The 72,089-nt window shown below is 36.3% G+C and overlaps 2 protein-coding genes across 3 annotated transcripts; one reads left to right on the forward strand and one right to left on the reverse strand.

Annotated features, from left to right (window-relative positions):
- Positions 1–2,548: 2,548 nt before the first annotated feature.
- Positions 2,549–34,018, forward strand: ACOT9 (acyl-CoA thioesterase 9). Its single transcript, XM_012544453.3, is given in 17 exon segments — positions 2,549–2,952; positions 7,918–8,015; positions 9,765–9,791; positions 11,254–11,299; positions 15,548–15,718; positions 15,815–15,852; positions 17,891–17,974; positions 19,878–19,981; positions 22,670–22,743; positions 24,574–24,641; positions 25,916–26,027; positions 31,666–31,756; positions 31,950–32,035; positions 32,788–32,875; positions 33,115–33,265; positions 33,613–33,657; positions 33,660–34,018. Coding segments are annotated over 17 exon segments (1,347 nt in total). The 5' UTR covers positions 2,549–2,932; the 3' UTR covers positions 33,704–34,018.
- A 7,919-nt stretch (positions 34,019–41,937) lies between these two features.
- Positions 41,938–55,952, reverse strand: PRDX4 (peroxiredoxin 4). 2 transcript variants are annotated; one of them, XM_023498929.2, is made up of 8 exons: positions 55,613–55,952; positions 51,709–51,826; positions 49,091–49,207; positions 48,142–48,264; positions 45,174–45,304; positions 44,064–44,098; positions 42,965–43,011; positions 41,938–42,052 (listed from the first exon to the last, which is right to left on the reverse strand). In XM_023498929.2, the coding sequence occupies exons 1-8, from the start codon at positions 55,860–55,862 to the stop codon at positions 42,049–42,051; spliced, it is 825 nt and encodes a 274-aa protein (XP_023354697.1). In that variant the 5' UTR covers positions 55,863–55,952; the 3' UTR covers positions 41,938–42,048. The 2 variants fall into 2 exon arrangements, with proteins under 2 accessions (XP_023354697.1, XP_023354696.1); XM_023498928.2 differs by lacking the exon at positions 42,965–43,011 and having other exon boundaries at positions 55,613–55,943.
- Positions 55,953–72,089: the final 16,137 nt, after the last annotated feature.

Below are 72,089 nucleotides of genomic sequence, written 5' to 3' on the forward strand. Positions count from 1 at the left end.
ATGTTTCTGACCTTGTTGAGATATTTCAGTTTCATTGCTTTTCTGAATTAGCAAAGAATCTGGCACATAGTAGACAATTAATAAATAACTGTCAGCTTCAGGGTTGAAGATATGATGAATGCTTTGGCAAATGTGGGATTCTTAACAAATTTGCTGGTAAACACCAATTGTTTGGTAGTGTCAGTCAATAGGCATTTGTTAAATGTCTATTGTGTGCCAGGAAATGTACTTATCCTCCTGATACAAAGAAAGGCATATATGTAAGGTTAGGGGAAGAAATCACTCACCTCCTTTTTTCTACCAGTGCCACTAGATGAACAACTAAGCAGGCAGCTTTAACTGGTTGTTATATAGGATTGTACTGATTACTCAATTAGCAATAGCAAAAGTTGAATTCAGGTCTTCTGACTCCAAATCCATGTTGAAATTAAAAGAGAAGCATGAACCTTCATCTATATAATCAGATAATCCAGAGTTGACATTAACATGTAATACTTTCCATCTGAATAGGTTAGATTTAAAGAAAGCTCAAACAAGATCCAAGGAGCTTTTTTAGAGCTTTCTGACTAAATATACAATACCGTTAGTTCAATTAACTAGTTAATAAACAGAAAAATACTCTTTTTATCATGAGAATAAAAATCTCTTAGGCAGTCCATTTGTGGAACTGCTAAGATGACTCTTAAGTGTACTCTGGAAAAGGACTGCTTTCTAGTGAAATGCTTTGCTGATTCTTTCTTAAGGTAAAACCAAAACTGCAATTTTCTCACCTGATACCATGTTCTGTTTGGATCATTGAATTCCTGGAAGATCCCATCTCTACCATGGGATAATGTGGAATCAATTCTCTAGCAGTTATGCTTACAAAAAATTTTGACTGGCATTGATATCCAATTATATACTTGTAGAGGGCCACAGACAGTGGGGGAACTCTGGGTGAGGTATAAGACCCTTAAGCCCAGAAGAAACCTGCTAACAATGTCTGGTTCAGCTCCCTATCTCCCCTAAGAGCTCTCGGCTTTCCTGAGAAGTTATGGGATGGTGACAACCTGTGTTGTAATTAAAGCCAAGTGATATCAGGTGGCAGAGTGGCAAACTACATACAATAGCAAGTTGTTTATGTGGTCCCACTTGCACAGTATATACTTAGCACATGCCCAGTGTTGTTTTGGTTACATAAAGGTATATAAGGGTGAAAGGATTGGGACTAAACGGACTCCATATTTTCACCACCCTTAGAAGTCCTGCCTCATCACTCCTCTACTAAGACAATATGTTTTAACCACCCCAGCTTGGGGGGCTCTAGAAAGCAGGACACAAAAATGCTAATATAAGTTAGCATACTCTTCCCAAACATAGTTGACTATGTTTATTTGTCGCACAAAATTGCAAACTGTTTCAACCCACTGTTATCATGTAATTAATGACAGCTCAAATGTAAGTAGAACTTTATGGTTTATACATTTTATAAGTCCTATCTTCAAAAGAACAGTCTGATACAAGTATTATACTGTTGTTACAGATAAGGAAACAGGCTCAGAGAGGTTCTATGACTACATCGAGAAACAAATCTAGTATTGATAAGCTGTCATTTAGTGGCTCTGAGATTCAGTTTCCTCATTTATAACATGGGGATAATACAGGTTTGTTGTGACACTCCAATGAGACATACCAAATTCTTTGTAAACTTCAAAAAGCTATGTTAATGTGAGTAACTATTATTATTGCTTGTGCTGTTAATCCTGTCTAAGCCAGACTTTTGACTTCAAGTCCAAGGTTCACTCCACTATACATTATCTTTTTTTCTTTTCAAATGCATTTTCCCCAGAACCTCTCTAGGTTCAATAAAAATTTTAAGCCACAGGGGAAACCAAAATCAGCCACAAGACATTTGAGTGCTTATTGAGGGCAAGGTACTGTTTTAATGCCATGGGAAATACAAAGATACAAGCATGTCAACAATCGATACACAATTAATCATCATCAAGTGAATTTTGGAGAGACCTCTGGGTAAAAGTGGATGATCTGGGAAGATTTTAGTCAGTCAGTCAGTTGACAAGCATTTATTAAATGTTTATTATGTGCCAGGGCTGTGCTTTTAATGGTAAAACAAAGAAAGGCAAAAACAGGGTCCCTGCGCATTGGAGCCCATATTAAATTGGGGGGAGATAATGGGCAAAGAACTATGTATACACAAGGTATATGCAGTGTAAATGGAAGGTGATCTCAGCTAAGGCTTTGAAGAATTTAGTTGAGCTTTAAAGGATGAGGTAGGATCTGAAGGTGGTGGTGAAAAAGGATGATAAAAACTTTGTCTTACTCTTTGATCTACTGCAAAGAAGTACGTAAAGATCATTGGGTCCGCAACAATGCGTCCTGTTTCAAGGATTCTTAACCTTTACTGTCTTAACCTTTACAAAGGACCTCTTTGCTACCCTAATGGAGCCTAGGGACCCCTTCCGAAAACTAACATTTTTAAACGCATAAAATGAAATGTACTGGATTGCAATGGAAATTGTAATACTGAAAAGTTACCAAAATATTCCAGGAACAACTTCATGGAGCCCGGATTAAGAGCGCCCAGCCTCAGCAGACGCGGAAGGAAAGCAGGGTGTGTGCATCTATCTAAATTTACACCAAGCCGAGGCAGGGGGCAATGACTTCTGGGGCATCAGTGACAGCTGCAGCAGCCTGAAGGGGACTCCAGCTGAAGCCTCGCCTCCTAAGTCCCTCCCCTGGGCCCTCCCCTTCCCCACCCCGGGCCAGGGACTCCGCGAGGGCCACCGGGAGAGGTCGCTACCTGGAAGAGAAGTTTGGCTTTGGGAGCTTTGCAACGATTTCCCTCCCTCCGGCAGGACTAGGCTGGGCCGTCAGGTCCGCGTCGGCGCGTTTCTTGGGCTGCAGTTGCTGGGAGGCTGCAACCAGCTGCACGATGTGGCGGGTAGCGACGCGGTAAGTCGCCCTCCGGAGCACTGGGGGGAGCTGGGCTGGCATGGGGCTCCTGCCTATCCTCCCAGCTCCAGGTGAGGGTAGGGGGCCGGGCGGGGCTCCTGCTCCTCCTCTGTCTCTCTCCTCCCCTCCTCATTCCCTTTTCTCCGTCATCCCTCCCTCTCCCCCTCTTCCTTTCTCCTTAACTTTTCTCCTTCCCCATTGTCCTCTTGTTTCTCTCCCTCATTCTCTCTCAACAATCCCTCCTCATTTTCTCCTCTCCTGCTTTCCCCTCCTCTCATTCCCGCCATCCCCTCTTTCAATCTTCCCGTCCTCTCCTCTCATCCTCCACGTCCTCTTTTTTCATTTTTCCCATTCTCTTTCTGCTCCCCATCCTGTTCTCTCCCTTCTCCCCCATCCTTCTCTCTTCTCTTTGGAGTGATGCTTTATGTCCAGCTCTCGCCCAACCCTCTCCTTGCCAGTGCCCCACGTATGTCCCTTTAAGTTTGTAAAAGTGGGAATAGGGATGCAGAGGTGACGGGATTCCCGCCACGGGGCATTATGGCCGATGGGCAGCCAGCTGTTTGTGTTCTGTTTTCTGCTGCTTTTATTTAACTGGAGCCCGGATTGAAGCTGGGCGATGTCAAAAAGGCTTCCTGGCCATCTTTGAGCTCCATTCTTTGGGCCCCTGGGTAGTGTGACTCCGCCCTATCTCTGGGAGGCATGCCACCGGTGACTAATGCTGTGGGTATTTGTGCGACGCCCTCTCTTCTCGCCGGTATTTTTGTTAGAGAATGGGGGTCAGCTGGTCTCCTGCAGATTATGGGTGTGGTCTGGTTGTGTAGTTTCTGCCCCTTCCTTCTTTCTCTCTCCTCCTCCCCCGTAATAAAACCGTGACGCGTGTTTGATGATAAAAAACCGGGGAGCCCTTTGCAGAGAGGGAGGTGGGCGTTTCTTGGAATGGTTTTAACCGGGAGTATAGGATGTGACTGGAAACTGTAATAAATCTTTTCCAGAAACTAAGGATTTAGGTATAAGTTGCACCTATAAAGGGCCTTTGTTAGGTTTTTGAGAATTGGCCGGGTGTCAGATTAATTTGGGTTCAGCCTCATTCGTGGCTTTGTAATCTAGTGAATGGCTCTACGGTACCAGGAACAGTTTGCTCACCCTCCTGACAGGAAGAACTGTTTTGCCTGGAAAGTACCATTTATCATAATTAGAATACTTTTTATGGAGAAGTGACTCTTCGATGACTAATATTTGACAGCTGTGGCTTTGTTGTATGTACATGCATGCAAGTGTGTGTGATCGAATTATTTGAAAGGGTTTTGCCTCCTGAGTTACAACTCTGTGAAAAGACTAAAACCCAGGGTTCTTGTAGAAGTTTTGCCAATCACTCACTATCTCTGTACTCTATTTAGCTCATTACTTCTGATTTGGGCAGTTCACTTTCCTTTTCTGGGCCTCATTTTATTCATCTGTGAATGAAAGCATTGGACTAAAATGAGATAAAGGGTTCCTTTCAGCTCTGTGAACCTGTGAGGAGACTGGAAAAGCTTCCTACCTTTCTAGTCTTCTTAAACATTGTTGCCTTCCATACTTTCAAATACCCACATAGAAAAGTATGCTCTGGTTACACTGGCCTAGAGACATTCTCTGCCGTATCTCTCCAGGTCAGGATTATCCTGGAACTCTGTCCTCTTATTCTTCTATCATCTCATTTGTTCCCTTTTTTTTCCAAGACAACTCATTCTTTTTGCAAGGGACTTTTCCCTGTCTCCTTTCCTGTCTCCCTGTCACCTTCCTCTTTCAGATTACTGCTTTGTATATGTATATATCTTGTATGTAATTACTTTTGTTTTTTCATCCTTAGAATTAAATTTCTCTAGACTAGGACTGTTTTGTTTTGTTTTTTGCCTTTGTATCCTCAGTTTTACTAGATACAGTGTCTGGCACTTAATAAGTGCTTAATAAATGTCCGTTGACTGACATTCTGTAGGTTACTATATTGTAATAAAAAGTTAATTTGGGCTGATTGAGTACTCTGTTCACAGATGAAAGACTCCATTTAAATAAGATATTTAGTTCGTGCAAATCTTTTAAAAGTATCACAAAGTTTGAATTACCCTTCATTGACTCTATATCAATTTCCTTTAGATTTTCAGAAGGGTAAATTTGTGAGCCAGTGTGCTGCAATGGAAAGATTCCTAGTTCTGGAATATATTAACCTGGAGTCAAATATTGCCTCTGACACTTAATCCCTGTTTTAGACAAATTACTTAAACTTCCTGGGCCTTAGTTCCCGCATCTGTAAAACTAAAGAGGTTGGATTAGCTGGCCTCACAGGACTCTTTTAGCTCTAGAGTTTTATCACATGAGATTCTGACATGTATTTCTACCATTTTCTAAATATTTCAGGCAAGAGTTCTTTTATTGCAGAAATATAACACACATGTATATACTACTTTAAGGTTTACAAAGCATTTTTCTTTGCAACAGCTCTGGTGTTATTTTCATCCCTATTTTACAAAATCAGAAAATAAGCTTAGATAAATTTAAGTGAATTGTCCATGTTTAGAGAGCTATTAAGTAATCTCAATTTGGGATTAGAACCCATAACCATACTCTAAATTCACCATTCTTTATGTTGTACCAAGATGCCTATTTCAATGTCTACTATAGTATTTGATTTGTTTTTACTAAAGGCAATACATCAGATTTTTAGGAATAAGAAATATCTTTGGAAGTTGTCTAGTCTAGTTCCTTTGTTTTACTTAAGAGGAAATTAAGGATCATGTGATTTGCTTAAATTCATAAAACTAATGTCAGAGACAATACTTGAACCCAGATCTCTGAAATAGAATCCACTCCTTTTCCCCATATGCTATGGTAATAATATATTGTGGAAAGTAACATAATATTCTTTCTTAACTGCTATTAATAGATAGTTCCTCCCATAACATGCTACTCTGATGACTCATATTGTCAGAAAGGATTCTAGATTTTCATAGGATTTAGAAGTAGAAGGAGAACAACTCCAGTATTTTTCACATGAGGAAAGTAAAGGTTCCATGATGTTTTTTCCCCCCTCTCTCTCAAGATCACCTAGGTAGTTTTAAACTTCCTGAGCTTTAAGGATCTCATACCAACCTGGAAAGACTGTGACATTCTGCTTCTCTTAGCTGTAGACCAAGCCAGGAAAATTAAGAGACTCACTAGAATGCAGGCCACCAGGTGGTAAATTTCTTTGGCCACATCAATTTCTGCAGCCCATCTGTTAAGACATAGTGGGGTTGTATAATTTATGTTGGTGATGATAATGGTACTCATGTTGATAAAAATCACAGATTTTTACAATAATAAGTAACAGTAAGCCCAGTTTACTTAGACTAAAAGTTAATTATTTGTTGAGCGTACTGGGAATCTTTCTGAAGCCATATTGACTTTTTCTTTTGGGAGTAGGGGGGGCAAGTGTGACACCATTCAGTAAATGATTGCTTTTCTTAATTCTTTTGGCCTGAAAGAGGCAGTGTAATGTAATCCTCAGATTTACAGATTACTGTAAATCCAGTACATTTACTGGATCCAAAACCAAGCTCTTCTATATCATCTATGTATGACCCTGAGCAAGTCACTCAAATATTCTCACTGGGACTCTGCATTCTTCCTTAGTTTCTAGACCTCACAATCAATGATTTTTGACTTATTGTTGTTGTTTGTCCTTCCTTCTCAAAGAGGACCATGACTTCAGGAAGGTGATACTATGACTTGCATCTTGAATTAGATTTACCTGAAGGAGAGCTGTGCAGAATCACCAGTCTCACTTTCTCCTCTGAGAGCATCTGAGTCCAGTGGGGATCCTCAAACTACGGCCCGGGGGCCAGATGCAGCAGCTGAGGACGATTATCCCTGTCACCCAGGGCTATGAAGTTTCTTTATTTAAAGGCCCACAAAACAAAGTTTTTGTTTTTACTATAGTCTGGCCCTCCAACTGTCTGAGGGATAGTGAACTGGCCCCCTATTTAAAAAGTTTGAGGACCCCTGGGCCCTGCTAGATAGTATTGAGAGGGACTGGAGATGGCCCCAGATGCTGTGGGAAACCTTGGGCTTTTAAAGGTGAGGTCTTTCCCAAATCTTAGTTTCACTGAGGCATTTACCATTCAGTGATTAAAGGTAGGGAAAAAATAAGGCAAAAAATGGCCTCTTTTACCTAGTTTAAAAAAAAAAAAAAACAGTCTGGGAGGGGAAGACCTTTCAGGGTTTTTGGACAAAATGGAAACAATTGCTATTTACCACATTTTTCAGATGTGCCTGTCTAGGGATTAGTTTAAACACTAAGAATCTGATATGGTACAATAATAAGGTAGTAGCCTACCTACTAAGACCATATAATGTTGTATAAACCAGGACTTCTTAAACTTTTCCCACTTTAAATCCCTTTTTTGCTGAGCAGAGGTGTTTCTGGCAGCATTTGTTGGCATTGTGTGGCATGAGAGCATGTGCAGGACCAAAGTGTTGTGTATTCAGAACCAAGGCTGTAGTAAAGTGTTGTGATATAACCCAGGCAAATGCTTCTATTTGCCTCAGTTTTCTCATCTGTGAAACAAGCTGGAGAAGGAAATGGCAAACCACCCCAGGATCTGGAAGAAAATGCCAAATAGAGTTTCACAGAGTCAGATATGACTGAACAACAACTTGTAATCCTACCCATTTTATTTTATACATTTACAAACATAATTTTGAGAAGGGATCTACCAGTTTCACCAAATTGCCAAAAGGGTCTGTGACATTCAAAATATTAAGACTCTGGGACTTGATGTTCTAGGTAGGGAGGTGACACAACCACAGAACAAAACAAAGCTGGTATCTGATTAGCATGATACTAACTAGTATCTGGATAGAAAGAAAAGATTCTTTTTCAGTAGTGGGGGAAAGGGGCTTTCCAGCATTTCAAACTTAATTCTAAATTGATTTTATTTTCACTTTCAGATTTTGTGGGTTAAATAAGGGACGGGCGAATCTTGGCAAGATACTTGGCCAAGAGACATTTAATAACAGAACCAAGGGAACTTTCCCTATGAAAGAAGGTAAGTGGTACTGGATGAACCTTTGGTGATGATTTACCTATACTGTCACTTCTACTCTGATATGCCTCAATTATGTGAGTTAAAATTCTATTGTATGTCACTTGGCTGATCAAACATTTGTAGAAGCATGTTAAAGACAGATTTTTTTTTCAGTCAATGAGAATTTACTAAGTGCCTACTATGTGCCAGGCATAGTGCTAGTGGCTTGACCTGAATAGAGATGTAAATACCCTGAGGGAAAGCTGCATTTGGAGTGTGAGGTTCCTTCTGGGCTCCTTGGAGCATTTTACTTAAATGATATCCACCTTCCATGTTTTCCTGTTAGATATATGTGGGAAATGAAGGAGAAGCCATAGAAAAAAGATATAGGCTTGTGGCAAAGCGACTGTTCCTTGAACTATCGCAACTAAATGGGCACTAGTAGAATGCTAAGCAGTAGTAGAAATAATATGAAATTAATGAAGCTTAAATTAATAATTTCAACGAATCCTCAAACTATGGATTGACTTTATCAGCCCAGGTTGGTCATTATCGTTTAAAGTATGATCTCTGAAATGGACTAAATTGGCAGATTTTAAGATGTAAATACTTAAAAGGTCCTCCAAATGTCTAGTGCAATTTTTAGCTGTTGAAAAGAAAGCTATTCTAAAGCCATTTAAGCTATTAAAAAAAGAACAAAACAAAACTGAAAACTGCACTAAGACTTTTTGGGATACCTCATATATTGAGATTATAGTATATTATCTGTGTGTGTTTATATGTATTACATGTACATTTGTGTATGTGTATGACACAATGGATAAAGTGACAAGCTTGGAGTCCAGAGGATTCATCTGCCTGAGTTTAAATCTGACCTTAGACACTTACTAGTTGTGTGACCTTGGACAAGCCACTTAACCCTTTTTATCTCAATTCCTTCATCTGTAAAATGCACTGGAGAAGGAAATGGCAAACTACTCCAGTATCTTTCCCAAGAAAACCCCAAATGGGTTCATGAAGAGTCGGACATGACTGAGACAGTCGAAAAACTACAAATGTATGTATATACTGTGTATACACAGAACTCAGTGTTATTTAAACCAACTTTGTTCACTGAGTAATTAGTAATAAACATTTTTTGGCTGTTTGCTTCCTAACTTGTGGGTCTGTGGTTTAATAGATCAAAATGGGCCATGTATGGCACAATGTAGAAATAGCTTTGGACTTTGGTTCAAGTTCTGGCTGTATCACCTATGGTCTGAAGTAGCTCACTTTATTTCCCTGTGACTCACTTTAATAATCTATCCATTGGCATGATCCTTCATTATTATTATTTCATGCTCACATTGTAATCGTTATTTAATTGTAGCCTAGTTTTCTGGGCTATTGTCTCTTCACAGTTTTGTCTTAGTTATTAGGATTAACTAGACTAATTTTTAGATATTATTATTGTTTGAAATTTCTTTTGACATTAATTGGTAGTACCCCATGAAATGTCCATGAAGTCAGTCACTGGGTAAAATAATCACCTATATTTTGCACAGAAGTGAAAATTGATGTTAATCCAGACACAACTGTCTTTAACCAATTAAACTGATGGAACAAGGATTTTGCTTTCATTCTGGTTCACAGTACTGATATATAAAGTGTGAAATCCTATTAGAAAGATAAATGGCAAATCAATCTATTATTTGAAATTGTGCAGTTTATTGTTTTCTGCTTCTACTGGTATTGATTATCTGATTATCTACTTTGTCTCCATTCTTATAGCAGGCTCGCCTATTCCTATGACTGATGGTATGTGGCAATCTGGATGAATTTTTTTTTCCATTTTCAGTTTTTAGCATTAATATTCCCTTACTTTTTATGGTAGAGGTGGGGGGAGATACTGAAATAAAATACATTTTTTTAAAAATTACCTTGCCTTGCTTGAATTCTTTGTTTTTCTTGCTTAAATTTGGTTAAGAACTGAGGGGAAGTACACTACAGCCTTGTTATAAATCAGCTTGTAATTATGCAGATTTGGATATTTTTATGGATCCAATAATATTCTATAAAACTTTTGATCTAATACTTAAAGGATCCATGATTTCCCTGGGATGGATATTACCTTCACCAACATAGGTTACAGCCCTTTAGTAGCTTCAGGGACAGTCTTCATAAACCAAGAAAACTGAAGAATCCATTAACCTTTAGAGACTCTGGTAATGAGACCTCTCTGAATTTTGTTAGACTGGAACTTAGATTAAAAAAAACAACAAAGAAAAAATAAACAGAATTGATGTTTGGGGATGCATTTGAAGCCTTTCTAGATTAGTAGGACCTCTTAGAAGAGGTGTGACAGCCTTCAAGAATCCTTTATGCCATAGAAGGAACCCTGGAAGTGAACTTTAAAGTTGGAAAAATAAAGTTTTGTTTACAATTTTGCCTTTGCTGTAGGTGTTTTAGTGCTATTCACAGTAGTCCCATTGAAAAGGTTCCCAGATATACTAGATGAATAATTTAAATCAAACTATTATAATTGTACTATTAATAAAAGCAGCTAGGTTATACAATAAATAGATGGAGCACTGGGCCTGGAGTCAGGAAGTCAGATTTAGCCTCATACTATAGGACCTTGAACAAGTAACTTTTTTTTTTTTTTTTTTTTTGCCTAAGTTTCCTTATCTATAAAATGTGGATCATAATAGCACCTGACTTGCAGGGAGGTTGTGAAGATCAGATGAAATAATATTTGTAAAGTGCTTAGTATATAATAGGTGCTGCATAAATGCTTATTTCCCTTACCTGTTTTGCTCGATTTTATTTATTTATATAAGGTCTAATGATTAATAAATATTCTTTTGAGTGTTTCAGTTCTTGAAGAGTCTAGCAGGGGTCCTCAAACTACTAGCCATGGGCCAGATGTGGCAGCTGAGGACGTTTATCCCCCTCACCGAGGGCTATGAAGTTTCTTTATTTAAAGGCCCACAAAACAAAGTTTTGGTTTTTACTATAGTCCGGCCCTCCAACAGTCTGAGGGACAGTGAACTGGCCCCCTATTTAAAAAGTTTGAGGACCCCTTTAAGGATTCCAGAGCTATTGTTTGACTTAATGGTAGCCTTAAAGTTAATCTTAATTCTTATTAATTTGGATTTCTGTTTTAAATATCTTCTAAGTGCATGAATCTTTTTTCATAGAGCTTGAGTTTAATGGCTTAATTCTTTCATATTCTCCTAATTTACTTTTATAAGTTTTACCAACTGATTTTTTTTTCCAGTTCGGAATAAACTTCGGGACATAGTAGGAATATCCACACACTGGAGGTATGTTGATGATTATTGATGCATTGCTTGGTTGATAGTATCAATGACCCTCATATGAAGAAAAGGAGGTGAGGGGAGGAGGGGGAGGAAAGAGGAAGAGGGGGAGGATTAGAGAAGATGAGAAAGAGGGCATTTGTGAATTTTTTGTTGTATTAGGAAGAGATAATGAGATCAGGAGAGATAGCATGTAGTATTGTGAAAAATACAGTGTGCTTAGAGTCAGGAGAAATTTCCATTGGAATCCCATCTCTGAGATATATTTTTTTCTTTCTTTTTATTTTTTAATATAAAACTTTTTATTTTCAAAATACATGACATAGCTTTCAACATTCACCCTTGCAAAATCTTGTGTTTCAAATTTTTTTTCTCCTTCCCTTCCCCCCATCCCCTTTCCTAGATGTCAAGTAATCCAATATATGTTAACATGTTCAATTCTTCTATACACATTTCCACAATTATCATGTTGCACAAGAAAAATCTGATATATTCTTATTGTATTGGTCAGTCATCGCTTGATGATAATATTCATTAAATATTTACAATATGCCAGGCACAATGCTGAGCACTGGGGATACAAAGAAAGGCAAAACATAGCACAGGGAATTCACATTCTAATAGGGAAGACAGCATGCAAATAACCACGTATGTGTAAGTTATATATTGTGTTAAATGAAAGGAAATCTTTGAGGGAATGTCCTAGGAAGGGAACAGAGACTTTGAACTGATTCTTGAAGGTAGCCAGAGAAACTTGGAGGTGGAGGGGGAAAAGGAAGTCCAGTGTTGTGTTTGAGGAACAGCAAGAAGGCCATGTCACTGGATTATAATAGGAGTAAAGTGTAAAATGATGGGAAATGTGGGAAGCCACAATGTTGTAAAGGGCCTTAAAACTCCAGTACAATATTTTATATTTGATCTTAAATGAGATAGTGAGTCACTGGAATTTATTGATTGGGGTGGAATCAATTAAACATTTATTAAGCATCTACTACGTGGAGGCTTTTGAGTGGCTCAGTGAATAGAGCTTTAGACCTGGAATCAGGAAGACCTGATTTCAAATGTAACCTCAAGACACTTAACAGCTGGGTGACCCTGGACAAATCACTTGTTTACTCTATTTGCCATAGTCTACTGGAGAAGGAAATGGTAAACTGTTACTGGAGCAACCTGCTAGTGGCTGCTGGGGATCTAATTCTGTCCAGCAAAATAGATCCTTTCAAGTGAGTGAATGATAATGATACAAGGAGACTGAGAGGCAGTTGCATTCTCTGACTTCTCTCAGTAAAGGCTGTTTTGCAATTCCTTCAAGTGTGTTATGATTTCACAGCTGTGGAGGCTCTTGGAGAACTGACCTGCCCCTTAAGGGTATAGTCCCCTTTAACCCTTTACAGGCTTTCTGGGTTTCACACTTAGACATGGTCCTTAACAGTAAACCACTCTAGGATTTTTGCCAAGAAAATTCAAGGATAGCATTGGTGTGCTGTGGTCCATGGGGTCATGAGGAGTCAGATATGATTGAACAGCAATGTGTGCTAGGCACTGTGCACTCTGGGGATATAAAGAAAGGCAAAAGACTGTTTCTGTCCGTAAGGGGCTTACAATCCAATGGGGAAGTCAACATGCAAACAAATATTTACAAAGCAAGATATATTCAAGATAAATAGAAACTAATTAACAGAGGGAAGGTCCTGATATTAAGAAGGATTGGGGAAAACTTTTAGTAGCTGAATAGAGAATAGTCTGGAGCAAGGAGAGACTTGAGGCAGGGAGACCAACACCATTGGTATCATTTAACATCTTTGTAAAAGGAAAATAATAATACCTATAGTGTTATTATTAGAGAGTTAACATGGCCTAGTGGCTAGAAGGGTGACAGTGGAATCAGATTTAAGTCTTGTCTCTGACACAAATTAGCAAGTGACTTCCCCTTTCAGTTCCCCAGATAAAATTATGAAATTTTCCATATCAAGTGTTCCCTTGTATTTGACATTGCATTGCAATTTTTTTTTTGTTCTCTCACTTTCTATTTTTTTTTTTTTATTATACCTTTTTATTTACAATTATATGCATGGGTAATTTTACAGCATTGACAATTGCCAAACCTTTTGTTCCAATTTTTCCCCTCCTTCCCCCCATCCCCTCCTCCAGATGGCAGGTTGACCAAAACATGTTAAATATGCTAAAGTATAAATTAAATACAATATATGTATATATGGCCTAACAGTTATTTTGCTGTACAAAAAGAATCGGAGTTTGAAATAGTGTACTGTTAGCCTGTGAAGGAAATCAAAAATGCAGGCGGACAAAAATATAGGGATTGGGAATTCTATGTAATAGTTCATAGTTATCTCCCAGAGTTCTTTCGCTTGGTGTAGCTGGTTCAGTTCATTACTGCTCTATTGGAACTGATTTGGTTCATCTCATTGCTGGAGATGGCCATGTCCATCAGAATTGATCATGGTATTGTTGTTGAAGTATACAATGATCTCCTGGTCCTGCTTATTTCACTCAGTAAGTCTCTCTAGGCCTTTCTGAAATCATCCTGCTGGTCATTTCTTACTGAACAATAATATTCCATAATATTCATATATCACAATTTATTCAGCCATTCTCCAGTTGATGGGCACCCACTCAGTTTCCAGTTTCTGGCCACTACAAAAAGGGTTGCCACAAACATTCTTGCACATACAGGCCCCTTTCCCTTCTTTAAGATTTCTTTGGGATATAAGCCTAGTAGAAACACCATTGCATTGAAATTTTAAAAAATACTATTGCTACTACCTACCTCACAATGTAAGAACATGTGAAGGACTTGCCCTCTTTGATCATGGACAAACTTATTGTGCCTGCAGTATGATCACTTGTCAGATAAAGGGGTTAAAGCCAGATGACCTCTGAGATTTCTTCCAACTCCAATTTTATGATTTTGTGTAAATCTTAAAGTGCTTTATAAATGCTGTGTTCTTACTAGGAAACTGACTCCTTACATACACACAGTTATTCATTGCTACTTAACCCCTACTGTAACCTTGCTCTCCCACTAATCTGTTTTCTTACCTGTAAAATGAGTATCATTATAGTTGCCCTTCCTGATTTTGAAGCTAATATGAGAAAATACTCTGGATTTCCTCATCTATAAAATGGAACTAATATTATCTGTCTTACATGGTGGTTGTGAGGATCAAATGAATTAACATGTAAAGCCCTTTCCAAACTATACATTTCTGAATAAATGCTAAATGCTATTATTCTTATTGTTATGATATAGTAGGATACATGAACATGAGGCAAGTCATTTACTTTCTGAGTCTCAGTGCTCTCACCTATAAAATAAAAATAATAATTATTTTCCTTTCTTTATGGATGAGAAATGAGAAATTGTTAGTGAAGGAGATGAGATGAGATCTTTCCAGACAGTTGTGAAAATCGAGTAAGGCTTCATCTACTTCAGAGTCTGAGTAGGCCTGAAGGACTTTGAAGATTGAGTCAAGGGCATACTTAAGTCCCCTTCCTGCTATCCTCCCATGGCATCATTTTCTTCCTATTTCAGTTAAATATGGGCAACTATGTATTTATTGGTCAAGTTCAATTTATTGGGTAGTTCTTGTGTTTAGAATGTAAGATCCTCAGCCAATGAGGATGAGGGTCAGTGATGGGAGGAATTAAAAGTGTTAACCCTGCTCCAGAAGGGGCTTCTTCCCTTCCATTGTGTGTTTGAGAGGTGGGACGCCCTTCTCAGAGAATGTATAATAAACTTTGCTTTGCTTCTAGAGATCTCTCCAGCTTTTTTTTTTTTTTTTTTTTTTTTTTTTTATTAAATGGTGACCCCTCACCATTTCTGAACCACACATTAGTAAAACACTTTGTAAACTTTAAAATGCTGTATACATGTTAGAAATTATTCATTGGCTCTATTGCTGTCTAGTTATCCTGTTTGTATGAAAATCTTTCTCTTACTCCTTCCCCCTTTTAAAAAATGCTTTTAAGATATTTTAGAGTACTTTACGTATTAACCTTATATTTTTACTTTACTTTTAACCAGTAGACCTAAAAACTTTACCTAAAGAGGCTCTATTTTTTTTTCCCTCATAGGGTGGGGTGGCAGAGGGAAGACTGGGAAAGGAGGGGACTCAAGAAACAGGGGAGCTTAGTACATATAAGACAACGGGGAACCTGTTTTGCTGGGGGTGTTGACAATAGTCTTGATTGTATGTTATATGTATGTATGTATCTTGCTTCCTTTCTTTTCAGTGACCATGTGAAAACAATGGAGGAGAGAAAGTTACTTCATAGTCTTTTGCCTAAGAACCAGAAAGATCTGCCTCCAAAGAGGATGAAGGACAGTTATCTTGAAGTCATTTTGCCTCTAGGAACTCAGCCTTTGTTACGGGAGAAATATTTGACAGTATTCAATAGTGTAAGGTAACAGGGTTAGTTTTTATCTGTGGTTGAATTTTAAAAGGAAATGAGTGTACTGTGGTTTCTACTTGTTAAATCCCACTTTTCTTTGTTTCACAGATTTGGCAGGATTCTTGAGGATCTTGACAGCTTAGGAGGTATTAAAGCATGCCAACATTTTTTGTACAGTTGTAATTATTGCTGTTTACTTAGAATTAGGAAACCCTGTGGTTGCAAGGATTCATCGGAAGTTATTTAATCTTTTCCCCTTCCTTCATATGATTCACTTTGTGTGGATGACTCTACAGAATAGAGAGAGACTTGAGACAAGGATACTATCAATGAATTTACAGCCCTATGTATTAAAAAGTTTATTCTTAAACCTTACTCCCTAATTTAGACTTCCACTGAAGACCCTTTAATTCTTTAAATATTTATGAAGTTTGTATATAGGCATTGTTCTAAGTCTTGAGAAAGGAACAGAATAAAAAAGATACAATCTTTAGCTTTAAGAAACTTAGGGGCTTGTCCTAATATGCAGGATATTCTAAAAATTGCTATTATTAGTAATAGTAATAATGATAATAAAAATAAATTATTCTTTTAAGCTATTAAGACTTAAAATTTCATTAAGATTTGGGGGGATACCCTTTTGAGAATTTGAAAGCCATTTTTGGCATAACTCCAGGTTTCCTTTCCTTAAATCTAACAAGCTATTTTCTGTTTAGTTTTTCTTCATTGGCATTGTGGTTCTGATATATCTGACTTTTATCATAATTCTAGAATTTAGCATCTTGACAGTTTTATTTAAGTTAATTGAATTCTTTGAAATCAGTTATTTATGTTTTATATATTTTGTTTTAAAAATACATGTGTTGTGCCTTGAAAAATGTCTGTAAGATAAACATGCTGGACTAACAAGGCTTATCAGCTTTCTGCAAATTAGTAGACTTTGCCTTTATTGATGCTTCTATTTTTAAACCAAGAATTTCTTGAACTGATATCTGTTTGTCTTTGATAAGGGCTCTGAGTGTGCAAAAACAGCATTTGAGCCTTACAAAGTAATACTTTGGGCTTATGGTCTACCCTTTTGTTGCCAAGGCTCGTTGAAATACATTTACACTGTAGTACCCACTAGATATTAGTAAAAACTTCTTAGGAAGATATTAGCAATTGGTAAATCAACCAGTTTAAGATGAAATAGAATATTAATACAATCTACCAAGTGGTTGATCCACAGTTATGATTATCTGCAGATTGAAGAGTTGGATGGGAACTGACCAACTCTATTTAATATTTTGCATAAAGTGGATGTTTGACAAATATTTATTAAATGCACTAAGAATGAAATGCTTAGATAGCAAAGGGGTAGTAGAGAAGCTAAAATATGACAACGATAAAATTAAAGTATTTGCATCATTCATATGAAATACTAAAGAAAAGTTGGGAAAAGATGCAGATTTTGGGATCATTTTTCATAAAATCATGAATCAAAGTTTAGAGACACCTTAGAAAGTATGACATCCTAAATAGCTTGTGTTTTATCCTACAGGTGACAGGGAATCATTGAGGATTGCCTGAGGATGTGTGTACTAGAGAATAAGAGCCAGATTTTGATCAGAAAATTGCTTCATGATTTAATACCTGAGAACCAGGAGCAAAAAAGATCTGGGTAGCTAGGTGGTACAGTAGATAGAGAATCAGCCCTGAAATCAGGAGGACCTGAATTCAAATCTAGCCTCAGATACTTAATGAGCAAGTCATTTAACCCCAGTTGTTTCAGCCCCCCCAAAATGTCATCTCAGCTTGAAATTTTCAACTCCTTTAATTTTCAAAACTTTATAAAATAATAGCAATATAATAGGTTGGAAAGAAGTTTGGACTAGAAACCATGAGTCTATAATTCAAGGACTTTGCCACTACCCAATTATGTGACTTTGCACAAGTCTCTTCTCTTCTTTGACATGTTCTTTCCTTATTGCTAAAATAAGATAGCTGAACCGACTTCTCTAAGGAACTTTTTAGTCAGAACAGCTTATGATTCTAAGATGAGATCAGCACCTTCCATGTCAGATGAAGGCCCAAGACTTTACAGGGTGTTATCTGTCTATGTGTTGTGAGTCAGGGAGCTAAGTATGGAAAAATACTTTTACTCTTCCCTGTCACTAACAAACAAATTCTTTCATTTCTCTTTAGTTCTTATTTGCTATACTCACACTAAAATGGATTCTGTCCAGATGTCCCCGTTCTCTATCGTGACAGCCTTGGTTGACAAAATTGGTAAGTCATGTCATCATTCAATTGAATTCAATTCAATGTCAATAACCAATTGAATATCAAAATATTCAATAAGTGTGGGTTAATTTGAACAAAAACAATTTGCTTTCATATGAAATTTTATTATGCTTCAGTTTATTTCTTCCCAACCTATTAGTATCCCTTTTTAAAGCTAAGATTAGTTCTTCATATATGACTGTTTGGAATTGACTTCAAATTTGATTGTGTCAGTTTTCTAGAAGTTAGTCTGTCTTTCCTCCGTCTGTCTTTCCAGAGCCACTTGGCCTAGTTCTGGAACCGAAGTAAGAGCAGCAAAGCAAAACTTCTCTAGGGGACGTCTTCATCAATTAGTTGCTCGAGTTATATAAAAACTCTTCCAAGTGATATATATATTTTTTTTAAAAAATGAAACTTTTTATGAGAGATCTGAGCATTTAAAAAAATCATAATTTTAGGTTTTGAAGATTTCAGAAATCCAATCTCTTGCTCAACACAGAAATCTCTGCTATAGTGTTTGATGGATGTTTGTGCTTGCACATACTGAATGAAGGCAAGCTTCCTACGTAACAGAGCAACCCATTTCACTTGTATATAGCAGGCAGCTAGGTGGCACACTGGATAGAATCCTGGACCTGAATTCAGGAAGATTTGCATTTAAATCCTGCCATATATTTACCAGATATGTAATCCTGAGCTGGTCACTTAACCTCACTCTGCCTTAGTTTCTTCATTAGTAAAATGGGGCTAATAATAGTACCCATCTTCCAGAGTTGTTGAGAGGATAAAATGAGATATTTGTAAACTTTGCAAACATTAAGCCCTGATATAAATGCTAACTTATAATATTCATATTATTATTTGTTTAAAAATGTTTTTTTCCTTAGGGTAGAGAAAGAATTCTGGATTTGGAATCCAGATTCAAATCATGGCCCTGATATTATATTATATATATTATTAGTTGGGTGACTAATTACATCATTCCCCTTAATCTCCATCTCCCCTTCCATAATAATACTTGCTCTACTCTCCTCATAGGGTTGTTAAGATGAAAGCATTCTATAAAACTTAAAGCAATACATACATGTGAGTTATTACAGATTTCATCTAGATTGTAAAACCCACCCTATCCTTCTCATCTTAGATAATTCTCTTTCATGTCATAATATAGTATATTATTATTATACTGAGTCAAATGCTGCCTTTTGCTGGTATATAATATTTTCTATAAAATATTTAGAGCTCTTAAAGAAATAGTCTTTTCATATAAATGAGGGCAATTAAATTAAATTGAAACCAAATACAAACTAAGAGAAGTAAAAATGTACTCTTTTAGACACAATTGCCTCTGTATTTTTCTGCCTCTTAGTGTAGGGGTTCTTAACCTGGAGTGGGTTTAAGAAAATCCATGAATTAGAAGGGGAAAATGTGATATTTTTTATTTTCACTAAGCTTTGGTTTCATAATCCCATGTATTTTAATTTTGTGCCTTTAAAAACATCTATATGAAAAGAAGTCCTTAAAGGGGTTTCATCAAACTTCTGAAGGCTCCCCTGAAACAAGAGATTAAGAACTTCTGTTCTAGAGAGTTACAAGGAGAAAGGAGTAGGAGAAACCTTATAGCTACAAAAATTTGCTCTTTCTGGTTCTTATACTGAATGTGTAACATACTGTCTCTGGAGACATTGTTCAGACTCCATCTCCTCAAAGGAGAAGCCAGATAGGAGACCTTTTGTAACCTCTGTTTAGTTCATTTTGTTAACAAGTATTTATTAAGCACTAAATCTAAATTTAATCTGGCTTTATTGCCTTCTTCACCTTATTTTCTAAACATTCTGTCTAGTAATTCAGATTAGGGAAAGGGGGGCTGAGATCTATTCAGTGAATTTTTTCATTGTATTTTTTTCAGATTTATGTAAGAAGGTCATAAGTCCAGAATGTGATATTAAGTTCACTGGACATGTGAGCTGGGTTGGAAAGACATCTATGGAAGTCAAGATGCACATGTGTCAGGTGAGCAGCAACTTTGTTTCTGAATTCCTGTTTTATTTGAATTTTGTAAAAAAAAAAAAAAAAAAAAAAGGAAATGGATGGATTATATGACCTCCGAGATTGCTTCCAGCTTCAGATCTGTGAACCTATGATCCTATACTTGCTCTTCTGTCTTTATGAGAGGCCAGATAATTCCTCGTAAAGGAATAAACCATACCCTTCATTACAGCTGCTATCTTGCTAACAGTTTGCTAGTTGGTGATGGGAAGGAATAAGTAAGAATAAAAACTATTCTCACCCTTACTAGGAAAAACAATAAAAAATATACTAATGGTATAGCAATAACATCTTCTTTACATATGTGAGAACTCACATTGTTTAGTGTCTTGTTATCCTTTTGAAATCATGGACGGCAACTTCTTATTAAATAATTTTTTTTCTAGTTCTGCTTGTAAAATTACACAAAACTGAAATATATTAAGAATAAATAAATAGCCATATACTGTAATGTTAAAGTTGACAAAGAGCTTTACATGTGCCTCTTCATTTGATCCTGACATAGCCACCAGTCTCTTCTCCCCATTTCATTTGATTCTAAATATATGGTACAGTGAAGAGAACATTAAAGTCAGGATATAAATGTTTGAATCACAGTTCAGACTCTTATTGACCTGAAGGAAAATTAGTTAATTTCTTTTAACTTTCGATTCATCTGTGGATTGTGTAGTAACTAGTCATTGTAGTGCCTCCTTCACAGAGTAATAAATAAAGTTGAGAAGTAGTTTTTTTATTATAGTAATTGGGAACCACTGGTGTTTTTCTGAGTAATTATTGGAAAAAGAGGAAGAGATTTGATGGTAAGAAATACTCTATAGGGCATAGCTTTTGTGTTTTTATTGCAAGACTTAAGAGAATCTGCAAAATCTATTTTCTGCAAACTAACTTATAAATATATCAGTGGATCTGGAATCTCACTGGTGTGGATTATGATAGAATTAGCATTTTCCTTCTTTCTTCCTACCCACAACATGGGGAAGCTTTACTTAAAAGAAGATAAAACTGCCCCGATTGTCCTACATAGTTGGCCCTGGATTCTCTGATGAAATGAGATATTTGTAAAGTGTTTAGGCACTTAATAAATCCTTGTTCCCTTCCTTCCTGGTCATGTAAAGGCATAAAATGTATCAGTCATATGGAATCTAGATCCCTTGGATTTGATGGATTTCTGAATCCCATTTGAGTAACCCTGCTTTTCTCTGCCCTGCTGACCATAGATGTGTCTGTGTGTGGGGACAAGGAGGACTGTGTCTAAAGGAGCTAAGTTCCCCTATATTCCAGTTGTACATTCTTACCATAGTAGGACAAAATCCATTTTGTGGTAAATGGTCATTGATTTTCAAATATCTCATTATATCTCAGTCTTGAACCTGATTTAAGAGAGAGCTGGTGTTAAAACTGTTCTCATACATGGATGTTCCATTATCAGTGATGGAATATACAATTTGTTTTAAAAACTTTTATAGTTCTTTCCCCCATTTTAACTATTTGTCATATTCCTTCCAGTTTCTTCCTTAAGTGCTCTGCTTCCTTAAATTTATTTGGGTCCCTGGCCAAGCCTTCTGCAAGCTTGTTTTGTAGGCAGTATGACAGGCACATGATTGCCCACTATCTTCCTTTTTAATATGTTAAAAAACAAACAAACAACAAAAAAAACTATGTTCTTAAAATTGGTGTAGCTCTAACCCATTGTATCTCTCTACTTGGCAAAGTGCTCAAGCATTTGGTGATTAATGTGGATTCTTACATTTTAGCATTTTAATGCTTTTTATATAATGCCTTTTGGTTTACAAAGCACTGAATATGTTATATGTTTCAATCTATTTATTTGCACAAATTAAACTTCTTTAGGAGCTGGTAAAGAAACATAAATTTAGGATTGGATGGGACTTCTGAAGCCATTGGGTCCAAATCTCTTATTTTACAGATGAAGAAATTTAGGCCTAGAAAGGTTAAGGGAGTTGTCCGGGGTCATGTAGTTAATAAGTATCTGGGGCAAATTTTGAAGCTGGATCTTATTTACTTTTAAGTCTGGTATTCTATCCCTTGTATCCCTAGCTGATGGTAGTCTATGTCAATATCTGTTCTTTTATCTTTCCATTTTTTAGTATCACCTGCTCATTTAGATGTGTCTCAATAAAGACAGTAAAAGATTCAGCTTCATAAGGTTTATTTGGCCTTATGGCCTATGCTCTATCAAAGTTTATTGATAAGATTAATGTGTTTGTGAAAAAATTTGGAACATTGTATATGAGAGAGTTTTTTTGGTGGGGGGATGGAATTTGTGATTTTGTTAGTATTGAGAATCCCTGGTGATGAAACTCTTTCCACTGATGCAGATTAACACCTGGTGTGTAATTTATAATCTCAGAGAGTTGCCTATACACTGAAAAGTTAAAGAGCTTGCTAGGGTCCCTTAACCAGTATGTCCTAGAAACATAACTTGAATTTAGGTCTTTCTGTCTCTAGGGCTCACCACCCAATATCCCATGTTGCCTGTCAACATGTCAGAGTCGGATAACTAAATAAAAATGAATTAGATGTTCATTGTTTTCAATGATTATTTCTTAAAGCTATAGGACTTGTTTAAAATTGCAGCATTATTTATAACCAATATCTGTTCTATCTGAACTCTTTCCTTTTTTATTTTAGTTACATGATACAGTTTACCATCCTGTCTTGGATGCAACATTTGTAATGGTGGCCCGTGATTCTGAAAACAAAGGGTAATTATTGATCTAGAATTGAAGCTACAATATGTCTCTAGCATTTTTTATTATTTTTGTTCCACAGGAACTAAATTGAATTTCCAAATTAATTGGCTTAGTTATTTCTAGTGGAATTAACTAAGTTAATTTATTTAGTTAAGAAGAAGCTAAATTCCATATTCCCCTTACTTATATACTCCTCCTGCTACTTTTCCCTTAAATTAACTTTAAAATATTTTGGCTATTCTCAAATTTACATATGAGGATATTTATTACCAATTTTTGTTCACCGCAGTAGAGTTAACCACAAATAAAATTTGAGTTTTATCTTGACATCCTTTAGCTGTGTACTAGCTTTGAATAAAATCAGTCAAATTCTTAAAATAAATTGTTAAATGAACAAATAAATACCAAATATTATGCACCTAAGTTAAAACAGAACCTTCATTTTATCCAACTAATGTACGTAGTGTGGGACAATTTATATATATATACACACACAAGGATGTGTGCTACCCGTACCAGACTTTAAAGCATGTCATATTTGTTTGAAAGATAGTGTGGTCTAGTATAACCATTCTCAAACTTTTTTGGTCTAAGGACTCCTTTCCAAGACTTGAAAATTGTTGAAGATCCCAAAGTTGTTGTTCAGGCATTTTTTAGTCATGTCTGATTCTTCATGACCTCATTTGAAGTTTCTTGGCAAAGATGCTGAAGTGATTTGTCATTTTCTTCTCTAATCCTTTTTATAGATGAAGAAAACTGAGGCAGACACAATGAAGTGACTTGCCTAGGATCTTATAGCTAGTAAGTGTCTGATGCCAAATTTGAACTGAGGCCTTCCTGATTTCTGGTCTGGCGCTCTTGCCAATGAGCCATTTAGCTGTCCCTGAAAACTCCAAAGAACTTGTTTATGTATAAGTATATTATCTATATATGTATGTACATATATATATATATATATATATATATATATATATATATAAATACATATTTGTATTTGTCATATTAGACATCAAAACATAATTAAAATGTTTATTGTCATCAACAATGATAACAAACCTATTGACATGTTAACATTCATGACACATTTTTGTGAAAAATAACTTATTTTCCAAAACAAAAATTAGTGAGAAGAGGGGCATTGTTTTACATATTTTTGCAATTGCTTTAAAAGCAATTGCCTGGCTTAATAAAAGACAGCTCCTCACTCCTCTATACTTCTGTATCCAATTTAATCTGGTTACCTACATGTGTAATTTTAAAAGGCAAGAGTATCTTAATAGGAAAATAATATTTTAGTACTGCTAAAAAATGTTTTTGACCCTGAGAACCCTCTAAATGGGTCTCAGTGATCCTCAGAGATCTGAAGATTACACTTTGAGAAGTGAAAGAGAGGGTTTCAGAGTCATGGAGACATGGGGTTTGACCCTGATCTGTGTAGTAAACAGTCAAGTCACTTTTAACTTCTCAGGACTCTAGGCAATATATAAATGACAGACACATGGTAGAAGGAGTTTCTTCACCTGGAGTTCATTGTACTAGTGAGATGCCAAGTTAGTACCTGTCCCTGTCCATACTTGATTGCCTCCAAATGACTCCTGTCAGACAAGATCCTCTTTTTCTCAGTCCCTATTTCCATTATGGCAGAGGGAAATCTAGATTCAAACTCTGATTCTGACTAGTCACAAGAAAGTCACATCTCCTGGCAGTTCTCTAAGACTACAAGAGACAGACAAGTTGCAAGTCTCAATCAGTTGGAAAACATTTCCATGGCAGAACAGATCTGCATATTGTTGAAATCATAGTACTGGATCAGAAGTTTATTTATTTTTCTTTCCTCTTCAGGCCAGCTTTTATAAATCCACTAATACTTGAAAGTCCAGAGGAAGAGGAACTCTTCAAGCAAGGAGAATGTATGTCACTTTGTATATAATGACCAAAGAAAACATACTAAATAGAATCCTGGGAAGCTTTTAAGATTGTTTACTGAAACTATGTACAAATCAAATGTTCTCTTCATGTGGGATGCTGTTAATTTTTCAGGTTTGCTTTTTAAGAGTCTCTGAAGAGGCTTTGAGTCTCTTTGAGTCTCTCAAAGTCTCACCCACTTTGGCCAGAGATTTGGATTGAATTGTATATCCCAAACCAGAATGAACAGTGTTAATTTGTGGAATTCCTAATTCAAATGCTACTAAATTTTTACTGATTTATAAACTAAGCTAAAGTGTCCCTCCTACCCCCGGACTATTTAATATATTTTAATGAATTTATCAAAGTTATTGAATATCTTCTGAGTTGGGAGGCATGAAAGGCAACAAAAATATGACTATAGTACATCATTCTGCTTTCTAGGATACTGAAGTCAAGTGGGTGGAGAGAGGGGAGATTGGGAGGTGGGAAAGAAACAAAGATACAAACAGTACAAAACAGAATATGACAGTGAATGAGAGATACTAAGGTCTGTGGGCTATCAGAGGTAAGGAAGATTGCTTTGGCTAAGAGAAGCTGAGAAGGTTACTTAGAAGAAATGGTAATTGATCCAGGCCCCTTTTGCATGAAATTACCCATGTAATGCTTTTAGATAAATGAAGCATTACTGTACTTCATGTGAAAGTATACTTTAGTGGGGAAAAGATAATTCTGTTTCTTTTCCTATAAAGAATTAATAAATCAAGGGTAGCAAAATGGATAGAGCACTGGCCCTGGAGTTAGGAGGACCTAAGTTTAAATGTGACCTCAGACATTTACTAGATGTGTGACCCTGGATAAGTTACTTAACCCCAATTGCTTCCTTAAAAAAAGAAATAATAAATTCATTTTAAAAATAAACTTTATTTTCTATACTTCCTTAAACTACCTAGAATCTAGAATATAGCACAAATATCAATGCTATTGAAGCTGTATTTATTTGCATTCAACTTTTACTCTTGATACTTCATAATGCTGTAAGGATGTAGATATTTAGGGAAACAAGATCATGTTAGCTGCAAATTATTGAAAGTATAGCATAGAATTCTTGCATATTGCTTGCTACTTTAACTGTGGTGCATTATGAGCTTTTTGAATTTCCTATTTAGAGAGACAAAATTATATTAGTTGCAAGTAATTGAAAGAGTATAGTATAGACTTTTTGAGTACTGCTTACTATTTTAACTGTAGTGAGGTTTTTGAATTTTCTTTTTTCTAGTGAATAAAGGGAAGAGGATTGTCTCCAGCACTGCATCCTTATTGAAGATGGCTCCCACTACAGAAGAAAGAAATGCAGTTCATGACATGTTCCTTAACACACTGGACCCGAGGCAAGTTGCAGCAGACCATAAGAGGGAGAGTAGCTTTTGAATATGGGATTTTTTGGGATGACCTAAATTTAATGCATTTCAAAATGGCATATACATTTTAAAATGACTCATAGCATTGAGTTGTTCTGCAATGCCTTGTGGTATAATGGAATCTTAAAGACTAGGTTAATGGCACACAAACATTGACAGGGACAGAGTTTCTTTCTAGGAACTGGGATGTCAACATATATGTGGTTCAGGAATCACTGTATATATGTTTGAAGAATCCCATCACCAGAAGATTGACCACCAGGGGATGAATTTTTTTCATCCATAGCTATTCATGAAACTTTTTATATGGGTATGCATTGATAAAGGCAGCATCTTCACTAATGAAATCTCAGGCCCTTGAAGAATTGGAGTATCTCTGAAGCTACGTATTTTTCCACTTTGTGTAGTGAAAATACAACTATATGATAAGAAGTGTATCTGCATCTTGTGTGTAGCTCTTGGGGTACCCCAAACCATACTTGATTCAAGAATACAATGATTTTAGGGTCACCAGTAAGATAATGTTTCCTTATCTCTCACTGTCATCTCGAGAATAGAAAAGTTTTAGACCCAGATTCTGAAAGGCAAAGGAACTTGGAATACAGCCAAGAATAAACTACCTTGATAAACTGAGTATTATATTTCAGGAAAATATGGACATTCAATGAAACAGATGAATTTCATTTATTTCTGATGAAAAGACCAGAGCTGAACAAAAAATTTTACCTCCAAATATAGAACTCAATAGAAGCATAAAAAGATAAAATAAAAGAACTCTTGAGAACTATATCTCTAATATGGGTATACATAGAGAGTGCAGGTATAATTTGATTTTACTGTTATAATACAAAAAAGAAACTAGAGGTGAAAGAAGATTATACTAGGAAAAAAGAGGAAAATGGAGATAAAATGAGGGAAATTACATCTCATGAAGAGGCAAGGAAACCCTATTATAATTGAGAGAAAGACGGGAAAGTGATAACATTGTATGAATCTTGCTCTCATCAGATTTGGCTCAAAGAGAGAATATTAGACATATTTGGTTTCACAGAGAAACTGGAAATGGGAGGGGGAAAGGAAAAGGAAAGAGAAAGGCTAATAGAAGGGAAAACAGAAATATTAGGGAAAAGGTATAAGAAAGGGGGAAGGGCTATAAGGGGGAAGACTGCTTGAGGCAAATAGTTGTCAGAAGCAAAATACTGGGGAGGAGGGAAAGGGGGAAAGGAAAGAGAAAAGCATAATCTGGGGTAAATAAGGTGGCAGGAAATACAAAATTAGTCGTTTTAACTGTGAATGTGAATGGGGTAAACTTTCCCATAAAGTAGAAGCAGATAGCAGACTGGATTAAAAGCCAGAATCCTATAGTATGTTGTTTACAAGAAACACATTTAAAGCAGAGTGATACAGAGTAAAGGTAAAAGAATGGAACAGAATCTATTATGCTTCAGGTAAAGTAAAAAAAAAAAAAGCAGGGGTAGTCATCCTGATCTCAGATCAAGCAAAAGCAAAAATAGACCTAATTAAAAGAGATAAGGAAGGAAAGTATGTCTTGCTAAAGAAGAAATAGCAAAACTATATTAGTGGAGGACCTCAACCTTGCTCTTTCAGAACCAGATAAATCACACCACAAAATAAATAAGAAAGATGTTAAAGAGATAAAAAGAATATTAGAAAAGTTAGGTATGACAAGTTTTCGGAGAAAATTGAATGGAGACAGAAAGGGGTATACTTTTTTCTTGGCAGTTCATGGAACCTATATAAAAATTGACCATATATTAGGGCATAAAGACCTCAAAATCAAATGCAGAAAGGCAGAAATAATAAATGCATTTTTTTTCAGATCACGATGGAATAAAAATTGTATTCAATAAAAGACCAGGAGAAAATAGACCAAAAATTAATTGGAAACTAAATAATCTCACCCTAAAGAATGAATGGGTGAAACAGCAAACTATAGATGCAATAATTTCATCCAAGAGAGTGACATACCAAAATTTGTGGGATGTAACCAAAGTGGGAATAAAAGGAAATTTTATATCTCTAGATGCCTACTTGCATAAAATAGAGAAATTAAAATAAAATTAAAATAGAGAAAGACAAGATCAATGAATTGGGCTTGCAACTTAAAAAGATAGAAGAAGAACAAATTTAAAAAATCCCAATTAAATACCAAACTTGAAATTCTAAAAATAAGAGGGGAGATTAATAAAACTGATTGTACAAAAACTATCGAATTAATAAATAAAACTAAGAGTTGGTTTTAGAAAAAAAAAAAAAAACTAAAAAATAGATAAACTTTTAGTTAATTTGATTAGAAAAAGGAAAGAAGAAAATCAAATTGCTAATCTCAAAAATGAAAAGGGAAAACTTTCCACCAATGAAGAGGAAATTAGAGCAATAATTAGGAATTATTTTGCCCAACTTTATGTCAATATATTTGATAACCTAAGTGAAATGGAGGAATACCTGCAAAAATATAGATTGCCCAGATTAACAGAAGAGGAAATAAATTACTTAAATAATTCCATTTTAGAAAAAGAAATAGAACAAGCTATTAATCAATTCCCTTAGAAAAAATCTTCAGGGCCAGATGGATTTACAGGTGAATTCTATCAGACATTTAAAGAACAATTAACTCCAATACTGTACAAACTATTTGAAAAAAATAGGGAAAGAAGGACTTCTACCAAATTCTTTTTATGACACAGTCATGTACTAATACCTAAATCAGGCAGGATGAAAACAGAAAAAGAAAATTATTGACCAATTTGCCTAATGAATATTGATGCAAAAATCTTAAATAAAATATTAGCAAAAAGATTAAAAAAAAGTCATTCCCATGATAATACACCATGATCAAGTAGGATTTATACCAGGAATGCAGGTATGGTTCAATATTAGGAAAACTATTAGCATAATTGACTATATCAATAACCAAAATAACAAAAACCATATGATTATCTCAATAGATACAGGAAAAGTATTTGATAAAATCCAATTTGATAACATCAGTTCCTATTAAAAACACTTGAGAGAGTACAGGAATAAATGGACTTTTCCTTAAAATGATCAGTAGCCTCTATTTAAAACCATCAGCAAGCATCATATGTAATGGGGACAAATTAGAACCATTCCCAATAAGATCAGGGGTGAAACAAAAGTTGTTCACTATCACCATTACTGTTCAAGATTGTATTGGGAATGTTAGTTTTGGCAATAAGAGAAGAAAAAGAGATTAAAGGAATTAGAGTAGGTAATGAGGAAACAAAATTATCACTCTCTGCAGATAATATGATGATATACATAGAAAACTCTAAATAATCAACTAAAAAACTACTAGAAACGGTCCAGAATTTTAGCAAAGTTGCAGGATACAAAATAAATTCATATAAATCATCAGCATTTTTATATATCACCAACAAAATCCAGCAGCAAGAGATACAAAGAAAAATTCCATTTAAAATAATTGTTGACATTATAAAATATTTGGGAGTCTACTTTGATAATATATTTGGGAGTCTATCTGCCAAGACAAAGTCAGGAAATATATGAACACAACTATAAAACACTTTCGACACAAATAAAGTCAGATCTAAACAATTAGAAAAATATCAAGTGCTCTTGGATAGGCTGAGCAAATATAATAAAAATGACAATACTACCTAAATCAATCTACTTATTTAGTGCTATACCAATCAAACTCCCAAGAAATTATTTTACATATCTAGAAAAAAAACAATAAGAAAATTCATCTGGAAGAACAAAAGCTCAAGAATTTCAAGGGAATTAATGAAAAAAAAAATACTAATGAAGGTGGCCTAGCTGTACCAAATCTAAAACTATATCTATTAGACAGTCATTCAACAAGCATTTATCCTATACTTACTATCTGATAGGCACCATAGCAAGCATCAGAAATAAAAATATAAAAAAAGAAGAAAAACTATATTATAAAGCAGCAGCCATCAAAATCATTTGGTATTGGCTAAGAAATAGAATAGTCAGTCAATGGACTAGGTTAGGTTCACAGGACAAAATAGTCAATGAATATGGTAATCTATTGTTTGACAAACCCAAAGGCCCCAGCTTTTTGGAATAAGAAGCGCTTATTTATCACTATTTGACAAAAATTGCTGGGAAAATTGGAAACTAGTAGGGCAGAAACTAGGCATTGACCCACACCTAACACCATGTACCAAGATAAGGTCATAATTGGTTCATGATCTAGACAAAGAATGACATTATAAACAAATTAGAAGAACATAGGATGGTTTATCTCTCAGATCTGTGGAGAAGAAAGGAATTTGTGACCGAAGAAGAACTGAAGATCATTATGGATCACAAAATAGATAATTTTGATTATATTAAGTTAAAAAGGTTTTATACAAACAAAACTAATGCAGGCAAGATTAGAAGGGAAGCAATAAACTGGGAAAACATTTTTACATTCAAGGGTTCTGATAAAGGCCTCATTTCTAAAATATATAGAGAATTGACTGTAATTTTTAGAATTCAAGCCATTCTCCAATTGATAAATGGTCAAAAGATTTGAACAGACAATTTTCAGATGAAGAAATTGAAACCGTTTCTAGTCATATGAAAAGGTGTTCTAAATCACTATTGATCAGAAAAATGCAAATTAAGACAACTCTGAGATACCACTACACACCTGTCAAATTGGCTTAGATATTAGGAAAAGATAATGATGAATGTTGGAGGGTCTGTGAGAAAACTGGGATACTAATACATTGTTGGTGGAACTATGAACAGATCCAGCCATTCTGAAGAGCAATTTGGAACTATGCCCAAAGAGTTGTCAAATGTGCATATCCTTTGATCCAGCAGTGTTTCTATTGGGATTATATCCCATAGAGATCTTAAAGGAGGGAAAAGGACCTATGTGTGCAAAAATGTTTGTGGTAGCCCTTTTTGTAGTGGCAAGAAACTGGAAATTGAATGGATGCCCATCAATTGGAGAATGGCTGAATAAGTTATGATATGTGAATGTTATAGAACATTATTGTTCTATAAGAAATGATCAGCAGGATAATTTCAATGGTATTTGGAGAGACTTACATGAACTGATGCTAAGTGAAATGAGCATGACCAGGAAATCATTGTATACAGCAGTAACAAAATTATATGATGATGGACGTGGCTGTCTTCAACAATAAGATGATTTAGTCAAGTTCCAATGGTCTTGTGATGAAGAGAGCCATCTACACCCAGAGAGAGGACTGTGTGAACTGAGTGTGGTTCACAACATAGCATTTTCACTCTTTTTGTTGTTATTTGTTTGCATCTTATTTTCTTTCTCATTTTTTTCTAGTTTGATTTTTCTTGTATAGCAAGATGATTGTTTAAATATGTATGCATATATTGGATTTTAACATTCTGCCACCATGTTTAATAAATATTGGACTACTTGCCATTTAGGGGAAGAAATGGAAGAAGGGGGGCGGGAATTGGAACAAAAGGTTTTGCAAGGATTAATGTTGAAGAATTTTCTATGCATATGTTTTGAAAAATAAAAAGCTTTAATAAAAAAAGAAACAGAAAAAATAAAATTCTTATACTGAAATAATTGAACAAATCTTAATTTGCACAGGAGTATAAGTTTTCAAAGTCGAATTTTGCCTCCTGATTCAGTATGGATGGAAGATACAAAATTGAAGAGCCTACACATATGCCATCCTGAGGTATTGTAATTGTTTTGGTCTATGCTTATATATTAGGAAGAAAAATAGTCAATAAATAGAATGCCTGCTGATGAGTGATTCACCTGTATCTGTGAATTCTGAGAGTCTTCCTTTAGGCTCAATTCCTTCCCCTTAATACAGTTCTTTCTTTGATTTATGTTGTTACATATAAATTTGTGTTTTTTAAACACAGGAACGGAACATTTTCAATAGAATCTTTGGAGGCTTCCTTATGAGAAAAGCATTTGAACTTGGTTGGGCTACTGCTTGTAATTTTGTGTAAGTTGTGATGTATATATTGATAATACTTCTAAATATTTGGGTGAGGTCTAAATGTGTTTTTCCCCTAAATAAAGAAAGATTACATGTTTGAATTGAGTTTTATTTAAGAAAAGTATCTCTGTTCTCATTTTTTAGACCTGTTGAAAAGAAGGTGATTTTTGAGATGGATTTGGAGTCAAGTGTGACTCTCCTTGCCTTTCCAACTTGATGATAATTCTTTTTCTTAAAATTGATTCTTGTTTAATATTGAGTCTACTTCGTATAAAGAAGAATGTATGGGAAAAGTACTTATTAAAGTACTTAAAGCTAAGCTCTGGAAATAGAAATATAAAAACAAAGATAGCCTTTATCTTAATAAAGCTTACATTCTAATAGGGAAATCAGCACATATGGGAAAAGTGTGACCCTAAGTGGGGCACTTTGGTCCTCAAAGCTATGAGGATGGTGAGTGGGACTTTATGGGAGTAGAACTAAGGAAGAGTTGATTTTAATCATGATCGCAAATTTGGAGAGTAAGGGAGTTTGAGTTGGAAGGAGTACACATTAGGATGCAAGTTAGTTGGTGAGATTGTCAGCAAGATGATCAGACAGTAAGGAAAGGAATGAAGCATTTACTAGAGTTTTCCTAAAATAATGGGCCAGAAAAGGTCATCACAATCAAGACATTGAGATATCAGGACCAAAGAGAAATAGTAATAATCTTTATTCTGTATAGATCCTTGAAACACAATTCTTTTTTCCATCAATAGGGGTACCAGACCTTTTCTAGTTGCTGTAGATGATATTATGTTTCAGAGCCCTGTTGAAATTGGATCACTGTTATTCCTTTCTTCCCAGGTAGGTGTGAAATGAGAAATTAAATAATATTTTCTATCTATATCTATATATTTAGAAATAGTAAAAATAATTTGAGGAAGGAGAAATTGCTAATAGAATGGGAAAGGAAGGACAAAAAAACCATTTCTTTATCTTAGGGTTTTTTTCCCTCTTATAACTGCCTTTTTTTTTTTTTTTTTTTTCATTTTTAGTAATGTGGTTGACTAAGTTATTCTTTCTTTTTAAAAATACTCTCTTAGGTTTGTTTTACTGAAAAGAACCACATTCAAGTTAGAGTACACAGTGAAGTTTCTTTTCCTGGTTCTAAAGAACACAAGACTACCAATGTCTTCCATTTCACATTTTTTGTTGAAAAAGATGTGCCATTGGTGATTCCCAAAACTTATGGAGGTAAGCAACAATGGTGGTGTTTTTAAGGATGTTGTTATAAATATAACAAATATAACTAATCTTCTATCTAGCAAATGATCAAGGAGCTTACATTGAAATAGGGGAATAGAACAAGTTTATCTTCCCCTTCATTTTCTAACTTATGAGATGGATGACAGATTGGAGCTAAGGGATATTCTGAGTAGTAGTCTTCCATCTAGCAAGTGATTGTCAGAGAAGCCTCTTTAGAAGATTTTGGTGGTATATCACTGTCATTTGCTTACTTGTTTTCTACTACCTGTTCGTGTCCTGATTTGCTGAGATGTATGTGGTAAGTTTCTCAAGTAACAATCTTTCTTTCGTTTCAGATTCCATGTTATATTTAGATGGTCAGCGACATTTCATGTCTACAATGCATCAAAAAACGGTTGGAAAAAATATTATCCAGTGACACCCTAAAAAATGCAACCTTTTGGAAATTAAGGATGAGAGAGCATTTAAGGAGGGTAGGAAAAGAGTTGTGAGACTAAAAAAGCATTCTTGTCTTCCTGGAGAAGGATCACCTGTAAGAACTTCCAGAAAAGAGGTTTTTGATTAAAAAAAAACCCTTCTTAATCTAAATTATGTTCATAACTTAATTCAGTACTATATTGCTTCTGTTTTCTTCTCTGCCAAAGAAGCAGAACAAGATGATTTTTTCTAAATACTTGTGACATTATTTTGGTTGCACATGTATTACAATATCACCATTAAAAATTCAGTCTAATCATTTTACCATTTGTTAAACCTTTGTTGCATTGTCCCTGTTTTTTATCTAGAATTCTGTTGACGTTTTTTTCTTTTTTTTTGTTCTTCTTTTGTTCTTCCCACCCCAGGCAGCTTGGCAGTACTGGAATACCTTGAGTTCAAATCCTAGCTCTGACATTTAGCAACTTGTATGACTCTGGACTAGTCACTTAATTTCTCTGTGGCTCAGTTTCCTTCTCTGTAACATGGGGGTAATAACAGTGCCTTTGTCAGGGTTATTGTTAGAATTTTATTATTATATTGTAGGAAATTGAAAGACTCTCTCCCTACTTCACTTTTTGTAACTCTTAGCTCCCTATAAGGCTCTGTTCAGTTGTCATCTTCAAGAAGCCTTTCTGGATTTTCCCAATTATTATTTCCATGCTCATATCAAACACTGTATTTATTTTGTATATATTTTGTATTTATTTTGAAAAGTCATCCTGTTTTCTTATTAAGATATAAATTCTTTGAGGACAGAGACCGTCTCACTTCTGCCTCTTTTATTCCTAGTCCATGGGACTTAATAAGTAGTTGTTAATTGTTGGGGCAAGAACAGATTTTAGATGTAGCTGGAATGTGGAAGATTTGGGACTAGAATCAAGTGTTTCCTAATTCAGCCTCTGGGTTCTTTCTACCAATCTCTACTGCCTTGCTGCTAAGTCCTACTTGTCTGTCCTACTGTTTGTAGGATATATATACCCTTTGGATTCAGAGGACATGGATTCAAATGCTGCCTTTGATACTAAGGACATGTTCAGCCTTTGGCAAACCCACTTTGCTTCCAAGAATTTCCCCCCTTCCAATCCAACCTTCTAGGCACATAGTGAACATTTCATAACTTGGATTAAATTAATGAATGCAAAAAAACATGTTTAGTGAGTCTGATCATAATAGATCCTAAGGGGAATGTGGAGGTGGTAAATAAGAAATAACACCGGAAAGGTATCCGTCCAAACCAAATTACAGAATACTATCTAAGGCTGTTCTAGTCTTTGCTCTGCCTCCTTCAGCCCCCAATACCTTCCCTTTCTTGGCTCTTGAATCTTCCAATCTGCTCTCTATTCTTCTTCACAATTTATTATTCACACTGAATTTCCCAGACTTTTCCTCCCTCTTTGCACTTTTCTGAAATTCAGAAATCAATTTATACTTTTTTTTTTTTACCCCCAAAGGAGTAATTGCACTGCTTTGCTTACTGACTCTGTTCTGGGTACACACCCTCTCTAGCTACAACTTGCCTTGGTCAAAAAACTATTTGTCCACTTACGGATATTAGCCATTCAATTATTTCTGTCTTAGCTTAGATTTTGAGGCTTACACAAGTTTCTTCTGTCTTCAGATTCATAATCAGGCCTAACCTAAATTAGGTTGATCAGAATTCCCAAGTCTCTATGCTCTTGTATAAATTGTTCTCCATCTGATAACTCTGCAACAGTTCATAGAGGTTTCCAATTTCAAAATTTTTAGTATAATTGATGGGGGTGAACCCTGAAACTGTCCCCCTTGACTTTTGGAGGGAAGTCATGGGGGTGAGCTCTGAAACTCTCCTGACAGAGACTCATCCTTCAAGGCAGTTAAGTGGTTTTATTAAGATTAGCCCAGGACCACTCCCAGTAGCTTGAACTACCAGTTATTGAGTGGCTTGAAACTCCTAAGGACTTTCTTTTCAACTGGAACTCTAGGGCTGGGGACAGTGACAACAATGAAGGAATCTCATTCAATGGAAGCCCTACCCCCAGACTGCCAATAAAAAGACAACTCTGAACCCCAAATCTTTGCAGAAGTCTAAAGCAGGATTAGGCCTTGCCAAGGAACCTCTCTCCTTGGCACAGCTGCCTGACAGGACTTTTGCCCACTGTGAAGATACCCTCTTCTCAGTGATAATAACCTTTATTTCTCTAACAGGACCTCTTGCCACGAAGAAGTCTGTCTTCCTAGCAAAGCTGGCTTCTCAGCCAACAATAAACCTCCCTTTTGCCATTCAGGCTTTTTAGATTTGTGAATTCTTTCATGTTGGACCTGTGTGTCGAGGGGATTCCCACCCCAATTCTCACAACTCTCTGCACTGCCATTAACTGCATCATAGTGGAATTCATATCACAATTTGTTTAGCTATTTTTTGTTAGAACAAATGCTTAATTTCTAATTTTTGGCTACCACTAAAAGAATTGCTATAAATATCTTTTACACATATGTGGTCTTTCTCTTTCCTTGATTTTTTTTTGGTGTAGACTTAGTAGTAATCTAGTTGGGTCAAAAGGTATGTACAGTTTAGTAACTTTTGAAACATAGAGTTATCTGCAAAAAGCATTAGTTCCTGACACATAATCTATGCTATATTAATGTTTATTCCTTGCCCATTCTCATAGTTTCAAACTGCTTTCTAGAATGGCAGGACCAATTTACAGTCTTGTGAAGAAAACACAAATGTGCCTCTTTCTCCCCAACACCTTCACACCTGTTCTTTTCCTTTCAAAAACAGCTTTGATAGATGTGTTGGGGAGTGGTGGTGGTGGTGTGGTGATGGAGGGGAAATGATAACACTAGGAAGAAGAGGTGGAAAATGAAGTGGATGAAAAAAGTAATCACTAAGATAAATTGAGATGACTTGATTTGAAGGTTCTTGGAACTAAATGTCATCTGAATGAAAGCAATTGAGCATACAAATAATACTCCCTGTATTCTTACAGGTCTCTGGCCATGAAGCCAGGCAACCCAGTTGCCTGTATTAGTTCTCAGGGGTATTCCTAGTCAGCTACAGAATCCCTGTTGCCACAGCAAATTACAGTTCTAGTCTTTGCTCTCTCTAGCTGTGTGATGAGACCCTCACCTTTCTGGGCCTTTGTTTTCCCTACTCGCCTTACTTGGATCCTCAGCTGTCATCTCTAAATTGGAGCTCAGGTTTTTCAAAGTCCTAGTGTCCCAAAAGAAGCTTGAGGCAGCCTTAAGACTTGGGACACCCTGCATATGAATTTTAGTAAGACATTGCCAGATGTTTTTCATGAAATACTTGTAGACAAGATGGAAGGATGTTTAATAGATAATAGTTCAGGTTCTCTGATTGAAATTGAGTGGTTTGAGTTTTGCTTCCCTTTTCTTGCCCTTGCTTACTTGTACAACAAAGTACACAAAGGCCAATAAATTGACTTCTGTGTACATAGTAGCAATAGATCTGGCAAATCTACAAACTATGTTATTAGTCACTGAAAAATGAAGTAGCCTCTGGGTGATACTAAATGTGCTTTGGGGATTGCTGTAATCCAAGGAATGGCCATATCTATTACTGTAACCAATTGGGGACTAATGGGCCTAGCGAAAAATATTCCTTCTCCTTCAATTCCTAGTTATAAGGTATCCATCCATGACATAAAAAGACATTTTTTCAGTGGTTAATCTCTGGTGATATATGTATATATTTTGTATATTCTACACATAAATTTGTAATGAACATACTGTCCTTCCCATTAGAAAGTAAACTTTGTGAAGACAGACTTTCATGATTATCTTCAAGCCCTATTGGTTATCATAATGTCAGGCACTTTTGTAGAAATTTATGAAATATATTCATAAGCCTTTTATTTTTCAAATTTGAGTTCAAGACAGTTTTATAGATAATCATAAATGTACTTAAGATCAGAGGATCATGTTTAAAGCTTGAAGGTTACACCTAATCCAATCCACTTATTTTACAGATGAGAAAAATTGGGGATTAAGGAATTTAAATGATTGTCTTCTAGATAAGCAGGATAAAAGGATACTTGAATTTAAATCTGACCTTGGATTCTTACCAGCTGTGTTATGCTAAGCAAGTCACTCAATCTCAGGTAATTTCCTCATCTTTCAAATGAGGATAACAATTGTTCCTTCCTTCTTCCTCCCTCCCCTCCCTCCCTCCTTCCCTTCCCCTTCCCTTTCCCTTTCTCTGTCCACATAGGGAATCTTACCTTTACCTACACATGCTCTTAAAAGTTTTTTCTTTTGGACCACTGAACCCTCCTAATAGGCCCCAGGCCAAGCCACATTTGATCAAATTTTGGGTCCTGATTGACTCAGATGAATGTAAAAAGTGATCATTTCTGCTTTGGCCAAAAACCCTAAGAGTATTCCCCTCCCTGATTTATTTAGATTTTTTTTTTTTTTTTGACTTGTTAAAAGAGTTTCTTTGCCTCAAAAGCCACCTAGCTTTAGTCAAACTAGTAATACTTTAATCTGCATTCAAACTCCATGCTTTTTTCTCCAGGTGTGGATATCATTTTCCATCATGAGTCTTTTAGAATTATCTTTGATCTGTGTTTTGCTTAAAAGAGCCAAGTCTATCATAGTTGATCATCACAGTGTTGCTATTATTGTACCTAATGTTCTCCTGGTTCTGCTCACTTCAATCTGTATCAGTTCGTGTAAGTCTTAAAATTTTTTTTAAATGACTAATATGGAAATATGTTTAAAATTATTGTACACATAAAACCTATATCAGATTGCTTGGTGTCTTGGGAAGTGGGAGGAAAGGGGAAAAAATTTGGAATTCAAAATCCTACAAAAATGAATGTTGAAAAATATCTTTACATGTAACTGGAAAAATAAAATACTATTGAATCCCCTCCCTCCACACTCAAAAAATGTATTAGATTATACATGTACATTCACTTTTTAGTTTTCCATATGAGTCATGTTGGGGAAAAAAAATCAAAAGGTAAAACCACAAGAAAAGGGGGAAAAGGTAAAATAGTATGATTTAATCCGCATTCAATCTCCATAGTTCTTTCTCTGGATGTGGATGGCATTTTCCACACTGAATTGCTGAGAAGAGCCAAGTGTATCATACCTGATCATCACACAATCTTGTGGTTGCTGAGTACACTGTTTTCTTAGTTCTTCTCGCTTCACTCAGCATCAAGTTCATGTCTTTCTTGGTTTTTCTGGAATCAGCCGGCTCATCATTTCTTATAGAACAATGATATTTCATTGTTCTTAGAATATAGAATATTCCATTATTTTCACATATCACAACTTAGCCTTTCTCTAATTGATGGGCATTCACTCGTTTTCCAATTCTTTGCCACCACAAAAGAGCTGCTACACATTTTTGCACATGTGGGTTCTTTTCCTTTTTTTAATGATCTCTGAGTTACAGACCCCATAGTGATACTGCTGGATCAAAGCATATGCCCAGGTTGATAGTCCTTTGGGCATAGTTCCAAGTTGCTCTCCATAATAGTTGGATTGGTGCATTAGTGATCCAGTTTTCCCCATTCCCTCCAACATTTATTATCTTTTTCTGTCACCTTGGCCAATCAGAGAAAGGTGTAAGGTGATACCTCAGTTGTCTTAATTAGCATTTCTCTAATCAAAAATGATTCAAAACATTTTTATATGACTATAGATAGCTTTAATTTCTTCACCTGAATATTACCTGTTCATATCCTTTGACCACTTATCAACTGGGGAATGATTTGTATTCTTACAAATCTGACTTAGTTCTCTTATTTTAGAAATGAGACCTTTATTAGAAACACGACTATGAAAATTGTTTTTGAGCTTTCCGCTTTCCTTCTAATCTTAGTTTCCATTAGTTTTGTTTGTGCAAAACCTTTTTAGTCAATTATCCGTTTTGCATTCTATAATGTTCTTTATCTGCTGTTTGGAGATAAAATCTTCTCCACAGATCTGACAGGCAAGCTATTCCTTGTTCTTTTAATTTGCTGATACTATTTATCTAAATATTATACCCATTTTGCCCTTGGTTTTGGTATATGATGTAAAATGGTCACTTACTAGTTTTTGCCATAATTTTCCAATTTTCCCACCAGTTTTTGTCAAATACTAAGTTCTTATCCCAGAAGCTGGAATCTTAAGGTTTATCAGATTACTATAGTCATTGACTATTGTGTCCTTTGTAGCTAATTTATTCCACTGATCCACCACTCCGTTTCTTAGCCAGTACCAAATAGTTTTCAGCCACTTTATAATATAGTTTTAGATGTGGTAGGGCTAGACCACCTCTCTTGGCATTTTCTTTCCATAAATTTTCTTTATCATCTTGACCTTTTGTTCTTCCAGAAGATTTTTTCTAGCTCTATCAAATAATTTTTTGGTAGTTTGATTGGATATGGCACTGGTAATTAAATTAATTTAGGTATTGTCATTTTTTTTATATTAACTGGGCCTACCTATAAACAATTGATATTTTTCCAATTGTTTAGCTCAGTGGTGTTTTGCAATTGTATTCATCCTGTCTTGGCATGTAAACTCCCAAATTCATTCATATTGTCTATAGTTGTTAGATGGAATTTCTCTTATCTCCTTGCGGGACTTTGTTAGTAATACAAAGACATACTGATGGATTTATATGGCTTTTTTTTTTTAATATCCTGTAACTTTGCTAGTTATTTCCAGTAGGTTTTTACCTAGTGGATACCATATCTGCAAAAACTAAGTTTTATTTTCTCATTCCCTATTCTAATTCCTTCAACTTCTTTTTCTTACTGCTTAAAGCTAACATTTCTAGTACAATACTTAATAATGGTCCTCCTACCCATTCTTACTGGGTAAATTTCTAGTTTATCCCCATCATATATAATGCTTGCTGAAGGTTTCAGGTAAGATACTAATCATTTTATGGAAAATTCCACTTATTCCTATGCTTTCTAGTATTTTAAATAGGATGGAGACTCACAGCTGGCCTCCTGTCCTATTAGCCGCCTAAGCTAGGACCAAGCGGCCACAATAGCTGATCTGTGCTATGGCAAAGAGCATTTTTCTGGCTTGCCCAGACACTGTCTGCACTAGTCTGTGCTCCCCTTTTACATACAGACCTTTCCTTAAGTCCTAAATTATCTTAAGGTGAAAAACTTTCATTCTATCTTTCTGTAGCTTGTCACTCCAAAAAATCCCTTTAGAGGCTTGATTTAACATTGTTTCCAAGAGAAATTGGGGAAGAGGTTGTGCAATTTCCTGACTTTTCTCTGGCACGTTTACTCCATTTCCACCTATCCAAATCTTACTACAGTTCACATATCGCAGGATCTGGCTCCATTGACCTACTGATTTCCTCACACACCATTCCATCTCCTACATTTTGTAATTACTATCCCCCAAGCCTGGGATGAATTTCTTCCTCATCTCTGCCATCTGAAATCCCTTCCAATTTGCATATGAAGTCTCTCTCATTCCTCAGGTTCAGCCACTAATGCATTTGATCTCCCAAAACATATTTCTATATACAAATATATGTATTTTCATTAGAATGTAAGCTCTTTGATGGCAGAAACTTAATGGTCTTATCTTTGTAGTTCTACTATTTGGCACAGTGCCTAACATATAGTGCTTTAATAAATATTTATTGGCTTGATGATATTAAAAGTATGAAGAAATGGTTTCAGGCTACTGAAAGGGGACTCAAAGGACACAATTTAAAAAATTTGTGATCCTGAGAGTAGATATATGAACTGTAAGAACTAACGGGTATAAAATATATTAAACGATGATGGATGAGTAGATATTTAAGGGCTATTATGTACATCAGTAATTTTTTGAGGTGTATATGACACAATAGAGAATCATATTGCTTACCTGAATAGTCAATTTGCATATGCTAAATCGTCTATAAGAATTCTGTCACACAAGTGTACATTTTCACAATTTCACTATTGCCATGACTTTGATGACAAGGATTTTTTTTTTAAGCAGAGTATGTTTGCTTCCTCTTCTCAGTAGTGTCTAACTACTTGTCCCTTTCATATCCCCAAGGAGACAAAAGAATTCTCAATAGATTTTCTTTGTTTGTTGTGAGTCCTCCAAGATAATTCACCAAGGAATAAATACCATGGGCTATGGGAAGTAGTGCTCATCATGCCTCCTTCTGTTTCCTCCTATTAAGGTGCATTCCAATCACTACAAACACAAAGTAGTATCAAAACCACTAACATTTTATTTGTAATCTTGGAACTTGACATGACCTGAGCAAACATTTTAATTTTGTTTATCAAAATACTTCAATTTTCCAGCTGGATCTGGAATTATCTGTATAAGAAAGAAGAAAGTAATTTATTCAGAAGGCTCATTATCATACTCAAAGTAGACATTCTCTCTTTACCAAAGTGGACCATTCAACAGAACTCTATGTAAAGCAATGTTTATGTAATGTGAATTTTCCTGCATGTGGGGAAAGGAGGAAGCCAGGCAGAAAGGGGCCTTGAGCCAAAGGGGAAGAGAGTGAGAAGTGGGTCCAGCACATGGTTTAAAGATACATGGGTTCTGGGGAAAGAGAAATGAAAAGACAAAGAGAAATGAAAAGAGAAATGGGCAGAGGACAGGGATGAAGACATGACTAAAAATGAAAGGACAAACACATGGAAACCAGACAGATATGTGGGCAGGAGCAAAGCAGAGCAAAGGTCTCAGGAGGAGGGGGCGGATCTTCTCTCTGCAGGGCCTTCACTGGCAAGTTTATGTTTGTTTTTTGGGGGGTGAGGTGGTGTGGTATGGGAGGCTCTCAAGTGTGGAGCAAAGGGGCAAGAGTGGGAAGAGAGGAAACAGTCCAGTTCACATAGGTGTTTTTTTTTGTTTTTTGTTTTTTTTTTAATGTGAATTTATGTTAGAGGAGAATTGTCTGTACAATTCACATTTGAAAATCACTTAACTGAATAGCTACCCTTGCTCATTCTTATGACTTAAAACTGTTATTTTTTTCCAATATATGATCAAAGGATCATAGGCCTAGAATGGGGAAGGAGCTGGGAAGGGCCCCAAGTGTCATATAACTGATGAAGGCACTTGACCAGGGCCAGAAACATTATTAATACATGGACACATTTAGCACAGAATGAGTAAGTCTCATTTCTTCATATTTATCCATTTGAAATGCTCCATTAACAGATTTATAATTCATTTAGTAGATTAACATCTGTATACAAATTCCCTCAATATACTTACAACTCTTCTTTTGGCCACCAGGCTTTCATAGCTTCTTCAGGTTTGATCTAATTAAATCAAGCACATTGATAGAGAATGTCTACAGATGTTAATTTATATTAAAAGTAATTTCCTCCTAGACAAAATTTTTGGTTGATCTGAGTTATCTCAATTTTAATGGGAACATTAGAGTTCTTCTAATTTATAATTTTTATGGGATTAAAAAGGATCAGTGATTCTCAAAATCTGTAACTATTACCAAACTAAAAATTTAACACTTAGGGAGAATACCCTGGATGCAGTTGCTGTCTATAAATAAATACTTGCTGAAGTATATTCAAGGATAAAAAAAGTATTAAGTGCATTGATATCTTAGTATCTAGAAACAGGTTTCTGATATAATGCTACACTTTGCAATAGTAGTTTGACAAGTTGAATGCAAAGCAAATAATTTATATGACAAATAGTCTCTTCCTTAATACTATTTTTTTTAAAGGAGTCTTTTGCTTTTGTTAGTGTGTAAGGTACATGTAACTCATTCAAAAGTTAATCAAATCCAAGTCATTGTCATATATCTTAAAGCATACACTAAAATACTTTTTTTTTTGCATTTCATTTGGAATTTTTACTAACTCCATGGAGCTTTGTACTATTTAAAGAGGAACTTGGGTATAATGGAAACCAGCTTCCTATGGTTCTGTATATTGCAAAGAATTATATAAATGTGAATTTTTAACCAATGACATTATCTGGGTGTCAGGAGACTGAATTTGTAGTCCCATATCTGCCATTAACTAACTGTGCCACCTTAATAAATTGATATTTTCCATAATAAACAAGCATGAGTTCTACTCTATAGGGAAATTATATTGGATGCAAATTGGCTCTAACATATTGTAAATTTTAAGATAAGTCAAATTTTGGCAATATCTTAGAAGTCTGTATATTCTAGCTCCAATTACCCTCCCTAAAGGGCTAAGAAGTTTTGCCTTCTGACACTGGGGCCCATTAATGAAGTAAGATAGTGAGTGCCACCATGGGAAATCACATTCTAAGCTTATCTGATTTTTGCCTTCCATCTACCTTGTTTCTAGTCTCAAGTCACATCAGTTAAACTTACCGTTTCACTACCAGGTTTCCAACCAGCAGGGCAAACTAATGGGAAGGAAAAGCAAACAATCAAATATTAACTTAAAAAAAAAAGTTATCTTTGGTTTATTTTTAATTACTGGAACCGAGTGCTACTAATATATAATTACAGAAGAATTCTTCTATGGGGCTGAGCATTCTACTTTTATGTAAGATTGTTTTCCCTAAGCAAAAAATTTCAGATGCTGAATAAGCCAACAGAAAACTGGCCTATGTTCACAAATGTCAATTTATGTTTAAAAATTTACAATGAAAAAATGAACAACTGAATTAAATTCGTCTCAAATATTAATTAGAAAATTTGTTCAAGTAAAATCATTAGAGAATTGAGCTTAGATATTTATACAGAATTCTTACCAAACTGCAAGTCATATAAAAGTTAGCACTTTGTACCCAATGGCCTGGTTCATTACTCTAGCAAAAGGAATATTTGAAAAACAAAGAGAAACTTCCCCTCTGACCCATACACTGAATTGTATGTTTAAGGAAATTATGCTCTGTACTAGAAGTTGAACAACCTGAAATTTTCATTGAGTTTGGTCACCATTAAAACTCCCTAGAGCAAAGGAACTTAATGATAGGTTTCCACTAATTGTCACAACAAGGAGACTCAAGGAAATTACTATATTTTTGAAAACCAGAACAATGGGTAAATACAAATGAGTGCTCATTAAAACAGTAAGAATATGGCATACTTTGAATTATAGAAACCTAAAGTGAAAAAAAAAGACACTGTCACAAATTTATGGCTACTTTCAGTAATTCTTGAATGAGCAACCCAATTTTAAATTGTGTGGGATTTAAGTAATTGATTCTGATTTTATTTTTTCCCTTGATTTAGTAGGTAAGAATGTATTAGTAACAATCTGTGAAATGAATTTTATAAACAAATTAAACTTATCCTCAAATAATAAAAGTGAATTAGCTCTCAGTTTTAACTACAGCTTAATCAGAAGACTGAAATGACCATATCTAAATTTATTTCTTTACAAGAAACAATAACTGTGTTGCTATTTTTTAGACTAATAAGATAAAAAGTCTGTGATAGCTGCTAACTCTAAAACAGAAAAGAAAAGGTCACCTTCTCCATGTTTGTCAGTATACTGGAATGCTTGGACCAAACGTAGTGTTTCATCAACTGATCTACCAACAGGAAGATCATTCATTGTAATCTGTCGCAGAATTCCTTTATCATCAATAATGAAAAGACCTCTGAAAATTGAAGAATAGTTAAAAGAAATAAAATTCTTTTTCACTGAAGGCAAATGTTTCTACACTCTAATATCCACAATTGACTCAAGAGACAGAATCTAAAACAGTCTCCTGGGACTTTTCTTCTTTAATTGTGCACAAACATCCTACATTTTTAAGTTTCTCTGCTAAGGAATTAATCAAGAAGTTTCTGTTTTGCATTGGTTATGTGATAGACACTGCAAGTATAAGGACAAAAATCAAACATTTCCTGCCCTGAAGGAACTTACATCTACAGGAAAGGACAATGAAGTTACATAGACAAGATAAATATATCCTGGGGGAGTAAAAGTGAAAAAAGTGTCACCCAATAATTTTTATCATCCATTTTATTTAATTTTAATCACTAAGAATTTGAAAGCAATATTTATTCTGGAGAAACTCAAGATAATCCTTAGATACTTTCTCTTCTCAGTCTCTTGACATGAGTGGTTCTTCTCTTGTCTTTCTATTTCTTTAGCAACTTTCCTTATCTACTGAGTCTCTCCCTACCCGACTCAGACAAATCTTCCCTCCCACCCCAGGTTTAAGATAAGGTGTCATTTCTCTCTCTCTTGGCCAAACTTTTAGAAAACATGTCTATTCGTTGTCCCTAACATCCTCTCCTCACTTACTAATAAACCCTTTGCAATCTCACTTCCAACTTCATTTCTCAATTGAAAACTGTTTTCTCTAATGTTAACGATAATCTTATGAGATCTTTTCTCAGTCCTCATCTAATGTGACCTCTCTAGAGCACCAGACAATGATGACTACCCTCTCTCTTCCTGGATATTCTATCCTTTCTAGAATTTCATGATAGTATTTTCTCTTGGTTCCCTCTCTCTTCCTGTCTGACTAGGCCTTCTCTACCATGTCCTTTGCTGGCTCATCAATGGTAACACTTTGTCTAACTGTCCCAAAGACTTTTGTCCTGGGCAACCTTTCTCTCCTCACACTTTCAGCAGCTTCATCAACTTGCATATATTTAATTGTTATTTCCATGCAAATCAATTATTAATCAACATACCATTTATTAAGCACTTATGACAAGCCAGGCACTATGTTAAGCATTGGGGATACAAAGAAAGGCTAAAACACAGTAGTCCTTGCTTTCTAACAGGAACACTTACATAAAAATAAAATATAAATAATATATTTATTTATATTATGAGTAGAAGGAAGTTGAGGGAAAGAGGTTCAATTTGAGCTGAGTCTTGAAGGGAGTCAGAGTGATATCAAAAGGAAGCATAATCAGTATAAAAGCTTGGAGATTACAATGGAACTATTTACCATGTGAAATTAAGAATTTTATTAATCTGCTTGGATTAATATTTTTCTTTCTAGTAATTTCATTTACTAATTAGTTTACTATTAGTTCACTACTAACAACTTACTCCTAATTTTGATTCTTCACGAATGTGTAATTTATCAGTAAAGGTATTTCCTCCAATGAAGCAGAATTTCAACCTATCTAACTTAGGAGAGTGTTTAAGAATTGATGTGCTAAATAAAATATTCAATACCATATGCCTGACTTGGCTAGGATAATCCTTAAGACATCCAGTCCACAGTGAGACTGCAATCTTTCCTGCAAAAGTTTGCCTCTGCTGTGATAGTTTTGGAAAACCTAGAGTCATGCACACACCAGGATGAGCCATTGGGATAGGAATAAAAATGCATCATAGTTATAACAGCACTTTATATATAGCATTTTAAAGTTTATAAATATCAATCTCACTTTATGCTTACAACCTCAAGAAATAAATGCGACTGTTATCCCCATTCCATAGATGAGGAAACAGACTGGCTATATGACTTATGAAATTAACCCCTATTAAAGTTGGGAGTTTCCACTCCTTCAGTGTTTTTTCATTTTTGTGTCTATAATAGGATATTATATTCATTTGGATAGATCACACTAATAAGGACAAAGTCATATGATACATATGATATGATATAGTAAAGACTGTACTCTAAATAAATCTACAATACCCATGAAGGAGAAGTAAAATAAAATCCTTAATTTTTATTGGAAAAATAATTCACAAATGTTATTAAAATGTCATAATGTTATCTTCCTATACATGGAAGACATCACTGGCTGCTCAGAAACCTTGTTATTAGAAATTAAAGAGTGACACAAAATTAAATGACAAAAGAACCGAATCTTAAAACTGGCACAACCCTTCCCAGCAAAGTTAATCTAGGGGATTGACTGCTGCCACTGAGATGCACAGTTCAAAAATATTTTCTACTTACAAATCCAAATTAAATCCTTTGAAGATTATTATCCTGGGATTGCTAGGTAGTCCAGTGGATAGAGCACTGGCTTCAGAGTCAGGAGGACTTGAGTTCAAATTTAGCTTCAAACACTTGATATTAATTGTGTGACCCTGGATAAGTCACTATTCCTCCCCCTGTCTCTCCTCCCCTCCCCTCCCCCCTTATTGATTTAATGATTTTTTAACCAATTTTTTTAAAATTATTTACTTAACATTATAGGCCTAGTGAAAACTGTTTAATGACATCTCTTAAATTTTCATCCATGTCAGAGGAATTGGTTTTCAATGCATTATTTCAGGATGCAGTATATATAAATTATATATATATATATACAAATAATATGTTGAAATGGCTTATTTCTTCATATATCTACATATACAAAGAAAGATATAATCATACATTCATATAACATTCCTAAAGCATTTACAACAGCCTTAAAGATGTAAATAATTTTTTAAAACAAACTATGTTATCCATTAAACCAAATAAAATTCATTTTAAGAAAAGTAGGAAATAAATCTGGAAGGAAGTACCTAAGAGTGTGACCTGAGTCCTCCAGATAAACTCCATAATCTTTTGAAATTTGATGGGTCAAATCTGAAAGAAGTGGAATCTTCATTGGCCCAAGACCACCTTGTTTCCGAGGGGTATTAATCCTTAAAAAAAAAAAATCAAGTATATATTTCTTATAGATTATGATTCTCATCAGCTAAAAACAGTTAAACACCACGGTGTTTCTACAAGATAATCACCTCTATTCAGAGGTGAAAAGGATTTGGAGGTCCAACCATTCATGTGAGCAATAAGTAATTCATTTTAGTAATTTGCCAAATTCAAAACAAGACGAGCTGGGATTTGAACTCAAGTTCAGCATTTTCAACTGGACGATGTTGCCTCTCTAAAAACGTTTGCCAATAAAATGACAAATTTCAAAGATATTTTTTTCTCTCAGTTCAAGGTCACAAATCAAATGCAGGCACAATTAAAAAACCCCAGCATTTCCCCCCGTCAACATCATATTTTTCCTTCTTTAAAAGTACAGTTTAATTGAACAATTATCTTTTTCTCTCCTCCCCACCTTTACTGGAAAAAAAAAGTATATATAATAAATCATACTTTTTGTCCTTTCTTATTCCCCAAGCTTTCTCCTCTGGAAATGGCTCTCTTATCATTGAATTTACCTCTCCTTTTGGAGAGGCTTGATCCACCCCCCACATTGGCCACATTCAAAAACATATATTTTTTATCTTTTCATAAATTTTGCATTTAATCCACTTTTGCCATTTAAAAAGTCAATAGTCTTCTTAGGCATTCATATTTTAATTTGATTAGATCAGTAGTTCATTTTCCACTTTATAAATCAATTACTGAATATTCTGATATAAATCCTTAAGTCATTTTTATTGCCATAAAGGAATCCGATCTACAAATTAATAGGTACTTAAAAAAAAATAAAAAACATGTAAAAGGTAAATCACATACCATGCTAAATGGGTAAACTGTGAATCAACAGAGCATGCAACCACCTCTGTATTTATTGCTTTGAATTCTTCAATTCTATCACCAAAAGCGATAATTTCAGTAGGACACACAAAAGTGCTGAAAGATGGAAAAAAAAAAAAAAGAAAAAGCAATTCAGTTTTCTCAGAAATTATTCATATTTTTTTTAGTATCAAAATAATTTCCATTTTCTCCAGAACATTCTCTAAATTCTAAGAGGCCTAATATACACTAAAATATCAGTTTTAGATATGAAATTACTATACGCAGTAATTAATTTAGAAGATACTTTTGATTGAGAATTCCAGAAACTTTTATATACCAGAACTTATTAGATCTGACCAATTGACCCTTCAAGAATCCTAGAACTCATTTCAATATCCTACAAAAGCCACCTTCCTCCTTCCCCAACTTCATTTCTCTGTGATTCAGTGATGACACTGACTTTCCTACTGTTCTTTGAACAACAAGACACTTGATACCCTGACTGGGCATATTTCACCAGCTGTTTCCCCATGCATGCAATGCTCTCCCCTCTTCAACTCTGCCTTTTGGCTTCCCACCTTTACAGAAAAGACTTTCCCAATCCTTCTTAATAATTTTTCTCTGCTGATTATTTTCCAGTGTACCTTGTATGTATAGCCTGTTCATACTTGGTTATTTGCAAACCATCTCCAGCAGTAGATTATAAGCTCCATGAGAAGAGGAACTATCTCTAACTTTTCTTTGTATCCCCAGTGATTTGAACAGTGCTTAAAACTTAGTATTTGACTACTGCAAGGAACTTATCCAGCTTCTAGGTAATTAAAGAGTTTTTACAACCCTTTGTCTTCCCCAAAAGCTATTTCTCTCTTCACTGGGAGAAATACTGGGTATATTGAGGAGTGAATTATTTCCTTTACTCAATTTAAATTTTCAAATATTTTGATTTCTCAGGCAGATTTCCCCAAATGACTTAGGGCAGATAAACAAAAATAATGGCAGAAAAAAGGCCTGACATTTCATCACTTTGTTGAAAGCCACAAAACAGCTTTTGGGACAAAACCTCAGGACTCTTTCCAGGGAACATGCCCAGGATAGGAGAACTGACATGTTTTGTACTTGTAGAATAATAACTACTTGTTTCCTACTGAGTTTTTAAAAAACAAATCAGAATTGCAAACACATTTCCAGTTGCCTTACTCTACTTTTAAAAAATTTATTTTATCAATATAAGGTGGTTTTTTTGGGGGGGAGGGAACCGTTTTTTGCCCTTATAGTAAAAGCAGCTGAGTTTTCTCACTATAAGGAATTCTAAACGTTCTTTCCTATTTTATCCATAAATTAGCTTTAACAGAAGAACCTGATTGCTAAATTTTCAGGGCCAGATTTACACCTCAAAAATTGGCAACTGGTACAATTCTGGACTTGGATTATTGCTTTGCTACTTTAAAGTGCTAATAATGCAGATTATATTTTAAAAATATGTAGCACCAGGAGAGCTTGTTTGCTAAACATTTACCAGCCCACCCCTATTTTGTGCATTCATATATAGGTATTTTTCAGTTTGAGTTTCTACTAGATTGTCATATTACACACTGCAGTTGTTCAAATGTTACTTTAATTAGAAATTTTTTCTTACAGATCTGTTCAGCTAAACAGCTTAATAAAGTTGATTTGGTAGAATTCATGGAGTGAAATGCCAAATCTTCCCAATTTGGAGGAATCTAAGGAGGAACCAATAGAGATGGGCTTATGTAGTCTCCCAGTAAGCTTAAACTGTACTGAAGAAGTTCCAAATGAATTCTAATGAAACGGTAACATTAATTTGTTGCAGATATGTCAGGAAGCATTTTTCTATTTCCTTTTTTAGCATCATAAAAAAAAAAAATCAATGAATTGTAATTCTGCCAATATAGGTACTCCCTCTATGGATTTTGATTAAAAAAAAAAAAAAAAAAAACCCTCAATTTAGATGCTTAGATGGTTTTTCAAATTGCAAGGCTGAAAAGCACATCATTCTGAAGCCTATATGGTGATGACTCTATCCGAAGTTAGCTCAGCTAACATCTGATGATATGCAATCCATCACTAAGTCTGAACTCAAACCTTCTTTTAACTTATGCTCCTCTGGCATGATCTTTAAGAAACCAGAGTCAGCTCCATGCCATTAGGAAGCACTTTAAAAGGGCTTTTATAGAATATTAGAAAGTAATTGTATTCAAACAGGAAACCTGGGGTTATTTTTGCATACTCTTATTTTCATGAAGTTTGAAAATGTCATACTTGGCATACTCTTGGCAGAAAACTAAAGCTCAGGTAAAGTCACTAAATTAAGCGACATGCTCATGGTTATATGACTTATCACAACTGGGATTCAAAATCTCCCTCCTAACTCTTAAGCTCAATTTCTCTTTTCTCTAAGGCATTTTAATAATTGTGAATAAAAATGCTGTAGTTAAGAGTAAACGTAGGATATTGGAATTAGTGTTTGATTTTGCATCATTTCCAAAAGGTGAATGTTGAGAAAAACTTCTGGTTAACTGACATGAGATTTCTGCTTTATTGGATACTAATTAATTGAAGTTTTGATGTGTAATACTTTGGAGAGTCTTACTTACAAGTCAAGTGGATAGAAGAAGAAAACCAAGTATTTTCCTCGATAATCAGTTAGTTTGAGCTCCTTAAATTCTCCATTTATCACAGCCGTTCCTTCCCAATAAGGTGCTGATTTCGAAACTTAAAAAAAAAAATTAAGAAAAAGAAATTGCACACATAGTTAATGTGAAAGGTTATGTCACACAGAGAATTGCTGGAGAAATTGCCTGAGGCTGCTTCCTAGAAAATCATCTTTCATACTAATGAATACTTATGACACAAAACAAGGCCTCTATAGAGTTAGAGAAGACTGGATGCCAAGTTTCAAATGCTTGTTTTTTTGGAAGACGGCTCTAGATCCATGAGAGATTTCCAGAATTTAGTTAACAAGCATTATTACTTGATGCCACTTATAAGAATGTTAAAACTTCATTAAAATAAATAATGAATAAATTAGATAGCTGTTTGGCTTCTGAAGGCTAACAAGACAATGATGTTTCCCTGAAATTTCTGGAAAGCAAGAGAATATGTTTTCAGTATAGCACCCAAAATTTGACAGGTATTCAGCAAATATTGATAAACAGGTGCTGTAAGTAGGAAGAAGGGCTTAAACATAATTTTTGACCCATTTTTTTCTACTTTCTAAAGCTGGTACCTATTTATAAAATTTTCTAAAATGGCAGTTTCAAGGATAGGCAAAGAGACTCTCAAATAGATTTGAACTGAATTTTATGTTTTGTGCTAAGAAAAATTTCCGAGTATTAAAAGATTATAATGATATTATCAAAATAAGGAGTCAGTAGGGATCAAAACATGGGGATGCTCATAAGTGATTAATGAAAATTACCTAGGTGATTAAAAAAAAAAAGAAAAAAATTATTAACTTTTGTTCAGTAAGTTTTGATTTTTGCAAAGTCAGGTTTGCCTGTATCATTACTTGAATATATATCTACTTGGAAAAACTGTGTAGACATTCAGAGTCAAGTTACATATATGAATTGAACTCCAGCTACAGCTCTTTGAAGTGTAAATTTGTTAAGTGCCTATATGGAAAGAAGCAAATACATAAAAGTAAAGTGTGTTTTCAGACAAAGAGGAAACTTTTTTTGGTTTTCATGAGAAGTCATGGAGTGGTATAATTTGTTTAGTAAATGGCTAAATGCCACAAACATTTTAAGGTACCTTAATAGGCTAAAAAAAAAATCAGTAAAATTTGGAAATTATAACTTTTCAGAAGTGACAATAATTCTTTTCAAAATGAAAGCCATAAATACAAATATAGATTCACTTTGCTTGTGGAATAATAACAAGGGATCTGATATAGCAAGATTTATAAAAATTTTCTTAAAATTTAAGTGTGTGTACGTTTACATTATTTCAAAGATCTTTTAACTACTGATGTGGGAAGTCCCTTCAATGTAGACAGAATTCCCTCAATAATATATATTATCTTTGAAATTTACTGTAACTGAAAAATGTATCATTCAGCAAAACTGGTGATGAATTTCCCTAAACTTAGAAAAATTACCAGGCATAACTCTTATTTTTTTTTTTTTTTTTTTTAAATTTAATAGCCTTTTATTTTACAGGTTATATGTATGGGTAACTTTACAGCATTGACAATTCAGGCTTAACTCTTGAGAAATCAAGGGTCCTTCCTCTCCATTCCATGCCATTCCATCAAAGTATGATTTTATTGGAAGCATGCAAATATACAAAATTATATGCATAACTTGAAAATAAAAGTTTTTAGAAAGCAAAATGATAGTATCAGCTTAAGTTTTTGGATTTGTATCAGTTCAGATTTGTCTCTGATTACATTTATACCTGCAATTTGGAAATATAACCACTTGATGATGTTGTAATCATGACAACTCACATTTAGACTAATTTTAAGGTTTGCAAAATATCTTAAGCAATTGTTTCCACTTACAAAGCATATGCTTTTTCTAAACTAAAAGGGTGTCTCTCATTTACAGTTCTCGTGGATTTAATCAGGATTTTTAATCAACCATTTGTTAAGTGACTTCTGCACTGTGCTGGTCAAGTAAATAAATATACATATTTATCTTTGATGTTAAACTAATTTTATCAAAAACACTAAAAAATGATAGTCTTTCCTCAAAGCGTTAGTCTTAAATCTCTTAACGGGGCATACAATCTTTTTCTCATGACTTGAACATAGTATCACTGACGTGTCCTTTTTAAAGTAAGCTAGAAAAGCAAATAGTCAAATTGGCTGGGAACAAAGGTTTATGAACCTAAATTGAATGCAATTTGCCCATTCCATTTCCTCTTCCCCTGGTCCCTTAAGAGTACTATATTAGTTTTAGGAAACACAAAAAAAGCTGTTAAGAAACATTAAAGTTATTGTTCTGGAAAGGAATCATTTTATTGCTCATAGATAACAGGAAAGTACATTTGAAGCTGAAAGAGAACCTAGAGGCTATAATCCAATCAATCACCCTGACTAGTTACTGTTACTACTACTACTACCACCATTACTACTACTACTACTATTACTACTACTTCTACCATCATCACTACTACTACCACTACCATTATCACTACTACTACTACCATTATTATTACTACCATCATTATTACTACTACCACCATTATCACTACTACTACCATTACTATTATCACTACTACTACCACCATTACTACTACTACCATTATTACTATTCTACTCCCCACCTTCTACTCCCCTCTTCTCTATTCTCTACTCACTGCCTTACTTTACTGCCCCTTGTTACTGCTCTATTCTGCTACCATTCTCTACTCCATTATTCTTTACTCTCTCCTTGTCTACTCCACTCCTTACTATTACTCTACCATTACTGCTCTATTCTGCTGCCACCATTTTCTGCTCTCCCCATTTTACTATTACTACTACCATTATTACTCCCTCCCATTGCTTTCTGCCTATTACTACTACTACTACCATTACTACTACCACCATTATTACTACTACTATTACTATCATTACTACTACTACCATTACTACTACTACTACCACCATTACTACTACTACCACCATTACTACTACTACCATCATCACTACTACTACCATTACTATTATCACTACTACCACCACCATTACCACTACTATTACTACCACCATCACTACTACTACCACCATCACTACTACTACTATCACTATTACTACTACTACCATTACTATTATTACTACTACTACCATTACTACTACTACCACCATTACTACTACTACTATCACCATTACTACTACTACTACCATCATCACTACTACTACCATTACTATTATCACTACTACCACCACCATTACTACTACTACCACCATTATTACTACTACTACCACCATTACTACTACTACCATCATCACTACTACTACCACCATTATTAATACTACCACCACCATTACTACTACTACTACTACCATCACTACTACTACTGCTACAGCATCATCATCACTACCACTATCACAAATGTAGAACTAGATGGGAGTGTAGAGACTGAGTAATGGCACGCCTCCATTTTGCAGGTGGGGAAACTGAGGCCCAGTGGCAAAGCCATTTGCCCAAAGCCACCCAAACACAAAGGGGCACAAATCGGATCGGCCCCCATCCTTAGTCTCCGCTAGCTAGCGCGCTCTTTCTTTTTGTCCTAGAATACGACGGCACGTGTAAAACTAAACCGCGGAAGGGGCACAGATTTAAAACTCCACAACAGGCTAACAGCGGTCGCTGGGGCCAGTCAGGCGGCGGGGCTCGCGGCCTGCGGCGGGCTCACGAAGCAAAGGCTTCACTCGCCACAACGTCCTTGGCGCTTCCCCAAATCACAGCCGGGCCGGCGCAGCCCGCGCCGCGGTTTGGGGAGGGCCCCTCCCGGGAGCGAACGGCGCTGCCCCCACCCCGCCCCCGCCCGGGCCGGGGCAGCACCTACTCTTGGCCTTGCTGAGGTGCAGAGAGTGGTCCGACACCGGCACGCGGGCCGCCTCCCCCGGGTACACTTGACCTCCGGCGTAGAAGTGGCACTCGCCCTCGGGGGCCCGGGGCCGCTGCTGCTCGGCGGGCCCCGGGGCAGTCTTGCCCCGCACGGGCGCAGCCTGAAGCAGCAGCACCGCCGTCAGCAGCAGCGCGGCGCCCCCCCGCCCGCGGCGGCGCAGCCCACGGGGTCCGACCCAGTCCTCCATGGCCACGCAACACCAGCGGCTCGGCACGTTCGCGTCTGTCCGCCCGCCCGCCGGCCCGCTCGCCGCGCTGTGGATGCGCGCGCAACTGGGCGGACCCTTGTGGAGACAGCGCCGGGGGCTGCCGGCGCAGGACCTGTGGCCTCCGTCTGGGTCGCTGCTCCCGGCCCTCGGCCCGGGAAGGGATAAACAAAAAGGGGGCGGGGAGCTCTGCGAGGAGGCGGCCGCGTGGGAGCGACGTGTCAGTGCCTGAAGGCGCGCTCTCGGGACCGCTTCTCACCCCCCCTACGGGGTTGCCTCGGGCCTGGCCCGGGAAGGTAAAAGGCTCGGTCCCGAGGCGCTCCCCTGGTTTGTGCTCGCCCACGGGTGCCTTTGGCAGCCTTAGGAGCCCCGCGGTCAGACACCGTGGGGATGAGCTCGGCGCGCTTCGTGCGTGCGTGCGTGCGTGCGCAGTATCCTTGTCCTTTCCTCTGCATCCGCCATCCTCCTCTCCGCTTTCTCAGCGTCTAACCCAAGCTGCCCGGCCCTTCCGACGCCTTCCCGCCCGCCAACTCTCGCCAAGCTGCGGGACTAGCCTCGGGCGGCGCTGAGCCTATTGCTAATAGCATTCGCGAAGTGTAATACGGTTGGCGAGCGCTTTGCCAATAACGCATTTGATCCCTAACCCTGGGAGGAAGGTGCTGAGAAAGAAGTCTTCCTAACTCCAGCTCCAGCACTCTCTGCTGTCATCTAGCTACTGTATTCACACCCAGCCCTCCGATTTCAGAGCCACTCCTCTTGGGCCAGTTTAAGAGGGATATTTCTTCATTCCCAGTGTCACTTTTAGAAGTAAAAAGGCCAAATAATACCAAATTATAAATGCGTGGAAAGAACCAGTAGAAGGCAGTCTAATGAGGTAGCAAAGATTTCTTTTGAGAAAAACTGTCCCAGGGATTTCCTCAATGGAGAAAAGAATTCTGTATAAACCAAGATTCCATAATCAATTTTGTGGGATATTTCTTCATTTCTAGTGTCACTTTTAGAAGTAAAAAGGCCAAATAATACCAAATTATAAATGCGTGGAAAGAACCAGTAGAAGGCAGTCTAATGAGGTAGCAAAGATTTCTTTTGAGAAAAACTGTCCCAGGGATTTCCTCAGTGGAGAAAAGAATTCTGTATAAACCAAGATTCCATAATCAATTTTGTGGGATATTTCTTCATTTCTAGTGTCACTTTTAGAAGTAAAAAGGCCAAATAACACAAAATTATAAATACATGGAAAGAACCAGTAGAAGGCAGTCTAATGAGGTAGCAAAGATTTCTTTTGAGAAAAACTGTCCCAGGGATTTCCTCGATGGAGAAAAGAATTCTGTATAAACCAAGATTCCATAATCAATTTTGTGGGATATTTCTTCATTTCTAGTGTCACTTTTAGAAGTAAAAAGGCCAAATAACACAAAATTATAAATACATGGAAAGAACCAGTAGAAGGCAGTCTAATGAGGTAGCAAAGATTTCTTTTGAGAAAAGCTGTCCCAGGGATTTCCTCGATGGAGAAAAGAATTCTGTATAGACCAAGATTCCATAATCAATTTTGTGGGATATTTCTTCATTTCTAGTGTCACTTTTAGAAGTAAAAATGCCAAATAATACAAAATTATAAATACATGGAAAGAACCAGTAGAAGGCAGTCTAATGAGGTAGCAAAGATTTCTTTTGAGAAAAGCTGTCCCAGGGATTTCCTCAATGGAGAAAAGAATTCTGTATAAACCAAGATTCCATAATCAATTTTGTGGGATATTTCTTCATTTCTAGTGTCACTTTTAGAAGTAAAAAGGCCAAATAATACCAAATTATAAATGCGTGGAAAGAACCAGTAGAAGGCAGTCTAATGAGGTAGCAAAGATTTCTTTTGAGAAAAACTGTCCCAGGGATTTCCTCAATGGAGAAAAGAATTCTGTATAAACCAAGATTCCATAATCAATTTTGTGGGATATTTCTTCATTTCCAGTGGTCACTTTTAGAAGTAAAAAGGCCAAATAATACAAAATTATAAATACGTGGAAAGAACCAGTAGAAGGTAATCTAATGAGGTAGCAAAGATTTCTTTTGAGAAAAACTGTCCCAGGGATTTCCTCGATGGAGAAAAGAATTCTGTATAAACCAAGATTCCATAATCAATTTTGCAGTAACCATGCCTCCAAGTTGTATCTATCTTTTCAATTATTAATGTGGGCTGACTTTTTACATAGTGTTTTGTGAAAATAGATACCTTGATTTGCTTGAGTTCCCCCAAATGCCTGGTTACAGCTTAAGACAAAGTACCTCATATTATCTCATTTTTATTACAGGGTGGTTTGGTGGGTCATATGAGGAGGCCAGTGCTGACATGGGCATAATAGAAGATGCTCCTTGGAATATGGTTTTGAAGTCCTTCTCCAAAATAAAATCAACCCCACTATTGGGGTTGAAAATTGTAATTATATCATTCTAATCTCATACCTTTCTATTAGACGTTACCTTATCTTCTTTTTTTTTTTTTTATTTGAGGATTGTTGTTGACACTTTAGTGAGAATATATTTATCTGAACTTCTTTGAAAGGACTACTTTCCCAAGGGGACCTTTTGCTCCAAGAAGGGAGCCTTGAAGGCTCAAAAGAGATTTTCCTTCCTCACACAGGTGAGGTAAACTTGCCCAGTCACAGTACAAATGACCAAAAATAGTCCAAGTCTTCTAATTACAAGTGTTTTTCTTCCAAGTCCCAATTTTTCCTTGGGCTAGCCTTGAATGTAGATATTGGATTAGATAATGTCCAAGATTTCTTTCAGCTCTTGATTCAATGCTATACTTCTGCTCTGGTGTATTTGCTTAGTAACTTTCATGCATATCTAGATAACATTCCCTTCTCAATTATCCCTGCCCTAGAAGTTCTCTGGGGCTACCCAATATCTGTTGTCTCCTGCCCCTCCCTCGACAGCATTCCATAGAACCAAATGTTTTTGAAGGGTGAGGGGGAAGTGGATGAAGAAAAGGTTATCAGTAGGACAGGAAGACTTATGGGTTCTTACCAAAGACACCTTCAGGCAATTCTTCAACCTCATGGGTGCCATAGACAGGGGCTCTCTGGCGCTGTAACTCACGTTCCCTTTCCCGCTCCCACTCCTGTCCCTCCCTTCCTTCCTGGTCCACATAGAGAGGGAGTGGGGATCTGGGAGGTCGGCTCTGGAGTCCAGGGGTTCGGCCTAGGCCGGCTCCTCGATGACGGCTTCGGTGCTCCAGGGTTACCACAGAGTGATAACACCAGCTTCAGTGGAAAGAGTCTGAACCTGGGCCTGAATTAAAGTTTAGGAATCCCCCAGGAGGAGGTTTAGCCTTATGGACAGTTTTGCCTCCTTGCTTCTCCACTGTCTTGTCCCAAAAAATAAGAGTTCCTTTCAGCATCAATTACTGGTTATTGCTGTGAAAACCCTCTCAGACTAAGGCTGACCTTGCCATCCCATAGAGTCACTGTGGAAACAGGGCTGAGTCAGAACTCTGAGCTCCTCTCTAATTCCATTTTGGCTGTTCCTCTTAACTGCCATGTTGCTGTGACCCAGAACTAAGCCATCCATCAATCCATATTAAGTGTCATACATTTACTATATATGCAAGCCAAATTCTGTTTGAGTGGGTGATAGCTAAGAAAGGGCCATTTCCCTCAAGGGTTTTACAGTCTAAGTGGGAAACCTAGAAGGGCCAGTCATTTTTGCAGCTTATGTTGGAAGTGGGTAGCAGGAATATAGCAGTAGGAAAAACGAAAATGTATATATGTATGTGTGTGTGTATGTATATACACATGGTTGCAGAGATAGGGGGTGGACTTATGATATTATTGATAGAGAATTCCTACATGAGAAAACTCTACCCACCAATGTAGGATGACACTTTTTCTGCAATGTAGAGCTAGAGCCTTAGAGAGCTGCATAGCTTGTTAGGCCAGAGTCACAGGATCTATGTTTGTCAGAGACAGGACATGAACTCAGATCTTTCTGCAATGGGTATACTGCCTTTTAAAAACACACACACACATGCATATGCATACACATACATTGTGTGCAGCTATATGTATATACATAGGAAATTTCTATTTAATTTATAGTTTGGCAAGAACATTTGGCTCCAGTTTACTTTTCCAACTTTATTATATATTACTTCCTTCCCTACCTGGTCCCCCATATTCTAGAATCTGGCCAAACTAATCTTCTTTATGTTCCTTATATTTGATACTCCCATTATTTCTCCTATGCTAAGTGAATGTCTAAATTTCTCCATAAGTTTATGGTCTTGGGACAGCCAGGTTCTGGGCAAGTAACTTAATAAACAATTGTCTCAAAATAAAAGTGTATGGTTTTAATCATATGTGTATATATAAAGTAAGTAGTTATCAGTGGTGTGATTTGAAAGATTCCAGGAAGATTCTCTTACTAATAATATCTTCTCTATCTGACTGACTTAGAATTCTACAATTAGACATTAATTTAGTCTCTTAAAATCCAAAATTGGGAGTAGTAACATAGCATTTTTCCCAGCAAATAGTTACTTAATATCTACTTAATAATCAACTTATGAAATCTCATAGTTCCCTCTTTTGAATATAAGGTACTTGAAGTTAGGGTCTGTCTTTTTTGCTTGAATTTATATTCTTAATTTCTTAACACAGTGTTTGACATACAATAAATGCCATTTGTCTCTATCTTTGTGTTTGTCCCTTATTTATCTATCATCAGTCATTTGTCATCTATCAATCATAAGTCTACCACCCATTTTTTGGTCAATCAATCATCTATCAACGAATATTCATCCATCTAGGCACTACATGGATTAAAGTCTTACTTTATATAAGAACTGTTTCCTAGATCTCTTCATTGCTAATGCCTTCTTTCTGATGTTCCTGTATAGAGCTTGTTTGCATTTGACTGTTTGCATGTTTTCTCCCACATTAGACTGGGACGTTTTCAAGAGTAGTGGCTGTCTTTTGCCTTTCTTTCTATCCCCAGATGCCTGATACATCATAGTCATCTACACATGTTTGATTAGATTTAATGTGTATTTAATTCTTAGATGCCTAAGTCAGATGAGAGAAGTGAACTAGAGGACTTGGTGTGAACTTGATTAAGTCACTTAATTGACAAAGTGTAGCTTCCTTATTTCTGACGCTGGTGGCTCTGAATTTTCTCTTCCCCTACTCCCTCCCTCTCCCCAATTTCTGAGGATATTTTTGTAATAAAAAAATTTTAAAGAGAAGGAAATGGCTAGAAGATAATTTGCAAGACACTACCCCTAGGGAGATTAGAGAAAACCTAGAGAAAGAGGGACAGTAGAAGCTGCTCTGCACAGAAAGCCAAGGAGATTTAAAAGAGGTCAAATGATGTATGATGTTGGATTTTTCTACTCTTTTCCTGTTCTCCCCCCCCCCCCCCAACTGCTTCTTTCATAATCTTTTGGCAGTGTCAGAAGTAGAGACTAAGTATATGTGGCATAATTGGCAAAAGGGAGTTACTGGACAGTCTCTACCATCCAGAAACAACATCCAATAGCCAGCAGAACTCCCATGTATCTGGTCTGCAGGAAGATAAACTGAAACAGTCTTCTCTTGTTACTTATCTATAATCTTGTGATAAAGAAAGCATTCTCTTCTAAACCTTTTCCATGAGTCATCAGTGAGTATAGTAGGAATTGATTCTCTCTACCCCCGAGAATCTGGGAGGACAATTTAAAGGTGAGCCAGGAGTTGACCAGAGATGAATCTTGACATACAGTTCTTTCCCTCCTTTATTCTATCTCCAATAAGCTGTATGATTAAGCTTGCTAATATTTTGAACCTTTGAAAGTAGAGAATAGTGAACAGAGAAAGCAGATAGGATAGAAGTTCATGAATTAGATTATAGATAGCTGATTTAATATTCTAATATCTTGAGCAATATTGCATTCAGTCCCCTAGACTGATTTCAGTCTTTGCTAGACAAGGGGTAATCTAGGGTCCAGTGATAATATACAGTTACCTTTAGGAAAGGACTATCTTTTAGAGGCACTAGAAAATAATTTACAAGTTATTAGACAAGTAGGCCAGCACCTGATAAGTAATTCAGATATTTTATGTCCTCTCTGGAAAATTAACATTGTTTTTCAATATAGGGTGGAACAACGGCAGGTTTTCCTTCATAAGGCCAGTTACAGAATCTCTGATAGCCTGGATAAACCAAGTGTTTGGAGGACCCTGCCAACAACAGGACACTGAACAGAAAAAAAACACCCTTCAGAAGGTTCAGTTCACATTGAGTCCTGACTTAGCCCCCTGCTGTTAAAGGTTCCTCACATAAAAACTGGCCCTAACCAAATGTATCAGTCAAACATCAGTGATCAGTGTGTTGTGCCATCTATACTCATTTGCCCACTTGGAAGGGCAAGTGGTGGAGACAAAGCCAAGAAGCCAGTTGAACCTGGCACAGTGAGTTCCATGTTAGGCAAATAAGACATGTCCAAAAGCCTGGTTACCCTAAAGAGTACGTGAGCCATTTCCAGCCCAGGAATTTTAGGATATGTCCAGTTCAAGGAAACCTGCCATTGTTGCACCCTGAAATCCCTTTCATTTCTTTGATCTTGAGATTCTAAGTTCTCTTCAGTTCATATTTTTGCTGATCAAGAAAGTTACCTTTTTAGTCTTAGTCCTTGGGATCCCTGGATCCTGCTTCCTCTTCTGATAATTTTTCATTGCATACTTCTGTAATGGGCCGAAGCTCTTGAGTTGTTGCATTGAGGTCCCAAGTGCTTGAGGCTAATTAGCAATTGGACGATACTCTATTAATATATGCTTGGAGAAAGAATGGCCCTGCCCACATCAAGTTTGATGTGTTGTATAGGAGATTGCTTAGAGGATTTGGTGGGTAGAGTGTGAGAGCCAGAGGCATTGCTGGCCAGATTCATGTCGGGATTGCTCTCACTTCGTATTGCCATTCCTCTTCACCTCTGCAAAGAATAAAGATCAAGGATTTTCCCTTATTCTGACTTCCTGACTCTGGCTGATTTTAAAATACTCGGTCATCACATACTTCTTCCATCCCTGCACCACCAGACTAATCCCTACCTCTCTGCCAAATTGGAAAAGAGGCAAACTGTAATGGGCTGAAACTGAGCAGATGTACTTGGGCAGCTGAGCACTAAAGGCTAATTACTTATTAGATAATATTCTATTAGCATATGTTTGGAAAATGGTTTGCCCCACTATCCTGTGCTGGCTTGATCTGTTGGTATATACAGAGAATGCTAGGAGGGATTAAAGGGCGGAGTAAGAGAAACAAGAGTGGCTTCTGGCCAGGAGAGGAAGGTGGAGATTCCTGTGTTCATTCCTCTCACTTGGACAAAGAATAAAGATCAAGGACTTTTGCTTATTCTGACTCTGGATGATTCTAAGGTATCCAGGGTGCTAATTCGGTCTTCACATTTGGTGCCTAATGTGGGACTAAGGACCCCATTTGGGTCTCTGGTGGCCAGGAAATTGGGTGAGTATTTTAATAGACAAACAGGGAACTTACTTCATTAAGGGCCAAACTAGTAACCTTTTCTAGCTGAAATGGGGCAGATGTTAGGAAAAGATTCTCCCCCATCCTCACCACCACCCCCATCTCGAAGGGGCACTATAGAAAGCATACTTAAGTTGATCAAGGGACAAGGCTTAATCGTAACTTGGGAACAGATTGCTAGACTCTTGGGTACATTAGAACACACATCCCCTTAGTTCTTAGAGGAAGAAGAAGTAGGAATAGATAATTGGAAGCTAGTAAGAGATCAACTATGTGAATACTACAATGATAGAGTTCCTCATTCAATTTCCAAAGAAGCATTCTATATATAGCATGATACAATTGGTCTTAATTCTGCAAGCTATAGAAAAAAGAAAAATTTTCAGAACAGCCAGATGACAAAGTGTGAGGAAAAAAAGGAGGACAAAGAACGGATTAATGACCATATCCCTATAGGGCATGGGGAGTTAAGTGAGGTTCAAGGGTGTGGTGATTCTCCTTCTTCGAAGGCAGCTTCAACTCTGCCTATGCCTACAGACCAGATCCCTGACACGCCCCCATCAACTCCACCTTCCAGGATGGAGGGAGGAGGAGTAGTAGGAGGGACAGTGATACCACCAGCACCTCCCCCCCAGCAATTACCCCCTCCTATGACTAGATTGCAATAGGCAGTACTTAAAGCCACAGAAGAGCAGAATATAGCTGATTGAGAATAGAAATGTATCCGGTGATTGAACAGTGCAAATTTTGCTCCTTTTCAATGTTTAGGATATGAAGTATACCCTAAGGTACTCACAGTACAAAAACTTTCCTTAAGAACAGAGAAGCTAAACACCAGAAGTTGAACTGGATTTATCCAATGTGGTTGAGAGTCACTCAAAAACCTTGGAAATATCAGTTTTTGCTACACAAGAGGCATCCATGTCTCCTTCATCAAGGAGACAATGTGATAGAGTGGGTGAACCTCCAAGTACAACCAGAACAAAGCCTTACTCCTTACCCAGTGCTTGTGGCTAGAATTTTATTAAAGGCCATTAAGCGAGCAGTACAATTATCTGGGACAAGACCTGACAAGATATACACCTTTTATACTAATACACAAATTAATGTGTGCTGTGAAACCATCCCAGAGTGGCAAATTTTATTAGCCATGGCTCCAAATTTTACACATGGGTCTCCATTAAAGATAAGCAGACTATTACATAATTGGCAATGGATTCTTGAAGAAAAGGTTTCTAAAGTTTCTCTTAAAGGACCAACGATCTTTACAGATGCATCCAAACTAGTATTTGTGCTGTATACTCTCGTGACTTAACTATAAAGAGAGTAGTCAAAGCTCTTTTTCAGTCCACTCAGCAGAATGAATTGTAGGCAATCATTCTAGCTCTTACTTAATTATCCAGGAGATATAAATATAATATCTGATTTGGCCTATTCAGTAGGTGTGGTACAAAGAATTGCCACGGCCCAAATAAAATTTGTAGCCTCTAACATATATCAGCTCTTTAAGGAACTTCAAGAGCAAGTGAGAAAGCATCCAGGTAAGATTTATATCTTGCATGTCCACTCTCATAGTGGACTTCCAGGTCCTATTTTTTATGGTAATTCAAAGGCAGATAGCTTTCTAACTATTTTGGCCAATACTCCTTTATTTCAAGAAGCCCAAGAATCTCATTTTAAATATCACTAGGCTGCTTGAGCTTTATGTTAACAATTTGGAATAACAAGAGAGGAAGCTAGGAGCATAGTAAAAGCGTGTACAGCTTGCCTTCCTTTCCATGCTCCTACACTGCCTCCAGGGAAGAACCCTCATGGTCTGAGACCCAATGACATTTGGCAAATGGATGTGATCCATTATAAATCTTTTGGTCATCTGTCTTTTTTCCATGTTGTGGTAGACATCTTTTCAGGATTCACTTTTGCAATGCCAGCAGCAAAAGAGACATCCCGAGTGGTCACTGAATTCCTTATCCAAGCATTGCAATTATGGGTGTGCCACAAGCAATAAAAACAGATAGTGAACCTGCATATACTTCTAAACATTTTGCACACTTTTGTGCACAGTATAAGATTTTACACACCACTGGCATACCCTTTAATCCTCAAGGACAGGCAATAGTAGAGAGGAGAAATAGTGACATTAAGACGCTCCTCCAAAAACAAAAGAAAGGAGGAGCCACAGGTAACCCTAGAGAACTTCTAAATCTAACCCTTTATACTATTAACTTCTTCATTTTTGACAAAGATACACTGGCTCCGGCAGACAGGTTTTATAACCCACCGGAAAGTCAGTGTCCAGTGCGAGCAGCTCCACTCTCTTTAGATAATCGCCAGGTGATGTGGAGAGATCCAGAAAGTGGTGGATGGAAGGTACCAGAGAGGTTAACTGCTTGGGGGAGAGGGTTTGCTTGTATCTCTATAGATGGAGAAGGAATCAGATGGGTGCCAATGAACCGTATTTGCCTTGTCCATCGAAGAGAGACAGAGCAGACCCTTGAAATGAAGAAGACCCAAAAAACATTGCGTGGTTCCATTGCTGACTGTGCCCACCACTGAATGAGCATGGCAGTTACGGTGTTTGACTCATGGACATCAAAAATTTTTGGATTTCAAAACCCTCAGGAATCATTGGATTCTCTGAGATATGATAAGATTGTTGTAGGACTTGAAAACCCTCAGGAATCATTGGATTCTCTGAGACATGATAAGATTGTTGTAGGACTTGAAAACCCTCAGGAATCATTGGATTCTCTGAGACATGATAAGACTGTTGTAGGACTTGAAAGCCCTCAGGAATTATTGGATTTTCTGAGAAATTATAAGACTGTTGGCGGGACTTCAAAATCTGCTGGAATCACTGGATTCCCTAACATATAAAAAGACTGTTGCTGGACTTCAAAAACTTGTGGGGATCATTGGATTCCCTGACACGTGAAGCAATGGGCAATAGATTGGTTTTGAACTATCTCTTGGCTGCTGAAGAAGGCATATGTGTGACTGTTGTTTACATAACCTCCTTCTAGGACTTCTGGAAATCTTTTACAACACCATGTTGATTCATATCATTTGTTATATCACTACTTGCATGTACAATTCATGTTTGTTATATTATTCTTCTATAAGAAATGATCAGCAGGATGAATACAAAGAAGCTTGGAGAGACTTACATGAACTGATATTAAATGAAGTGAGTGGAACCAGGAGATCATTATACATGGCAATAACAAGATTATATGATGATCAATTCTGATGGATGGGGCTCTTCAACAATGAGATGATTCAGGCCAGTTCCACTGATCTTGTGATGAAGAGAGCCATCTACATCCAGAGAGAGGAGTGGGAACTGAATGTGGATCATAATATAGTATTTTCACTCTTTTTGTTGTTGTTTTTTGCATTTTGTTTTCTTTCTCATTTTTATTCCTTTTTGATCTGATTTTTCAGCATGATATTTGTGGAAATCCATATAGAAGAATTCTGTATGTTTAACATATGTTGGATTACTTGGGTTCTAGGGGAGGGAGTGAGGAGAAGGGAGGGAAAAGGTTTTGCAAAGGTGAATGTTGAAAATTATCCATGGAGGAGGTGGAGTCAAGATGGTGGAGAGGACACACATGTCTTTCTGAGCTCTCCTTTAGCCACAAACTATTTTTATGAAACTCAGCCTTAGAATTAGTACTCTATTATCAAATCCCATGTATATTGGGAGTACAACACATTACCAACAGAAGATAATCTCGAAATTTGCCAGAAAAGGTCTGTTTTCGCTCTTGCGTGGGAATGGGACAAGGCTAGGCCTGGCACAGACTCAGGCAGATAGGCAGGGAGAGCACAGAAAACAGTGCATACTGAGTAGACTAGAGAGGGGTGAGCTGTGGTCTTCGCCAGCTGAAAATCTGTGGGAAGAACTTTACCACAGGGTAGGCTACTTTGCTTGGCAGCAAGCCAGTAAGTAGATCAGTAGAGAAGCTATAAACATAGGGGGTAAAGACTATAACCCCAAAATTCTAGAATCTCTTGGGACTTGGCCATACCCACCCAGCACTGGGAAGGACTCAGCACGATATCAGTGTGCAACCATAACCCCACATTGCCCCCAAAGCAGACTGCAGCTTTTTTTGTTTGTTTGTTAAAATGAGTAAAAAGGCAAAGCTGGCTTCTATACTGAAAGAGAACAGATTTCAAACCCTGAGGAGACTAAAAACAGTTTGTCTCTACATCCAAAATTGTCTATGATCTTAGTCCCCACCACATAAGGCTCTCATAGAAGAAATTTTAAAAGATCTTTAAAAAGAGCTAGAAGAAAAATGGGGAAAGGAAAGGGAAGCTTTGCAAGAGGGTCTGGATAAGACATGTAAGTCATTAAAAGATAGAGTGGAAGAAGAAAACAACTCCCTGAAAAACAGAATTTGTGAATTGGAAAAAGAAAATAACTCCTTAAAAAATAAAATTGGCAAAATGGAAAAGAAAAATTCCATAGAACAAAACAACTCATTTAAAAACACAATTGGACAATTACAAAAACAAATAAAGTAAATGAAGAAAATAATTCATTAAAAACCAGAATTGAGCAAATGGAAATGAGTGACTTGAGGAAACACCAAGAACCAGTCAAGCAAAACCAAAACAATGAAAAAAATAGGAAAAAATGTTAAATATCTACTTGGGAAAACAACAGACCTGGAAAACAGATTTAGGAGAGGTTATCTAAGGATTATTGGACTCCCTGAAAATCATGATGAAAAAAGGAACCTAGAATTTTTTGGGAAATCATCAAAGATAACTGCCCAGATGTTATAGAAACAGAAGGTAAAATAGACATTGAAAGAATTCAGTGATCACTTACTGAAAGAGATCCCAAAATAAAAACACCAAGAAATATTGTGGCTAAATTCCAGAACTATCAGACCAAGAAAAAAATATTGCAAGCAGCCAGGGGGGAAAAAAAAATTCAAATACAGAGGAGCCACAATAAGGATCACTCAGGATCCAGTAGCATCCACATTAAAGGATCAAAGGGCCTGGAATTTAATATTCCGAAAGGCAAAGGAACTTGGTATGCAGCCAAGAATAATTTACCCAGGCAAACTGAGCATTTTCTTCCAGGGAAGAAGATAGACATTCAATGAAATAGGTGAATTCCATTTATTTTTGATGAAAAAACTAGAGTTAAACAAAAAATTTAATTTCCAAATATAGGACTCAATAGAAGCATAAAAAGAACTCTTGAGACCTGTATTTCTGTTATGATTATACATAAACAATACACGTATAATTTGGTTTTACTATTAAAATATAAAAAAGGATCTAGAGGTGGAAAGGAAATTGTATCAGAAAAAGGGAAAAGTGGAGGTACTACATCTCATGAAGAGGCAAAGGAAACCTATTATATCTGAGGGAAAGAAAGGAGGGGGGGAGGAACATAGTATGAATCTTACTCTCATCAGAATTGGCTCAAAGAGAAAATATTAGACATATTTGGTTTACAGAGAAACTTCTCCCACCTCATTGAAAAGTGGGAGGGGAAAAGCAGAAAAGGGAAGGAGTAGGCTAAATAGAAGGGAAAACAGAAATAGTAGGGGAAAAATTTAAGAAAAGAGGAGTGACTCTAAAGGGGGAAGGGATCCTAAAGAGGGAGGGCTGCGTGAGGGCAAGTGGTAAAAATTACCCATGCATGTATTTTGAAAATAAAAAGCTTTAATAATAATAAAAAAAAAAATCTGCAAGATGTAGCATCTGATTGGATATAGGGTGTGAGGGAAAGTGAAGAGTTGAGAATAACTTTTTTTTTTTTTTTTTTTTTAACAAACTTCAATGATTGGAAAGAAGGTGGTATTCTTGACATGAAATATGGGATTCACTGAGGGCTCAGCCTGGGAGCATATGCAGGAAGCCCATGTGGCTATTTCATGAGACTGCTTCTAGAAATGTATGATGATATAGAATAGAGAACTTGGCTGTCTACTTCAGAGTATGCACAGGCATGGGATGACTTTTTTTCCCCCTCTTCATGAATGGTAAATAAAGGGTCTTTTTATAGACTTCTGAGCTGGAAATAAGAGTGCATATAAAAGACTCCAAAGGACAAAGTTGCTTCCTTTTTTTCCTACTGGTCATGAGGAGTAAGGGCATCTTTGATTTCTGGGGAGCTTATATATGTAGGGTATTCTTTTCTCTGCTCTTCATTGAGCTGGACCATAAGCACATGGCCTTCTAGGCAAGCCTCTGTCTGGAATGGAGCTATCTTCTGTTTCTTTCTTCCTAGAGCCTTATGAGAATTAGAAAGGTAAAAGGAACAGTGATTTAGAGAGGGAAGTTCCTAGCAGAGTTTGCTGAGCCAATGCATTAGGGCAGTCCAGACCAGAGTGTTCTTTATTCAGGGCTGTAGTAGATAATCTGGGAACTCAAACACTGTTTCTTGAAGCAAGGTCCATATGCTGTATTCAAAAATGAATTTTGTGGGACAAGTTCTTTGTAGAAAATATTTTAAAGTTAAATTTACTCCTCCCCTTTCCACCCTCCTAAGGACTGACAGTGGAAGGGACAGTGTGCTTTCATTTTTGTATTTTGCATTCTGTTCTTTTCATATCTTTTCAGTAAATATCCTTTTGTAAAAACTAATCATTGTTAATTGGCTAAATTGATTTGTTGTTCAGTTTTGAGCAAAGATGCTGGAGTGATTTGTTATTTCCTTTTTTATCTAATTTTACAGATGAGAAAACTGAGGCAAACAGGGTTATGTAACTTACTTCAAGTCACACGGCTAATGGCTGAGGTCAGATTTGAATTTAAGAAGATGAGTTTTCCTCATTCCATTGAGTCATCTTACTATCCTGGTTAAATTGATGTTGACGAATTGTTTCTATATCTGTGACCCCATTTGGGATTTTCTTGGCAAAGACACTGGAATAGTTTGCCTTTTCTTTTTCCAGATCATTTTATAGATGAGGAATCTGAGGCAAGCAGGGTTGAGTTGACTTGCCCAGAGTCACACAGCTAGTGTCTGAAGTTGGATTTGAACTCAAGTTCTTTTAACTCCAAAGTCAATGCTCTATCCACTGCTCTACCTAGCTGCCCAATTAAATTGAAAGTGGGGTGCTAATCAATGGCATCTATGATACTGTAGAAGTAACTGGCAACTTATATTGGGGAGAATAATGATGATAATAATAATAGCAGCATTTATGTTGTGTTTTAAGATTTGCAAAGCACTTTACAAATATCTTATTTTATCTACATAAAACCCTGGGAGGAAGGTGCTATTATAATGTCTAGTTTGTAGATAAGTGAACTGAGGTAGAGGGAAAATAAGTGACTTACTCAGGATCACATAGCAATAGTGTCTGAAGTCAGATTTGATTTGGAGCTTTTTCTGACTCTTGGAATAGTACTTTATTCACCTTGTCACTGAACTGCCATCACAATGGAGGGGTGAACTGATTATAAAAATCCCATAATTCCTCACAGGTACTTCTATAATACTAAAGGGGAGATGCAACTGCCTTCTGGGGATCCAGCTTGTCCAGTGTGAGTAGGAATTAGGATTAGTTTATATAAGCTATAGACAGAAATAATAAAGCTTGGATAAAGGTTGAACTTAGGAGGAAAAAAAGTGACTAACATCAGTTGACGCCAAAGTAGGTGCTTTCAGTGGTTCTGTTGTTAAATCATCCTGTGGAGGAACATATGTTTATCATGATGATAGCACTTTGGACCATCTGCAAATGGATTTTGTATGACTTGAATGCCATAATTTAGTCATAGGAAGAGGAAATGTCTTTAATTCCACTTCATAATTCTTCGCAAAAATGTTTGTGGAATTGAATTGTGGCAAAAATGAATTGGGAGTAAATGCAATAGCCAGGTTATATTTTTCTTTGCTAATGTCTAAGCTGCCTGGGGAATTTGGCTATGGCAGGTTTTAAGATTTTGCTTTGTTTGTAACTTAGAAGTACTGACATGTAGTTGAAAAAGGGGCAGCTGGATATCAGAATGGATAAAATGCCAGGCCTGGATCTATAAAGAGTTCTTCCCAAATTAACTGTTCCTCTTCTAATCTTAATTGTGTTGGATTTGTTTATGTCATAACTTTTTAATTTTACATAATCAAAATTGCCCATTTTATCTTCTGTGATTCTCTCTGTCCTTTGTTTGATCATGAACCTTGTTTGATTATTCCCTATATATAAGTCTAAAAGATAATTTCTTCCTGGTTTCTTTGTTTATGATGTGATTATTTATATTATGCCATATATTTGTGGCTTCTTATGGTATAAGGCATGAGATGTTGATCTAAATCCAATTTTTATCATATTGCTGCTGTCCAGTTTTCCTAACATTTTAAAAATCAAATAATAATCTTTACCTCAAAAACTCTATTTATTGTTATTATATATCATGTTGTTAAATTCTGGATGCCAAATTGTTAGAAGGCTTTTTTTAATTGTTCTAAAATCATTTTTACTGTTTCTTCTTCTTTTTTTTTTCTTTTTTTTTTTATTTTTTTATTTAATAGCCTTTTATTTACAGGATATATACATGGGTAACTTTACAGCATTAACAATTGCCAAACCTCTTATATAAATGGGTAACTTTACACCCCCCCACCCCCAGTAGATGTTAAATATATTAAAATATAACTTAGATACACAATAAGTATACATGACCAAAACATTATTTTGCTGTACAAAA

This window comes from Sarcophilus harrisii, chromosome 3, assembly GCF_902635505.1.
Source record: "Sarcophilus harrisii chromosome 3, mSarHar1.11, whole genome shotgun sequence".
NCBI lineage: Eukaryota > Metazoa > Chordata > Mammalia > Dasyuromorphia > Dasyuridae > Sarcophilus > Sarcophilus harrisii.

Coding starts and splice junctions, on each gene's coding strand:
- PRDX4 (XM_023498929.2), bottom strand. CDS start 55,862: ATGGAGGACTGGGTCGGACCCCGTGGGCTGCGCCGCCGCGGGCGGGGG. Junction 49,208..51,708: donor TTCTTCTATCCACTTGACTT/GTAAGTAAGACT, acceptor TCCATCTTTCAG/CACTTTTGTGTGTCCTACTG. Junction 48,265..49,090: donor CAGTTTACCCATTTAGCATG/GTATGTGATTTA, acceptor TTTTTTTTTAAG/GATTAATACCCCTCGGAAAC.